General features: G+C 40.3%; 2 protein-coding genes across 3 annotated transcripts; both read right to left on the bottom strand.

Annotated features, from left to right (window-relative positions):
* Positions 1–6,332: 6,332 nt before the first annotated feature.
* On the bottom strand, positions 6,333–16,975 carry TLR1 (toll like receptor 1). Of its 2 annotated transcripts, XM_063723376.1 has the most exons (4): positions 16,531–16,975; positions 16,171–16,204; positions 12,323–12,414; positions 6,333–10,362 (listed from the first exon to the last, which is right to left on the bottom strand). In XM_063723376.1, the coding sequence occupies exon 4, from the start codon at positions 10,293–10,295 to the stop codon at positions 7,935–7,937; it is 2,361 nt and encodes a 786-aa protein (XP_063579446.1). In that variant the 5' UTR covers positions 10,296–10,362; positions 12,323–12,414; positions 16,171–16,204; positions 16,531–16,975; the 3' UTR covers positions 6,333–7,934. The 2 variants fall into 2 exon arrangements, with proteins under 2 accessions (XP_063579446.1, XP_054409799.1); XM_054553824.2 differs by having other exon boundaries at positions 16,171–16,975.
* A 15,150-nt stretch (positions 16,976–32,125) lies between these two features.
* TLR6 (toll like receptor 6) lies at positions 32,126–55,465 on the bottom strand. Its single transcript, XM_009239873.4, has 2 exons — positions 55,173–55,465; positions 32,126–38,792 (listed from the first exon to the last, which is right to left on the bottom strand). Exon 2 carries the CDS (start codon positions 38,726–38,728, stop codon positions 36,338–36,340), a length of 2,391 nt encoding a protein of 796 aa, XP_009238148.3. The 5' UTR covers positions 38,729–38,792; positions 55,173–55,465; the 3' UTR covers positions 32,126–36,337.
* Between the last annotated feature and the right edge of the window lie 5,483 nt (positions 55,466–60,948).

A 60,948-nucleotide genomic window follows, 5' to 3' on the forward strand; every position in this document is an offset into this window, starting at 1 on the left:
TCATGCTTACTAAGATATATTTCAATACATCCAGGGCTCTGCTAGAGTCAGCTTATACCAGCTCATAAGAGCCAATTTTTAATTTTCAAGAATTTTGTGAGCCAGTTGTTAAAAATAATCATTATTAAAAATGAAACTATATATACCTGCATTTAAATAAACTATATTTAGGGCCAAGTGCAGTGACTCATGTATGTAATCCCAGTACTTTGGGAAGCCAAGGCAGGAGGATCCTTTGAAGCCAGGAGTTCAAGGCCAGCCTGGGCAACATAGCAAGACTCCATCTCTACAAAATTTTTTTTTAAATGAGCCAGGTGTAGTGGCATGCCCATATTCCTAGCTACTCGGGAGGCTGAGGCAAGAGGATCTCTGGAGCCCAGGAGTTTGAGGTTACAGTGAGCTGATTGTGCCACTGTACTCCAGCACAAGTGGCACAGCAAGACTCTATCTCTAAAATAAATAAATAAATAAATAAATAAATAAATAAATAAATAAAGCTATATTTAAAACAAAAGTAGCAATTATTCAGAACTCATCACTTCCTAATTATTTGACTGTATATTTACCATCATGATGTTCTGGGAGTTATTTATGTCTACTGTATCTGTATGGTGGAAACACTTTACAATGAATGGTATACTGCACTTCTCTTTCCAACTCCACCTTCAGAGATGTCATGTTGATACCCTGAAATCAACCGTGGTAGGAGTATTTACACCATAAAATTGGCAAACACTATAAATTAGGACTTTAGTTATTGTTTTGTTAATTTTCTAGACTTACAAAAGTAATGAAGAAAACGTTAATAATTTGTCAAAGCATTTTCTTTTTCTGTGAATCTGTTGATAAACATTTACCAGAACACTGCAGCAGCTGGTATCATTTATATCTGATTTTAAAAAGAAAGCATTTATCTAACTCAATGGTTTACTTTTTTCTTCTTTTTTTTTTTTTTTTTTTTAGCTGGAGTCTCGCTCTGCTGCCCAGGTTGGAGTGCAACGATGTGATCTTTGCCTCCCAGGTTCAAGCGATTCTCGTGCCTCAGCCTCCCAAGTAGCTGGGATTACAGGAGTGCACCACCACACCTGGCTAATTTTTGTATTTTTAGTAGAGCCAGGGTTTCACCATGTTGCCCAGGTTGGTCTTGAACTCTTGACCTCAGGTGATCCACCTACCTCAGCCTCCCAAAGTGCTGGGAGTACAGGCATGAGCCACTGCACCAGGCCTCAATGGTTTACTTTTTAAAAGAGCAATATCTTGGCAGAGATTTATATATGAACTCTTACTTTTGGTTAAATTGATGTTCAGTGTTTACATTATTATGACCTATGTAATGTTGGGCCTCACTAAAAGCTACATTATACACTATGATTACAATCTATGATTATACTTTTTGGTTTTCTTGTAGTTAATAATTGCCTTGTATTTTGTTTTGTTAGTTTTCAATGCTTCTATGATAATTTTCCTCACATTCCCAAATAGCTCTCCAGTCAAAAAATGTAATATAATGAAATCTATCAAATAAACAATCACCTCTCTCAAATTACTGTCTGCCATTTTGCTCCAGTATGCACTGCATTTCTGCAGAGCTGACATCCTCTGACTTTGAGTTGTTGCTATCCTGGAAAGTTGTTGCTCCTCTCTGCTGTGTTAGATCTCTTGTTTCTTGGAATGCACAGCATCTTCTTTCTTGGTTTTTATCTGTTATAGTGGAACTCATCATCCAGTAGCTTCCCAAAAGAATGCATTGATGGTTAATTTGGAGGGAGAACTGGAATGTCATGCCTCATATTTGATTGATTGTTTGGCTGGATATAAAGTTATAAGTTGCAAATGATTTTTCTATACAATTTTGAAGGTATTCTTCTATTATCTTCTAGCTTCTAGCATTGTACTGAGAGATGCATGGCTATTCTGATTTCTGATTCTTTGTACGTAACCTGGTTTCTTTTTTCTTTCTCTCTCTCTGGATGCTTTTACTATTGTTGTTCCTGATGGTCTAAAATTTCAAGAGAAAGTGCCTTGGTTTGGGTCTTTGAACTGTTCGTTTTGCTGGATACTTTTAGGAGATTCATGTCCTTCAGTGGGATTTCTCTGTCTTATTTTTTTTTTTAATAATGTCTTCACCTCATCTCTTTTTCTGATTCTGGAACACCTATTAGATGGATGTGGACTTCCCAGACTTAGGCTCTTACTTATTTTTTCTCTTGCAAAATTAGTCATTTTGTTCTAATTTCATAGGAATTTCTTTAACATATTTTCCAATGTTTCTATTTTTTGGGGTAAGGGGCTATCAAACTTTTTAAGTTCTAAGAAGCATCTGTAACTTCAAGTTGTCTTAGAGGAAAGATGAACATCCTCGTAGGTCTGCCTGTGACTATATCATTACCGGTGACACTTCTGTCCCCTGGCTCTCAATCTTGTTTGGGACCTTGTTGATTAATTTTGACAATTAATTTTTATTAAGGCTTGTCACTCACATGGGTGGATGTTTATCTGGGGAATTCAAGAAGTGACTGTGTCCTAGTAGGATGAAGTCCATCACACAGTTCCAGAACAGCCAAGGAGGGCAGTGCAAGCTGGTCCAAAGTGACAGGGAGCTACCAGAAGAAGCAGTTCAGAAGAAGAGAATGTGAGAGTCAGCCAGGAAGTCCAGCTCTTCTCTGAAATCCTCAGGAGGAACTGTTTTCTTGTAAACATAAGGGTTGGGGACTTGAGTCATTTTACTTAAAATGAAAAGGAAGTGGTAACCCAAAAAATGAGAAGCCTTGGGGACACTTGGGCTGCATTAATGAGGTTGAAATTTTTCATAAGTTTGTTTTCTAACTGGATCCTGTTTTGAGCTGACCATGCTTATTGCCCACATATCAATGGAGATCTTAGTGCTTTTCTATTTTATTCTATTAGTTCTTGATATATATGAATTTTATCTATGACATTTGCTAACAGTTTACTTCCCAATTTCTTATTTCCCCATTTGCCATTTTTAGTTGTTTTGTTTGCCTCATTTGTTCATTTGTTTGTTTAACATGGAGCTGTTCCCAGTTTTTCTGTAACTTTTGTCTCTTTTCTGATTTTATTTCATCTTAGAAAGCCCAGGATAGTCTAGATGAAACGTGATCAGCACTTCAGCTCCAGTTCCATATTTGTTGGTATAAGATAATAAGGACAAGAAGAATGATGGTAATGACATAATAATAACTCTAACATTTATTGAGCTTTTGCTTAATGCCAGGAACTATTCTATAGACATTATATGTATTAACTTATTTAATCCTCATAACAATAGTATGAGACAGGTATTTCCATTACTCTCATTTTACATCTCCACAATAATAAAGCAGAGAAGGAGTACATAACCACCCAAAGTCACTAGAAGAAGGTGGAAGAAGCAAAATTCAGGTGGAGGTCCGAGATGCTTCTCCTCCCCACTGTGTCTGCCACCTCTAGAGTGAATAGCCACGACCCTGAGATAAGTCAGTTACACACATTGTACCACCAATTTCTAAAACAACCATATGAGAGAGGTACAGTATTATACCCATTTTATAGATGAGAAAAAGGAGGCTAGGAAGGGTTAAGGAATTCATCTATGGACAGAGGATTTGTGCCCTCTCTTTTCTCTTCTACAGAGAAATTAAGCCAGGATTTAATCCCAGCATGCTGGTTTACAAAGCCTAGCTTTATAACATTTATTTATTCTCTGCTGTTCCACTGGGAGAGACCTATTTTTGGTCTTCTAAGCCCCATTTCCTTATTTGTTTGTTGTAAATTTTTCAAGTACAGAAAAGTATAAAAACAAAAACAAACACCAGTTGTAGGCAAGCAGTGATAATTCTTTCATATTTCATCTAGACCATTTTCTATGCATATTTTAACCTCATTGAAATCATAGCGTACATATACTTTTGTATCCTATGCTTTTTATTTATGTTGTATTATAAGCATAGCTCACTGCAGCCTCGAACGCCTGGGCTCAAGTGATCCTCCTGCCTCAGTCTCCTGAGTTGCTGGGATTAAGAAACTGTGCCACCACACCAGGCCTTACACATTTTTTTAAAAATTATAGTGAAAAAGACATAACATAAAAATTACCATCTTAATCCTATACATTATATTAAATGGTTGTACAATATGTCACTAAACACATTCCTCCATTGTTAGAAATTTGGAGTGTCTCAAATTTTCCATGGTTGCTAATGACCCTACAGTTAACATACTTATAAATAAATATTTGTTCACATTTCAACTTATTTCCTTAGGATAAATTCCTAAAAGTGGAATTGACAGATCAAAGAGCATGAGTGTTTTCAAATGATATATATATTTGGATATATATATATATATATATATATCTCCAAGTTACTTTGCCTTCCTATTATTGCCATATGAAATGCCCATCCCACTGCAGTCTTGCTAGTATAGCAGGCTGATAAAATGGAACTAAGTTAGTCTCAATTTTGGTGGAGGTCCCCCAAGTGAGGTGTGAGACTAGATAACTGGTTTTGTGACCTTTGCTAACTACCTCTAGCCAATAAAGGGGACTGGAGAGACTGAGAGGAGTTATACATTAGAAGAGCATTTTGGAGAGAGGTTTTGGCATATTATGAGTTTCATTTACCCTCAAGAAGGATGGGTGGGGTGTGCTCCCTCTGACCTAGGTCCTAGGGAAAGGGCTTCAACAGTACCACTTGGAAAGCTCGCTATGTGAAAACTGTAGTTTGGGAGACATATTTGACCAGTCTTTTAATTTATACTTGGAAATCTAAAGGTCTCGGCTAGCTACTCTATTTTACAAATAATGAAATCTATGCTTAGAAAGTTCAAGTAACTTGTCCAAGATCATCTGCAAATACATGACAGAGCTAGAATTGAAACCCAGACTTGATTAAGGGCTTGCATATTTACTCATTCTGTAATACTTCCTCTCATTTATCTGTGAAATCTCTCTTATTTTCATTGATATCTATCCATACTTTGGCCTGAATTCTTCATCTTCCAACTTTGAATTCTTTGGCAGAAGACTCCACCAATACAATTTCAACCTCCCGCCAGCATCCTTAAAACCACTTATGAGATCAGCTATTTATGTATAGGACTGATCTAACATCTAAAAATTTTGAGTTTATTAAATAAACTCTAAGTGACTTTATGTTCCTTTCAGAGAATTCTTTTTCAGATTTACAGGGTGTAACAAGTTGAATTGTGTCTCCGAAAATTCATATGTTGAAGTCGTGAACCCCAGAACCTCAGAATTAGACCTTCCTTGGAAATAAGGTTGTTGGGAGATGTACTTAGTTAAAATGAGGTCATTAGAGTGGGCCCTAATCCAATGTAATTGGTGTCCTTGTTAAAAAAAAAAAAAAAAGAAGAAGAATTTTGGACACAGAGACAGACAGGCATAGAGGGAAGACGATGTGAAGAGACAGAGAGAAGACAGCCATCTATGAGTTAAGAAAAGAGACTGGGTGGTCCACAGTAGGGATGGATCCTTCCCTCTCTCCTCTCAAAATCAGCCAACCCCGCCAACACCTTCATTTTGGACTTTCAGCCTCCAGAACTATGGGAATAAATTTCAGTTGTTTAGGCCACCCAGCTTGTTAAAATAGGCTTTGTTAAAATAGACCTTGAAAATGAATACATAACTGCTTGCTGAGTAGTTGAAACTTGGTTATGAAATCTTGAAGTTCAATACAGAAAGTGCAATCATCCTAGAGAAAATGGGAAAATCCAGTTCTTAAAATTTTTGCAATTCCATTACGGAAAAATAGTTCTCCTATTTTTAGCATACATTTCATGGTTTGAATTTGCCTCCCACTATTATGCTTCAAAGAAGTTTAAATAATGACTTTCCTATATCCCCAAGGTCTAACTCCGTGGTTTGACTTTCAAGATCCTTGACAATATAGTCTTAATATAACTTTCCACACTCCTATCCTACTGTTGTTTTTCATTAACCTCACGGTCCAGTCAAACTGGGATACCAGTCTAAGAATAGGCCCGGGTATTCCTGCCTTTGCTCTCTTTATCTTTCTGCTTAGAATGGCCTTTCCATTCTTCATCATTACACATTGAAAAATCCAAAGTTAAAGTCTTCCTTCAAGACCTAATGGAAAAAAAAAATCATTTCTAAGAAGATTTTTTTCACTCAATTTAAGCAACCTCTGAACTTCCATTTTATAGCTTTGTTTCATTGATTTTTATTTTAGTTATTTGGATATGTGTAGTGTTCTCTGATTGACTGTAAGTTCTTTAGGCCAAGAAGCTAATAGTATATGTATGTGTTAGTTGGGTTCCTTCCCACTCAAAAAAGTAGAGACTGAGACGAGAGCTTTGTGTGCTGGTCATTTGTAGGCTTTTTGTTTTTTGTTGCTTTTTATTTTATTTATTTTTTCTAGACTCCTTGAGTTAAGGGAAGGTTGCTTGTTTGGAGCAGCGATCTCAGGGCTCAAGAGTGATGCGAATGAGAAGAGTGACCAAGGAAGAATGGAAAGTCAATGCAAAAGCAAGTTACTGAGCTGGTTACCCTGTGGGTAAGTAAACCTCAATGCCACTGGGGATTGTTTGAGAAAAGGTATCGATTATACCTCATTTTTTAACCCAAGAATAGAAGAAAGGAGCATGTATATAACGCCTCCCATCCCGTAGTGATCTCCCTCATGCTTCCAGGTTTGTGCATGTATCAGAATGGTTGAACAGGCTTCTACAAGCATCCCATGCGGTGGTATCAGTGAAGTCACGGGGCATAAAGCGAAAGATACATGGTGTAGTTATGATAAGGTTCTTGTCAAGACTACACCTGCCCAGAGCTGGCTGCTGGAGTAAAAAGGTAGACTGACAGGATGTTTGATGGGTATGAAAAGCATCAGATATATCCATTCCTTAGACTGCCCCATCTGCTCATGCTCTACTTTAATAGTTCCCCAAAGAGACAGATGCTATATATAGAAGCACTGTATATCAACTATATTCTTCCTTCTAATCAAAAGAGCAAAGGCTCTAGTGCATGTTAGTTCATACAACCAGAATCTCAGCGAGATCTCCAGCCATGGAAAACCAGACTCAGAATTTCCATCTGGAGTGCGGTGGAACACCTTCTTGGTCTGGGCTCCCTCATAAGCAGCCTCTGAGACAAATATTCAGTGGCAAGTAGTTTATCACAGAGGTGATCCCATGGAATACACATAGAGGAATAAGTAAGTGAGAAAAAAATGGGAAGGAAGCCAATCGAGAATACTTAATCAAGCCATTTCTACTGTGGACAACCAGAATTTTATCCTGCTGGGGAACTCAGGGAGAATGCAAAGTATACCCCAGATTTATCTCAAAAAATGAGTGAGAAAGTTGGGGTATTTATCCACCAGCTCTTTCTGACATTGGTTGAGGGCTGTTTCCAAGGACAATTTCCAGCACTTCTGAACTACTCTTTGTGTGGGCATGATGGTGGGGGGTTGGGGGGGAACCTTCAGGCATAGTGTCTCCAGCATTATCAATTATCAGCCATCAATAAGTTGAGTTGAATGCACCATGGAAATGAGGAAAGCATCAAAAGCTGTAGAAATCTGCTATACAAACCCAGCTATACTCATAAAAGTCATGGCGTTTTCCAATATTGACCATGATACACTAGAACACACATCACTGAAGAAAAACAGGTGCTTCCCTTGACTTCATGACAAATTCAGAACTCAGTTATAGCAAAGAAACAAGTAGATCCCTTATGTGTCAGAACTGTTTAAATCAAAGTTATATCATTTCATTAATTTTTAATACCACATATAAATGGTGAACTGGGGCCCGAAAGTATATATTTTTACCTATATCATACACTCACAATTGTGTTTACATTTATGTTGATGCAAAATAAAGTCATTGTTGGAACTTCCAAAAGCAGCAACATCAACAGGAGGAATATTTTTCGCTTGATGTGTAATCTATTTCTTTGCTTGCTCTGTCAGCTTAATATTAATGGCTGCCCTTAGGTTAGCCCAAAAAAGCCCACGTTTGCTCTTTTCCTTGGGCCATTCCAAATAAGTCCTCCTGGCCATGAGACTTTTGAGCTTGTGATAACTGCTAGGAATGGAGTACTGTGGAATGGGTTCCAGCAAGATCAGGATTAGGTTATTAGATCCTTCATGAAAGAGATTGTGATGGGCAAAGTAGAGTTCATAATGGCACCACTCACTCTGGACAAAGTTGGGAGACAAAACAAAGATGGACTTGTAACTCTTCTCAATGCAGCTGATGATATTTTCCACAATGCTCTTGCCAGGAACAAAGTTTCTCTCATGAAGGCAAATCTGCATACCTTCTTTCTCTAGGTTTGGTAATAATTCATTCTTCACCCAGAAAGAATCGTGCCCACTATATGAAATAAATGCATGAAACTGGAGATTTCTTTGGAGTTCTTCTAAGGGTATGTTCCTGGCCCTGCGCCGGGTCTGGGTCCACTGGCACACCATCCTGAGATACCAGGGCAGATCCAAGTAGATGCAGAGGGAGGTCACAGTCACAGCCAACACCAGCATGGTGGCAACGATGGTGATGATCAGCAGAGTTATGTTGCAGAATAATTCAGGCAAGTGAAAATCCTTTAGTAGGGTTCCTCTATAACTTTCTGGGTAGTCACACTTATAAGTATCAGGCCAGCCCTCTACCACTTCACTTGATACTTGGTCTATATTTTTGACAAATTCTCTTAGCTCACAGGTACATTGGAATGGATTGTTCCCTGCTTTTATTGACCTCATCTTCTGGCAGCTCTGGAAGAAATCAGCTGATGGGTGGGAAACTGAATTGTGATCAATGATCAATACAGAAAGGCTGCTAAAGCTGCCACATCCAGGAAGGTCGGTTAAAGAATTGAAAGCAACATTGAGTTCTTGCAAAGCTTCCAGTTTTACGACTTGTTTAGGAATGCTGTTTATTTTATTGCTGTGAAGATCAAGTACCTTGATCCTGGGAGGTAAACATCTGAAAATAGTGTCAGTAAGTATATTTGAAGACATATTTAAACTTAATAAACTTTTAGTCCAAGAACAATCTCCTTTCTTTTCATCATAGCTTACAGAATTCTGGCTAATATCCAATTGTTGCAGAGACTTCATCTGTGTAGTCATTTCAGCTATTTTTGAAAGTTCTTTTAATTGATTCATTTGTAAAATAAGTGTCACCAACTCAGTAAGGTGCCCACAATTTTCAAAAACCGTGTCTGTTAAGAGATTATTGGAAAAATCCAAATGCAGGAACGGGCTAATTTTGGATGGGCAAAGCATGTGGACCATGCGTGTACCAGACACTGTGAAATTTTTGATGTTCATATTCGAAAAGATTTTGTAGATAGCCCCTTGTGGAAAACTGAACACATCGCTGATAACTTGGTGTATAGACAAGGCCTTCAAGGAAGTGCCAGAATAATTAAAATCTCTGAAGTCCAGCTGACCCTGTAGCTTCACGTTTGAAATTGAGAAATACCATACGGTTGTATGCCAAACCAGCTGGAGGATCCTAATGAAAGAATTCCAAGTTGTTTCAATGTTGTTTAAGGTAAGACTTGATAACTTTGGATTTGTTTGAAGTTTTGCCAGAATATTTAGGAAGTAAGAACATTTGTTATCTTCTAGCACACATTTGATATTAGATAGTTCCAGATTTGCTACAGTCTTGACTGACACATCTAAAATGAAATGGAATTCTTTGTTTGTGGGGAACACAACGTGCAGACTCTCAGTGTTAAAGTCTTGAAGGCCCTCAGGGTCTTCTTTTTCCCCATAAGCCTCTCCTAAGACCAGCAAGACCTTGCTGATATTCAAATGAGCAATTGGCAGCACACTAGATTTTTCTAAGTGTGTGGTGCTCAACCCCAGAAATTTTAGTTGAGACATATTGCCAAACTCTTTGCATATAGGCAGGGCATCAAACGCATTAAATGACAGGTCCAAGTGCTTGAGGTTCACAGTAGGGTGGCAAGAAATCTTCGCCAACTTGTTGTGGGACAAATCCAAGTATTCCAATTCCTGGTTGAATTTGAAAACACTGATATCAAGATACCGGATTCTATTATGAGAAATTATCAAAATCTTCAGCTTTGACAGTGATAAGATGTCAGAAGTCCAAAGCTCAGATATATAATTTTGAGATATATTTAAGACTGTTGTTTTCTGGGATAGGTCTTTAGGAACATGGGTGAGACCGTTTTTTGACCTATCAACTAAAAATTCACTTTCTTCAGATAATTGTATTCTGATCTGAAGTATTAGCATGAAGATAATGGCAAAATGGAAGATGCTAGTCATTTTGGAACACTAGACATTCCTAAAAGTAGAAGCTGTTCTTCAGATCATCTTGATACAGACACAGATTCTAGAAAAAAAATACATGAAATGATGAAATACATTACACACATTTTTAAAATACACGAAATTAGTCATGGCTGACATTAAACTTTTTTTTTTATTACAGACTCATTAAATGGAGGCTACATTCTTTGGGTTACACAGACTAAAACTAGAGAAGTATATATATTGGTAAATAATGATGCCAGCTCTAATCAAATAAGTTTTAATATGGATGGTGTAATAGGTTGAATGGTGGCTCACCAAAAGATATGTCTACATCTTAACCATGTCCTAATCCCCAGAAACCATGAACGTTACCTTCCTTAGAAAAGGGGTCTTTGCAGAGATAATAAAGTTAAGGATCTTGAGATGAGGAGATCATCCCAAATTATCCAGGTGGTCCATAAATCCAATGACAAGTGCTTATCTAAGAGAAAGGCAGAGGGATATTTGACAAAGAGACAAGAGAAGAGGCAACTGAGACACAGAGGAGAAGGCCTCGTGACAGTGGAGGCAGAGACTGGAGTGCAGCAGCTACCAGGCAAGGAACAGCAACAGGCGCCAGAAACTAGAGGAGGCTCTGGAGTGAGGGCAGCCCTGCTGATGCCTTGAGTTTCAACTTCTGCTCTCCAGAACGTTGAGGGCAAAGCCACCACATTTATTATCATCTGTTACAGCAGCCTCAGGAAACTAATACAGGTGGGTTCATAGAAAGTTCTCTGGCCTCAAGCTTCCCAAAATTATTTAGAACTCCAGCTAAGACTCAACTGGTGTACTTTCACTCTTTGACATGTATCTCCCCATGACTTTCTCAAGAGGTGTTCCAAATGGTGGTATTGGGACTGCTCTTCTATTACCCTTTATGACCTATACACGGTTTGGGTCTAACTTTGGTCTTACTCAAAAGGTAATTAGATCACGATAAAAGGTCTCTCAGAAGATCCATTTATTCATCCATTTATTTATTCAACCAGTATTTATTGATCTCCTACTGGCCATGTTTTAAGAACTGGAGATAGAGCAGTGAACAAGATAAAGTCCGAATTCTCAAGGAGTTTTTATCTAGTGGGGAGACAGAAAATAAATGAATGACTAAACTCAAGTTCCTATAGTGATAAGTTCTGTAGAGAAAAATAAAGCAGGGTAAATTGTAGGTATGAGAAGGTGCTTGGGGTTGGCTATTTTTGAGTAATGAGTTAGAGAAGGCCTTTTTGAGATGATGACACTAGAGTAGAAATCAGAATGAAGTGAATGAGTAACCTATGTGAAGATCTGGTAACCTACGGCATTTCTGGCTAAAGAAAAGGCAAGTATAAAGGACCTGAGATGGAATTGAGCTTGGCTTGTCTGAGAAGGAATGGGAAGGTCAGTGTTAGCATGGAGTTAGGGAAGAGGAGAGGAATTAGGGCCAAGACCACTCAGGCTTTGTTGATCATTGCAAGGAGTTGGGATTCTATTCCAAAAATGATGAGAGGGTGGCTAACACTGGGAGGTTTTGAGAAAGGGAGTTGTTTCCTCCTCTCTCTTATTCAGAATACTTTTTTCATTCATTCATCAAATATGTATTTCTTCTCTATGCAGTGGTAGGCATTGTTCTAGGTTATGCCTATTGTACCAGTATTCAAACTGCTCTAGCTAAGACAACATTTTTGTGGTCAGCATTCCAGTGGCGTATGAGAACAGAGGGAGCTGTGTTGGGATGAACTCTAGAGTGTGCAGTCCTCACCTCCAGAGACCCTTTCAGCCGTGATTACACAGCTACCCAGTTCTCACAAGGAACTAACTCAAAATCCCCTAGAACCATTAGACAAGCAAGGCATCAGTATCAGCAAAGCACCAAATTCCTCTTCACATATCCCCTCCCATATCTCAATGAGCACAGAGAACCTAAATAATTTAGCTTCTAGAAACAACCCTCAGTTACAAAAGCTCCCCAGTTTAGACATGCAAACTTATCTGGGTTTTAGAGCCTTCCTTGGACTTACCCTTTTGTAGAGGTGCCCAATATGCCTTTGTTATCCTGATTTCTTCTAATGAGGAAGAGGGCCTGGTACCCCCATTAGTGTTCATGAAGACCCTGAGCAAGGAAGATGATGCAGACATTAACATTCATGTTAAAAGTCAAGGTGGTGTTTTTATGACATTAATTGTATTTGGCTGAAAGACCCAGAAATTTCCCAATTCTTCCTCTCCAGCTTCCTTAAAGAGCTACTCACACAAGGAGCAATACTTCAATGGATGTTATAGCTTGAATGTTTGTGCCCTGTGAAATTCTTATGTTGAAATCCTAACCCCCAATGTGATGGTATTAGCAGGAGAAAATTGTGAAGTAATTAGGTCATAAGAATAGAGCCTTTATGAGTCAGATTAGTACCTTTATAAAAAGGAGCCCAGAGAGCCTCTGGCTGTCTTTCTGCCATGTGAAAATACAAGAAGGGGGCATCTGCAAACCAGAAGAGGGCCCTCGCCAGAACCCAACACTACCACCCTGATCCTAGACTTCCACCCTCCAGAACTGTGAAAAGTAAATGTCTGTTGTTTATAAGCCACCCATTCTGGTACTTTGTTATGGCAATTTAAACAGACTAAAATAATGGGAATAAAAATAATACCCTGGGGCAGTGCCTAATATCTCAAAACAGAGCTATCTGTTACAAGCTAGGTCAAAGCAAAAGTGGCCTGGTCTTAAGGCCCCAGTGGGGTTCCCTGCTTATTCCTATGCCTGAATCCAGATCAGGGCTCTTTCCACCTCCTAGCCAACTCCAGAGTTCATGGAAGCAGTGATCAGCACTGTCAGGCGTGGTATGCAAAAGTGATCAGGGGCACACAGGACCCCGTGCATGAGTGCGAGTGCTTGGCTCGCAGAACCTACCACACGCAAGATGAAAGTTGTCCTTTTTCCCTTAACAACAGCCATCGTCACAAAAATACATAAATTTATATAACTGCCTGTTCCCAAGTGTTAGAGTAGGTACTTAGGCAGACATGAGCAGGACAGGAGAGGGGCCTCCCAACCAGGAATATCAGGTGACCATCAGGTGATGATCAGGCAGTTGTTAAACAGTCTCTCTAAGCTGGGGGCCACGGCTCACGCCTGTAATCCCAGCACTTCAGGAGGCCGAGATAGGCAGATCAACTGAGGTCAGGAGTTCGAGACTAGTCTGGCCAGCATGGTGAAACCCCATCTCTACTGAAAATACAAAAATTAGCCGGGCGTGGTGGCAGGTGCCTGTAATCTCAGCTACTGGGGAAGCTGAGGCAGGAGAATTGCTTGAACCCGGGAGGCAGAGGTTGCAGTGAGCCAAGATCATGCCATTGCACTCCAGCCTGGGCAACAGGGCTGGACTCTGTCTCAAAAACAAACAAACAAAACCAAAAAAACAGTCTCCCTAGAATAATAATTGTTTGCACTCAGCACCAGGGAAAGTCAGTCTCCTAATAGATAGAAAACACACCTGAAGCTGGTGGTTAGCAGCCTCCTGATAAACTCTCAGGAGTTGGGCAAGCAGGCTTGAGCATGCATACCAAGAGGCAAAATGGTGGACTTCAACGGGTATGTGACCTTCCTCTAGGAAGGCTTGTCTGGCAAGGGAAAAATGTCTCCAATGAGCATGTGCGCAACTTCAGTAAACACAATGTGCGTGCAGCCCCTCCCAAGGGCTGGCAGGCCACTGCACATGCAGACAGCCCACCCCAAGGGAAGAATCAGGGGAGAAGAGACACAAGACTCCAGAAGTCTGCCAACAAATAAGCCCCAAGTCACAGGTTAAACTGAGCACTTGGATCTCTCAAGTTGCCCACTTGGCCCTCTCCCAAGTATAATTTACTTCCTTTCGTTCCTGATCTAAAACTTTTTAATAAACTCTGTAAGGAATATGGCTGTGCTTTGGTCAAGGATAGGCCGAGGTAAACATCCAGAGTGACTCAGCAAGTTTAGAGTGCAGGTGTATAACTCATTTTTTATCATAGCCATGTAGACATAACATAGAGAAGCTTATCATAGCCATAACATAGGGAAGGTTCATCCCTTGGCTCTAAGCCACTATTGTCCGTAAATGGTATAATTGCCCTGCTGACACTGTACAGGTGCATTGGCACCCAGAGAAAGAGAGAGAGAGAGCCAAAGCTGTCCACCTTTGCAGATGGACTGAGGGGAGCTGGACGCACAGCTGTGTGTGGAAGCTGCCGAACTAAGCAGCCAGGACAAGGCGGACAGTCGGAGAGAACTACTGTAAATAAGCTGCTGATGAGAGCTGCTGCTGAATAAAATCACCTTTCACCTGCCTACGGCCCCCTGAGTGTTCTTTCAGCTATCTGCTCATCCACCCCTTCCCCTCAGACCTCAGTACGGGCTGGAACCTGGCCCTGGGCATGACACTCTCACTCTTGCTCTAAAACTTGCCTCGGTCTCTCATTCTGCCTTATGCACCTCACACAAATTCTTTCCACTGAGGAGGCAAGAATCAAGTTTCTACAGACCTGTATGGATTCACCACCGCTAACGCAAGCATTTAATGAAAGCATAGCTTCAGTTTTATGTCGAGCTAAATTAATTGACTCAAATATCTTCTATTTGCCTAACCTCTATCTTGCCCTTTCATTTAAAGTCATTAATTTTAAGTACTCAGTTTATGAAACCATTCTTATTTCTATAATTAAGAAATCAAAATGTTATACACAGGAATAACTGATTTTTAGTACTTCCAGGATCTTTGAATTTTATATACCAAACTTGCTAAATCCATGAAAATCAATGTGTCGGTTTCCTAGACCAAAGCATTTTTTGATCAAAGCCTTAATGACCATGACTGAGCCTCATCTATTTTAGAATCTTTAAACTCTTTTACTATCCAAAAAATAAGCTGAGCAGAAAAGGATGCTTTAATTTGAAAGTGTAAAATGCCTCTAGGTGTGCCTCTGTGAATTTTCATTATTATGATAGGTTTAGCCTCACATTATATGATACAAAGAATCAATACATTTAATTTGTCTTCTTTTGGAGACTTTGGAGGCATCAAACCAAGGCTTTGACTGGTCTTAATGGACAATACCCATACAATCTATCTGGTTCATTAAGTTTAGTCCTGTAAATATTTACTAAGGGCCTTCTCTGCATAAGACCAACTAGCTATTAACCAAAGGTTAAAAGAATCTGAGACGGTTCAAGAACTGTTCTGCTTTGCTTTCTACGTGGTTTTGTGAACCCTTGTTTGTTATAAAACACATTCACTTTCAAGTCTTTTGACCAAATTGGGTGTAGCCTGGGAAACATTTTCAAAACCTGCGATTCCACCTGACGTCTAGCTCCCCAGAACTGTGTTAGTGGCCTGAGAAACAGAAGGACTAGCTAGTGGGAAGGCCCCAGAGAAAAAAACTGAAACAAACCTGCCCACAAAAACAGAAGAGCTGAACAGCAGCATTGCCTCCGGGAGTAACTGACTTATATCTCATTTTCCTTAACACTGCGAAGAGAATACTAATGACGGGATGAGGTGAAGAGAAATGCTGTCAAAATCAACAACTAGCAGCTGCTCTGGAAGAAAACCAGAAGACGTGTGTAACCCAAATATTTATTTCCCAACTCAAAAATATTTCTTGTAAGCAAATCACACACGAGGTGTTATTCCCAGAGCAGCATGGGGACTTTCTCTGATTTAGGACTCAGAACTGATACACAAATGCCAGTACAAACTACACAGTAACTACGTACATATCAGAAATATAACCCACTTAGAAAAACACCCAGGACTTACACAGATTTTTGAGACTTCTGTACTTAATAACTAGCTATACGATTATTTTCTTTTACAAAATAAAATAATATGTTGCTTACCAAGACAACCTGCTTGTCTGTTCCGTTTGGCAGTCTGTAAGAAATTCAAGCACTTCCTTTAAGATTTATTTCACTGTTAACCACATTTGGTGTTGAAAACAAAACAGAACAAAAAGGCTCTTTTGTGCCACCTACCGAATTCCACTGGAATTACATTACGTAATTAAGAATAAACTTATTTTCTCTTATTCATATGTAGCATAGTCTGTGGGTTACCCGATAGGCCTGTATTAAAATAGAATCATGTTTCTATGGTTCCGAATTTCACTACAGTCAGTTTACTATTGTCTACACTGATGAAGTAAATGAGGTAGTGTTAATAATCCACAGATCATAATTGGCTGAATTCAAAATGCTTACCGTGGTGGCTATGCTTGGCAGAAGTGTGCGTCTGGGTGTGTTTCGGCTGCTTTGTTTTTCCTCTTGCCTTTTCACCCATCCACTATTAAAAGTGGAAAGAAGGAGGGGTCAAGATTAAAGTTTTGCTGAAGCACATTCGTAAAGGGGGAAGATCATTCATGCGCTAGTTACAGGATGGACGTTAATCACGTCTTTTTTGACAAGTTGATTTTCAGAGAAAATTTGGTGCTGAATTTTTTTCCACTGATCTTTTCAAGCTTTCTTCAAAACATGTTTTTGTAAACTCTAAGTGAAAAAATATGCTAAGAAGAAAAGAGATTCTTAGCGGGTTTTTCACATAGGGTTTATAAAATCCTGGGGTTTGTTGACAGCATGTTCAAGGAAGACATCCTGATAGCTCTACTCTTGCCTTTTCCAGTAATAACAACAACAAAATAACAACACAATAAATGGGCAAATAAAGCTAAGGGATTCCAGCTGACTGCCTCTGAAGTTGATCTCAGCCTGCATGGCGTCCAGTCAAAACCGGATGTGGGGATGACAAAACTGCCTCCCTTCCTTCCCTCCACAGTTGTCTCCCATAATCAGCTTTTCTACCACACAGCGAGCAAGGCCAACTTCCCCAAACTAAGAACGCTGAGATTCTTTTCGACTTGTAATGTTCTCACTGTCTCTCTCTGTTTCCCCTTACCTCAGAATTTGTTTAATAGAGGAAATATCTTATGTCTACAAATATTTTCTGAAACTGAAAGAATGAAACCACCCACCTGCCATTTCCTCCCTGAGACCCATAACTGGACAGGAGGGAGGTGTCTTTGACTAAGAATTTAGTTCCTGGCTCCCAAAGGCATTGACTTTGTGAATCCAGGCTGAGGGAGCAATGCCCAGGGGAGGGAAGTGGGCAGGGCAGTAAGGGAAGCTCCTCAGCACTCTGAATTCCTGTTTTTCCCCACAGACTCATCCCCACTACTCCCTGTTGTGTACATGATTACAAGTATGTGTGTCTCTGCCCACCCCTAGCCCATACCTGGGCATTTCTTTTTGGATTCAGGGCAGTAAAATTATGCTGTCAATTAGATGTAATCTGTAATTAGCTGTGTGTTTTTTTAACAAAACTTTATTGATATATAATTCACAAACCATAAAAAATTTCACCCTCACCCGTTTAAACTGTATAATTCAGGCCAGGCACGGTAGCTCATACCTATAATCCCAACACTTTGGGAGGCTGAGGCAGGCAGATCACCTGAGGTCAGGAGTTTGAGACCAGCCTAGTAGAGATGGTGAAACCCCATCTCTACTAAAAATAAAAAAAAATTAGCCGGACGTGGTGGCACATGCCTGTGATCTCAGCTACTTAGGAGGCTGAGGCAGAAGAATCGCTTGAACCCAAGAGGCGGAGGTTGCAGTGAGCCAAGATCATACCACTACACTCTAGCCTGGGTGACAGAGCGAGACTCCATCTCAAAAAATAAATTAATTAATTAATTAATTAATTAAAGTGTCTAATTCAGAGGTACCCGCCTGCCTCTTTTTCCCCCTGCTGTCCAGTGGGTCACCACGGAACAAACACACACTTGTAATCATGCACACCCATCAATCAACAAACACACTTGTAATCATGTACACCCATGCGTTGACACAGCCTCATTTCCCAGGGAAAACTTCCATTCTCAGAGAATACAGCTTCTTTTTAAATTTTTAAAAATATTTTATTTAGCCTAATACATCCAAACATGCAATGAATATAAAACATTATTAATGAGATATTTTATATTTTTTCATTCTAAGTCTTCAAAATCCAGTGTGTGTTCTATACTTACAGAACATCTCAATTAGGCTATACCATTTTAGGCACTCAATCACGTTTGGCCAGAGGCTACCATATTGGACAATGCAGGTTTAGAAGAGCATTATCACAGCCATGCAAATAAGTACAATCCTAAGTCCAGTTAACAGCAGCCCACAGAGTTAATTCAAAATAATGACTTCATACTTTATACTCTAAGCAACCCCATACATCTCTTCATAGCAGTTTCTCTGCCCACCCCTATCCCATACCTGGGCACTTCTTTTTGGATTCAGGGCAGTAAAAATATGCTGTCAATTAGATGTGATCTGTAATTAGTTGTTGCTTGTTTTTTTTTAACAAAGTTCTATTGAGTTATAATTCACAAACCATAAAAAAATTTCACCCATTTAAAATGTGTAATTCAATGACTTTAGGCATATTCACAGAGTGATGCAACCATCACCAAATCAATTTAGAACATTTTCATTACACTAAAAAGAAACACTATACCCCTTAGCTGTCACCTCCACTTCTCCACGTATCCCAGCCCTAGGCAACCACCAATCTACTCTATAGATCATACTGATCTCTATAGATTTGTCTATTCTGAATATTTCACATAAATGCAATCGTATAAAAAGTGGCTCTTTGTGACTGGCTTCTTTCACTTAGTATAATGTTTCCATGGTTTGTCCATTCAATATTTCATTTTTTATTTTTTTATTGCCAAATGATTTTCAAGTGTATGTGTGTGCCACATTTTATTTATCCATTTATCACTTGATGGATATTATGGCTCTTATGAATAACACTGCCATTGACATTCGCATACAAGTTTTTGTGTAGACATATTTTCTCTTGGGTATATACCTAGGAGTGGAATTGCTGCATCATATGGTAACTCTGCATTTGGCCTTTTGAGGAACTGCCAGACTGTTTGAAAGCAGCTATACCATTTGTTCTATGAAACAGCCATATAGGCAAAGCAGCCCCCAAATGCCCTAGGAGCTAAGAAACCAAAGAACGAAGCAGACAAATCCAGTTTGTCAGTAAAGGGTGATTTATTTGGGGAACTTACCCACAGAAGCATGGTCAAAACAGGAGCAATACAGGTAGATCTCTGCAGCATTACTGTCCAGATCCAGGACTTACAGACAGCATATATAGGGAAAGGAAGTACATGCTCTATAGAGACAGCTAAAGGCCACCTTCCAGAACAGACAAGACTGCTATGTGCACCATAGCCTATAATATGTGTGATAACATCAATGTTGCTTTGATCTAAAGTCAGGATCTATAGTGAGTTCATGTTCTTACACTAAGGACAGTAAATAAAGTAGGAATCAGGAGGCATTCAGGATACTGGAGCTAATCAGAAGTCAGGATGGCGGATTAGCATCCAAGATGAAGCCACTTTTGTTTCCACACTCCACCCCTCTAATCCGGTTCTTACAACCTCAAGCGCCCACCTCTTCCATGATGGGTCCTGAGCCAGGGGGTTGCTGCAGTCATTTTGGTGATGAGGGTGACACATTGCATCAGTTTCTTTACTACTTGTAAGCAGAGGCTGCGGCAACAATACAAACAACAGGCATTGATACCTGTGCCAAGTATGAGACACAGAATTAATCATGCCTTTGCCACCATATTTTCCAGAATCCAAACCAAGAGGCATTTTGCAGGGCAGAGCAGCAGCAGGAACAGAAGATTACGGGAGGAAATACAAGTCTCGAGTAGGTACTTGGCAGGGCAGTTCTTCCCCATCAAGCAAAATGGCTGTGGTAGCTTCATCTCTGTTAGTGATGACACAAGCAGCCTGAGGATTATGGGCTGAGGGTGCACACCAAACATGTTGCCTGAGGGGCGAGGGTAAGGTCACAGGGGCAGCAAAGGACCATACCAAGCGGCCACCAAGAGTGCCTTTTAAAAAGGGCCATGTTCAGTGTATGGGTATGTGGAGCATCTTGGTCCATACTCCAGCAGAATCAATGAAGACCTCTTTAGTCGCCAAGGAATCCCCTATTCTCTAGCAAAAAAAAAAATACCTTATCCAACCTGGGGGAGATTGCCAGTCAAACTTCCATTCAAGTGTTCCCTCCTCTGCCTCAAGGTCTTGGGGAGTCCCAAATAATATTTGCTGTTGGCCTTTTATCAGCTCCGGTAGAAATTTGTCTGGCTGGACTTTCTTTGCCACTGTGGTTAATAGACCATCCTCTATGGTGGTCCTGAGTTGTTGGTGTGGTGCCAGCTGTGTATTTGTCTCAACTGAATTAAAGTTTCTAAGGGTTTTGAGTTAGGAGGCAGGACTCGACTCCAGGGGTGGGGCTCAGACAATGGACCAGACTGAGGACTTGCTGAAACAGGGATGGGGTGAAAGCAGCTTTCAATCAGACACACCCGCCAGCATGCCATGTCAATTTACCATTGCCATGGCAACAGCCAGACATTACCACCCCTTTCCATGGCAATGACCCAATGATTACTACCCCTTCCCTAGAAATTTCTGCATAAACTGCCCCTTAATCTGCATGCAATTAAAAGTAGGTATACATATGACAGCAAAACTGCCCTGAGTATCTACTCTGTCTATGGGGTAGCCCTGTTCTGCAGGAGCAGTCAGGGAACTGTAATACCACCAGAGATATAACACTGCCTGTTCAATAAAACTGTTTTCTTCTACCTCTGGCTTGAATTCTTTCCTGGGCAAAGGGAGAAGCCAATTCTGCTGAACTTAAAAAGGGAGGCCTAAAAGGGCCAGTTAGAATTACCAGGAAACAAATGTGGTATGATCTGATCTCAGCTGGAGTAGGCAAAGAAAAAAATAGATCAGCAACCCAATGCCAGATTAGTGGGCATTTGAAAGACCTGATTCTTGATCAACAGCTTAGACCCCTTCCTACTGTCTGTAGTGAGTACACTAAGGATAGTAAATAAAGTAAGAATCAGGAGGCATTCATGTGTCTGAGGTTAATCAGAAGTCAACATGGTGGATTTGCACCCAAGATGGAGCCACTTTTGTCTTGATATCATTTTACATTCCCATCAGCAATAGTTAAGGGTTCTAATTTCTCTATATCCTTGCTAACTTGGGAGGCTGAGGCAGGAGAACCGCTTGAAACTGGGAGGTGGAGGTTGCAGTGAGCTGAGATTGCACCATTGCACTCCAGCCTGAGCAACAGAACAAGACTGTCTCAAAAAAAAAAAAAAAAAAAAAAGTCTTCTGATTCATGGGCATGGGATGTCTTTTATTGATTTTTGTCTTTAATTTTTTTCAATGGTGTTTTATAGTTTCAGGGTATATGTTTTGTATTTCTTTTGTTCAATTTATTTCTGAGTATTTTTGATGCATTGTTCTTCAAATTTTTGATTTGTTCATTGCTGCTGTATAGAAAGATCATTGATTTTTATATAGTGGTGTATATCTTGCAATCTTGCTGAACTTGTTTACTGGTTCTAATGGTTTTTTAGTGGTGTTATTGACTAAATGTGTGTGCTCCCCCAAAATTTATAAGTTGAAATCCTAAACCTCAATGTGATACTATCAGGAGGTGGGACTTTTGGGAGGTAATCAAGCCTTGAGAGTGGAGCCCTCATGAATGGGATTAGTGCCCTTATAAAAAAGACCCAAAGAGCTCGCTAGTCCTTTTTCTGCCATATGAGGGTACAACAAAAGACAGCAGTCTACAAACCAGAAAAGGGCCCTCACCAGAAGCCAACCATGCTGACGCTGTGACCTCAGACTTCTAGACTCCAGAACTATGAGAAATAAATTTATGTTGTTTATAAGCCATTCCGTTTCTAGCACTTTTTATGGCAGCCCAAAATGACTAAGACAATTAGATTTCTAAGTATTTCTTTAAAGAAAATAATGTCATCTTCAAATAGGGGCAGTTTTACTTCTTCCTTTCCAATATGGATTCTTAACTCCTAATTGCCGTGGCTAGTACCTCCAGTACAATGTTGAATAGAAGTGGTGAGAGCAGGGCCAAGCACAGTGGATCACACCTGTAATCCCAGAACAGTGGGAGGCTGTGGCTGAAGGATCACTTGAAGCCAGGAGTTCAAGATCAGCATACGCAACATAGGGAGACTCTGTCTCCACAAAAAAAAAAAAAAAAAAAGTACAAAAATACAAAAATTAGCCAGGCATGGTGATGTGTGCCTAAAGTCCCAGCTACACAGGAGGCTGAGATCGAGGCATGGCTTGAGCCTGGAGGTCGAGGCTGCAGTGAGTTATAATCACACTACTGCTCTCCAGCCTGGGTAACAGAATGAGATCTAGTCTCAAAAAAATGTAGTGGGAGCAGACATCCTTATCTTGTAGCTGATGTTAGGGCAAAAGCTTTAAGTATATGTTTTACCATTAAGTATAATGTTAACTGTGAGTTTTTCCACAGATGCTTTTTATCCGTTGAGAAAGTCCTCTTTTATTCCTAGCTTGATGGGTGTTTTTATCATGAAGGAGTAGATAGTATGGTTTCTTAAGCAATAAGGAAGGAAACAAATGCTATGGGCACAGTGTCATAATTTGTGAGGTGCTTCTCGCAGTGAGGTTAGTGCTCACATCAATGTGCAGAATAGTGATTTTCCTTTCCCTCTTTTCCTCCCTACTTCCCCTACACAATCCTATAGTTTCTCTTACCCACCTGATCCTAGAACTTCAAAACTGCACCCTGTAAACGCATTGGGAATGAGAAATGTCATCACTTGGATATTTACCTTTTAATAAATTCTCCCTTAATGACCTAAAGTTTTCCAGCCAAATTTTTGAAATTGCCACTGATATATCAGTACCTGAGTAAATCTTAGGTCATGACCAGCCATCCTCAGCTCTATCTGAGGGAAGATTTGCCCTTTCCATTTCACAAAATGTTATAAGCACCTTTGTACACAATCTTGGTCTGAATCTTTTACTATTGCTTTAGGATAAATTTCTGGGAAAGAATGACTAGGTTGAAGAACATGAGCATTGTTATGTTACATACCACCAAATGCTCTCCATAAAGTTTGTTCCACTTTACCAGCCCTCCAAGAGTGTGCTGGGGTAGACATTCTACACATTCTCCACAAAAATAACATTTTAGGGATCCGTCAATTTGGTAGATGTAGAGTGACATCTCATTATTGTTTTACTTTTATTTTCTTTTATTATTGGCAATACATATCTCTTTAGTGAATTACTGTTCATGTCATTTACCTATTTTTCTTTCAGGGTTCTGTTTTTTACTATTTAATTGTGTAATAGTCCATTCTTGCACTGCTGAAAAAAATACCTGAGGCTAGGTAACTTATAAAGGAATGAGGTTTAATTGGCTCACAGTTCTGCAGGCTGTACAGGAAACACAGTGGCTTCTGATTCTGGCAAAGTCTCAGGAAACTTAAAATCGTGGTGAAAAAGTGAACAAGAGAGCAGGAACATGGCTGAAGCAGGAACGAGAGAGAGAGAGAGAGAGAGAGAGAGAGAGGAAGTGCTACATGCTTTTAAATAACCAGATCTCATAATATGATAACTCACTTACTCACTATCATGAGAACATCACCAAGAAGATGATACTAACCCATTCATGAGAACTCTACCCCCATCCAATCACCTCCCACTTGGTCCCACCTGCAACATGGGGGATTATAATTGGACATGAGATTTAGTGGGGACAGAGATCCAAATTATATCATTCCACCCCCAGCTCCTCCAAATTTCATGTCCTTCTCATATTGCAAAATACAATCATCCTTTCTCAACAGTCCCCCAAAGTCTTATCTCATTCCAGCACTAATTCAAAAGAAGTCCAAAGTCTCATCTGAGACAAGGCAAGTCCCTTCCACCTATAAGCCGGTAAAACTATAAGCAAGTTAGTTACTCTTAAACAGCAAGAGTACAGGCACTGGGTAAATACTACTGTTCCAAAAGGGAGAAATCAGCCAAAAGAAAGGGGCTACAGGCCCCATGCTAGTCTGAAACCCAGTAGGGCAGTCATTAAATCTTAAAGCTCCAAAATAACCTCCCTTGACTCCATGCCTCACATCCGGGGTACACTGGTGCAAGAGGTGGGCTCCCAAAGCATTGGGCAGCTCCTCCCCTGTGACTTTGCAGGGTTCAGTCCTCACAGTTGCTCTCAAGAGCTGGTGTTGACTGCCTGCAGCTTTTCCAGGCACAAGGTACAAGTTGCCAGTGGGTCTACCATTCTGGGGTCCGGAGGACAGTGGAGATCTTCTCACAGCTCGTCTAGGCAGTGCCACAGTGGGGACTCTGTGTGGGGGCTCCAGTCCCACATTTCCCCTCCACACTGCCCTAGCAGAGGTTCTCCATGAGGGCTCCGGCCCTGCAGCAGGCTTCTGCCTGGACATCCAGGCTTTTACATACTTCTTCTGAAATCTAGGTGGAGGTTTCCAAGCCTCAACTCTTGCACTCTGCACATCTGAAGGCTTAACACCACATGGAAGCTGCCAAGGCTTATAGCTTACACTCTCTGAAGCAGTGGCCTGAGCTGTACCTGGGCCACTTTGAGCCATTGTTGGAGCTAGAGTGGCTGGGATGTGAGGGGCAGTGTCCCTGGGTCTGGCCCAGGAAACCATTCTTCCTTCCTAAACCTCCTTAGGCTTGTGATGGAAGCGGCTGCCTCTAAGGTCTCTGAAATGCCTTCGAAGCCACCTCCCCATTTCTTGGCTATCAGCATTTGCCTTTCTTTTAGTTATGAACATTTCTGAGCCTGTTTAATTCCTCCCCTGAAAATGGGCTTTTCTTTTCTACCATATGGCCAGGATGCAAATTTTCCAAACCTTTACACTCTGCTTTCCTTTTAAATATAAGTTCAAGTTTCAGGTCATTTCTTTGCTCACACATATGAGCATAGGTTGTTAGAAGCTGCCAGACCACATGTTGAACACTTCACTGCTTAGAAATTCATTCTGCCAGATACCCTAAATAGTCTCTCTCAAGTTCAAAGTTCCACAGATTCCTAGGGTAGGGACACAATGTTTCCAACACTTAACAAAAGTGACCTTTGCTCCAGTTCCTAGTAAGTTCCTCATTTCTATATGAGACCTCATCAGCCTGGACCTCATTGTCCCTATCACTGTCAGCATTTTGGTCAAAACAATTTAACAAGTCTCTAGGAACTTCCAAAGTTTTCTTCATCTTCCTATTTCTGAGCCCTCCACACTCTTCTAACCTCTGCCTGTCACCCAATTCTGAAGCTGCTTCCACATTTTCAGGCATTTTTATAGCAATGCCCCACTCCTCAGTACCAATTTTCTATATTAGTCCATTCTTGCACTGCTATAAAGAAATACCTGAGACTAACTAATTTATAAAGACAAGGGATTTAACTGGCTCACAGTTCCACAGGCTGTACAGAAAGCATAGTGGCTTCTGTTTCTGGAGATGCCTCACAGAGCTTTCAATCATGGTGGAAGGCAAAGGGGGAGCAAGGTGTCTTCCATAGCAGGAACAGAAGCAAGAGAGAGTGTGGGGAGGTGCTACATACTTTTAAACAACCAGATCTTACAATAACTCACTCACTCACTATCATGAGAACAGCACTAAGGCAATGATGTCAACCCATTAATGAGAACTCCTCCCCCACGATCTAATTACTTCCCACCAGGCCCCACATTCATTTTTATATAAACAAGTAAATTCCCCTTTTCTTTGCTCTTACTGTCATTCATATGTGTGCTGGTAAAGCAGTTTCAAAAGAAAAGTCTGATTTGTAGCATTTGCTGATATCTGCAGTGTCAGCATTCCCACTATTGCTGAGGGCTAGCTACCAACTAATTTTTTGGCAAAGTTCCTGAATATTTTATTTTTATCTATGTATTTATTTATATTTAATTTTATTTTTTGAAATGGAGTTTTGCTCTTGTTGCCCAGGCTGGAGTGCAATGTCATGACCACAGTTCACTACAACCTCTGCCTCCCAGGTTCAAGTGATTTTCCTGCTTCAACCTCCCTAGTAGCTGGGATTACAGGCATGTGCCACCATGCCTGGCTAATTTTGTATTTTTAGTAGAGATGGGGTTTCACCATGTTGATCAGGCTAGTCTCAAACTCTTGACCTCAAGAGATCCACCCGCCTTTGCCTCCCAAAGTGCTGGGATTACAAGCATAAGCCACCGTGCCTGGCCCTGAATACTTTAGAATCAGATTTAACAAATCTGTGCAAGCAAGCTCCAGCACACCATGGCTACCCTGGTTTTAGATTTAGAAAGTTTTTCTCCATAACAAGATAAGATAGATATATGTGTATCTGTTCTTCTCAAATGTATTTTTTTAGTTATTTTAATTTTCAATTATCCAAGTAATAAATGTTTACTGAAGAAAAATCAGGAAATATAAATAAATTTTAAAATATTTAAATAAACAGTAATCTCACCAAATAGAATCACACCAATATCATTTTTAGAGCAACCATGCTGTCATTTTTCTCTATATGTTAACATTCTTTAGATTCTTGGCTCCTACTGCAAATTGTGGTTCAGAAAGTTTATAACAATTTGTCTACTTACACACGCTCAAGTGCATGCACACACACATAGCATCATACTATGTATACTGTTTGTAATATGCTTTTCTTAACCTATAATCTATCATAAATATCTTTTCATGTCAGTAATTATCCATCTACAATTTCATGATTATTGGCTGGATAATATTCCTTTTTATTTATAACGCAATTTTTAATATTTTAGTTTATAATGTATTTTACCAATCTTCTGTTGTTGGACATTTAAATTGCTTCCAATTTTCACAATTAGAAACAATTCTTCAATAAGCAGCAATATTTCCTTGGGATGTGTATGAACAATTATTTTTATTTTTATTTATTATTTTTTTTGAGATGGAGTTTCACTCTTGCTCCCCAGGCTGGAGTGCAATGGCACAATCTCGGCTCACCACAACCTCCACCTCCCAGGTTCAAGAGATTCTCCTGCCTCAGCCTCCTGAATAGCTAGGATTACAGGCATGCACCACCATGCCCGGCTAATTTTGTATTTTTAGCAGAGACAGGGTTTCTCCATGTTGGTCGGGCTGATCTCGAACTCCCGACCTCAGGTGATCCACTCACCTCGACCTCCCAAAGTGCTGGGATTACAGGCATGAGCCACTGTGCCTGGCTGAACAATTATTTTTTTAATATATATTCTATAAAGTGGACTTTTTGAACCAATAGACATAAACCCATACCATTATTCTTTGCCTTTTTTTTCTATTACTATACGTGAAATGTCTTCTTTATTAATTATTTAACCCAAATTTAGGATACTTTTTTTAGATTGCTCATCTGCCATGTAATTCAATAGCCTATCAACAATTTGGTTTCTCTTCTCATCTGTTGGTTGTACTGATTACATAATAAGGTGTTGACTGGAACTTTTCCTATGACTTGGATCCAAAACTGAAGACAAAGAAGTATTATGTACCACATTCTATAGAAAGCTGCTAGCAACTGGAGCATGTCCCCCAGGGCATTCTAAGAAGCAGTAGAACCAGACAGCACTGTCAACAGCATCGCCTCACCCTATCTTCCCCCTTTCACCTGAGAATGCTGGGGAGGGTGGCAAGAGAGTCGGCAGCACCAGGAGATGAGTGTTTATGATGTAAGCCTGCAAGCTCTTCTCCCTATGCAAGAGATGACATCTCTTTCTCAAGCCAAGTGAAGGGGAAATAACAGTAAAATTCCTCATAGACACTGGACAGGCAGATCAGGCATTTCTTTCCTCAAGAGGATTCTTGTTTTGATGCAGCAATATGTAGGATCACCCTCTGAGGTTGCTCCCCCTGCCCCTCTGAGCAGTATTAGAGAACATTACACGTGCCCCCTGGGGGTTCAGGAGTGTAAATTAGTAGAGGGACTGGTGTCTACTCTGTTGGAGATTTCCATTGGACCCACCCTTGCCAACTGGCAATTACAGACTGTGGTATCAGGTACCTGGGAAAGGGGGTGTATCTCCACCTCAGCATCCCATGGGCCACACACACACAAAAAGGCACAGGAGGGCTTCATCAGCTCCTGTGGCTCCATGCAAGGGAGAATGGAGGCCATAGGATAAGACCAGAGCTATAGGAAACAGAGCCATCTGGTCATCCTGAGCCCTTGAATGATTTTGTGGAATAGAGACAGCTTACCTATTCGACCTCTTAGCTATACTTTTTCTATTATATGGGAAAGAAATAAACCTCAATCTTATTTAAGTCTCTGTATTTGAGGTCTCCCTGTCCTGCAGCTTAGCCTGTGCCTTAATTGACACAATTATAGAAAAGGATATCTGCCTTCTTACCACTCATCCCTGATCTCCACTTCAGGGAGCTAGATCTGGGAGAGGGAGGGGCAAGAAGAGTGTATCTCAGATAAACCATGCCTACCTCCAAAATACATGCCAAGGTTGAGCATATATTTTGTCTCAGTTGAGACACTCAACTGAGTCTCCAGGGCATCAGAGATGGTCGTGCCAACTCCAGAGGACTCCAGAGGACCTAGCCTGTGACATGCAGAAAGAAGATGAGCTTTAGATGAAGATGGAGATTTAGAATTTTAAACTAGATTGGAGTATCAATATCTCAAAAGGACTGGAGAAGTATTAAATCTGCTCAAGATATCACTAAGGAGTGACAAGAGGGGAATTTCAGAATCCAGTTGATGGAATGACTGAGAAAAATAAAAACTGCTTCACATTTGGACTAGACGATGTTGAGATTCCTCATAAACTAACCATAATTGAAACTCTCAGAAAGTCCCTGTGGTTTTAGAAGTCCCCTCAGGTCTTTTACTCCCTGTAGTTTAGTCTCATTCCTTTCTAATCAAACCAGTCTCCAGAAACCTAGACAGAAATACTTCCTCCTTTCCCCATATTTGTGGTCTCATTCTCTTTAAAACTCCCACACTCTCACCATTTATATCCCGGGTCTCCATCCACTGTCTCTTTCCTATGCTCTTACACCCATCCACTCTATTCTCTGCCTATTACTCCTTTCTTTGTACCTCTGACTTCCCAAGCAGCTTCTTTCAGAGTCTTCACTCTTTCCAGGATAACATTTCTTTTCTGCTGCCACACTCAACTGAGTCTCCAGGGCATCAGAGATGGTCATGCCAACTCCAGAGGACTGGGTTGAATAGTGTCCTCCACCCAACCTCCAAATATTTATGTCCATTTATTTCAGATTTATTCTGAAATCTCAGAATGTGACCTCATTGAAAAAAGAGTCTTTGTAGATCTAATTAAGTTAAGGACCAAGATGTGATGGCATCAGATTAAGGAAGCCCCTAAATCCAACTAGAGTGTCCTTGTAAGAGACAGGAAAAAAAAGACAGAGACTCAGAGGAGAGCACCATGTGAAGACAAAGGCACAGATTATTGATTATTTAACCCAAATTTAGGATACATTTTTTTAGATTGCACATTGCCATGTAATTCAATAGCCTACCAATAATTTTGGTTTCTCTTCTCATCTGTTGATTCTGCTGATTACGTAATAGGGTGTTGACTGGAACTTTTCTTATGACTTGGGTCCAAAACTAAAGACAAAGAAGTATTATGTACCACAGTCTATAGAAAGCTGCTAACAATTGGGGCATGTCCTCCAGGGCATTCTAAGAAGCAGCTGATGCATCTGCAAACCAAGGGAGGCCAAGGTTTGCCAGCAACTACCAGAAGCTAGGAGACAGGAAAGGGATGATTTCTCCCTGACAGCCTCTGGAAGGAACCAACCCTGCCAACCTTGATTTCTGACTTCTGCCTTCCTGAACTGGGAGAAATATATTTCTGTTGTTTTAAGCCACCCAGTTCGTGGTAATTTGTTATGGTAGCCACAGGAAACTAACACATCCAGGAACACTGCCAATTTGATGCTTTCTTTGCTCATGGTGTTCTTTCACTTCCAACTTTGCACCCACTGTGCCCTCCCCTTTGAAGGGTCTTCCCAGCCACATGCCCAGGACCCTCCTGATGAAAGACATTTCATCAAGGCTCATCCTAGCAGCCCTCCCTGGTCACTAACCTAGGTTTCTCATCCCTTTTGCTATGGTCTGGATGTTTGTGTCCCCCCAAAATTCATATGGTGAAATCCTAACCCCCAAGGGGATAATGTAGTCAGCCCTTCATATCCATGGGTTCCACATCCATAGATTCAAACAACCATGGAATGAAAATATTCAATAAATGACTAAATAAATAATAACAATACAATAACACAAAATAATAAAAATAAAAGACCATATAGTTTAACAACTACATAACATTTACATTGTATTAGGTATTGTAAGAAATCTAGAGATGATTTAAATATATGAGAGGATGTACATAGGTTATATGTAAATAGTACACTTTTTTTTTTCAGAGTTAGTGTCTTGCTCTGTTGCCCAGGCTACAGTGCAATGGCATGATCATAGCTCACTGCAGCCTGGAATTCCTGGGTTCCAGCAATCCTCCCACCTCAGCCTCCTGAGTAGTTGGGACTACAGGCATGTGCCAGCAGGCATGTATTTTTTTTGAGGAGGTGGGGTCTCACTATGATGCTCAGGCTGGTAGTATGCCATTTTACATAAGGGACTTGAGGATTCACAGACTTTGGAATCTACAGGACTCCTGGAACCAATCCCCTGTGGATATGGAGAAAGAGCTGTATTAAGAGTTGGGGATGTTGGGAGACAATTAGGTCACAAATGTGGAGCCTTCATGAATGGCATTAATGTCCTCCCCCAGGTGAGGATACAGTGAAAAGACAAGCCATCTATGAACCAGGAAGTGGGCCCTCGCCGGGCACCAAATCTGTCAGCAGCCTGACCTTGGACATGACAGCCTCCAGGACTATAAGCCATAAGTTTCCATTGTTTATAAGCTACTCAATTTGTGGTACAGTCATGCACTGCATAATAATATTTCACTCAACAGCCATGGCCCTATAAGATAATAATGGAGATGAAAAATTCCTATGGCCTGGTAACATTGCAGTGCACTGTATTACTCACATGTTTGTGGTGATGCTGCTGTAAACAAACATACGACACTGACAGTCATATAAAAGCATGGCACATACAATTATGTACAGTTCATCATACTTGATAATGATAATAAGCAACTATGTTACTGATTTCTGTATCTAGTAGACTATAATTTTAACCATTATTTTAGAGTGTGCTCCTACTTATTTTTTTAAAAGCTAACTATAAAAATCCTCAAGCAGGTCCTTCAGGAGGTTTTCCAGAAGAAGGCATTGTTGTTATAGGACATGATGGCTTCATGCATGTTATTGCCCCAAAAGACCTTCCAATGGAACAAGAGGTAGAGGTAGAAGACAGTGATATTGACAATGACCCTATGAGTAGGCCTAGGCTAGTGTGTGTGTGTCTGTGTGTGTGTCTCAGTTTTTAACAGAAAAGTTTAAAAAGTGAAAAATAAAAATAAAAACTTTTAAAAATAGAAAAAACAAAATAAAGATATAAAGAAGGAAAATATTTTTATATAGCTGTAGAATGTGTGTGTGTTTTAAGCTAAGCGTTATTACTAAAGAGCCAAAAAAAATTTTAAAGCAAAAAGTTGATAAAGTAAAAACATTACAATAAGCTAAGGTTAACTTCTTACTAAAGAAAGAAAACAATTTTAATAATTTTTGTGTGGCTTATATGTACAATGGGACTTATAAAGTCCACAGTAGGATATGGTAATGTCCTAGGCCTTCACATTCACTCACCACTCACTCACTGACTCACCCAGAGCAACTTCCAATCCTGCAAGCTCCATTTATGGTAAGTGCCTGTATTCGTTCATTTTCACACTGCTGATAAAGACATATCTGAGACTGTGCAATTTACAAAAGAAAGAGGTTTATTGGACTTACAGTTCCACAGAGCTGGGGAAGCCTCACAATCATGGCAGAAGGCAAGGAGGAGCAAGTCACATCTTACATGTCAGCAGGGAAGAGAGAGAACTTGTGCAGGGAAACTCCCCCTTAAAGAACCATCAGATTTCATGAGACCCATTCGCTAACAGGAGAACAGCACAGGAAAAGACCCACCTCCATGATGCAATCACCTCCCACTGGGTCCCTCCCACAACAAGTGGGAATTCAAGATGAGATTTGGGTGGGGACACAGCCAACCCACATCAGTGCCCTATACAGGTGTACCATTTTTTATCTTTTTTACCATATTTTTACCGTAGCCTTGCTATGTTTAGATATGTTTGGATACACAAATACTTAGCATTGTGTTACAATTACCTAGAAGCAACATGCTATACCATAAGCCTAGGTGTGTAGTAAGCTATACCATCTGTCTGTGTGAGTGCACTCTATGCTGTTCAACCAAAGCCAAACTTATCTAACACACATCTCAGAACTTAGTTAGAGCAGCCCAAACGGACTGACACCTTTCCTTATCCAAACTCATCTCTGCCATGCCCCATTCCTTTTAACAGGTCATCTTACTACGGGATCTATTGTTTATTCTTATCACAGTGTTAAGAACTGAAAACGTGTTGAGGCAAACTTACCAAATTGTGGTATTGGATGGGGGAATGAGAAGGAATAGCACAAACATGGATGGAGGAGACACTTTATTTGTATGGATTTTTGTTTTGTTTTGCCTCCTTTTTGCTTTTTTGTTTTTTGTTTTTGTTTTTGTTTTTGTTTTTTGTTTTAGGTCTTTCTGGATCAATTTTTCAACCTCCCAAAAATGACGACAGGGAAGATGCCTGACCCTCAAAACAAAAGCGCGCGTCCTACCGGGCAATGGGCCCCGTGGGACGAGCTGCAGGGCCGCTGTGGGGCGAGGAGGTGAGGCACAGGGAAGGACTCACCCAGCCTCCGAAAGGCAGCCATTTCTTTCTCTCAGTGTCCTGCTAAACCTGGAGCCGCGTCGCCCCAGCATCTTCCAGTGGCGGATGGGGAGGAGCAGCGGGCACAGCGAATGTGTCCACGGCCAAGGTCAGGCGCCCGGGCAGCCCAGGCACTGCAGCGTGGACGAGCGGCCAGGAGGCAGCTCAGCGTGGAACTGCAGCACCGCCGCCCCCGCCCCCGCCTGCCTGGGCTTTTTAGATAAAATCCAGAACTTCATGGACATTTCCTGCATGGGACCGTTTCAGAGTCATTTGCTCATCCCACGAGTTTTTACTGCGCGTCTACAATGGGGTGCGCAGGGTCCCCTAAGCACTGGGGAGAGGCAGGGAACAGGTGGAGAAGGCTCCCTTCTTCCTGGAGCTTATACTTTAGAGGAGAGAAAGAGAAGTCGAGTAAGCAACTAAGATAATTTTAGACAGTGATGTGTTCTGTGAAGAAAAGAAACGGGAAGAATGTGACGGAGAGGACTGTGAGGACCCTACTTTCCACTCGGATGCAGGGAGGCCCCTCCGCCGAGGGGATGTAGGTTTAAAAAAAAATAATGCTAAAAGTCTATATTTTCAGTGTCAACAATATTTTGTGGGAAACATTGATACCATTTAAAAAGATTTGATTATTTAGAATCTGTGGCAGTTTGTTGTTGTTGTTGTTATTGTGGTTGTTTGTTGTTTTTATTGTTTTTAGATTAGGCAACAGTTCAACAGATCTGTTCAGCAGGGGTTGTGGAAGAATGTGCCGTTTGGGATAGAGCCTAGGAAGGAAAATAAATGTTGTTCTCCGGAAGAGCAAGGAAGGGCTAATGCAGACAGAAGATGATGCCAATAAAATATCATTAAGGCTTATTTCGTTACAGCTATTATGAAACCAGATTTTTTTCTTTTAATTTTTTTGAGATGGAGTCTCACTCTGTTGTCCAGGGGGGAGTGCAGTAGCACTCTCTCAGCTCACTACAGCCTCTGCCTCCCAGGTTCAAGTGATTCTCCTGCCTCAGCCTCCCAAGTAGCTGGAACTACAGGTGCACACCACCACACCCGGCTAATTTTTGTATTTTTAGTACAGACAGGGTTTCACCATGTTGGCCAGGCTGGTCTCGAACTCCTGACCTCAAGTGATCCACCTGCCTCAGCCTCCCACAGTACTGGGATTACAGATGTGAGCCACCGTGCCTGGCCGAAACCAGTTTATTGAATGAACTAAGTCCAGAAAGCAAGGGCTTCGTTTTTCTCTAACCATTGCCTTACAACAAAGTTCTGTTGGATCTCCTCCCATCATCACTCCTGAATCTTGGGCAGATACCATAAATTTTAGTGACGAATCTCATTTTAGTCATTGCACCTCTATTTAAGGGATTAAAATGTCCAGGCCAGTCCAATTTAACAGCAATCTCACACCTCATTCAAAAATCTGCATGGCCTTCCTTGCAGTGAAATGAAGAAGGCGTATAGTCAGTTTCTTTACTCTTCCTCCATTGTCTCTGTCTTCTCTATATTCTAGATGTCCCTATGCCATTGCAAGGGAAGAGGGTATTACACAAAGAGGAGCAGATCTTCCCTGTAGTTAACTATTGAATAAGTCAGACAGGCCAGCATGTTCCTGCCAGCTGCTATGGCAGAGTCCAAATGCTGGCTTTTTCATAGGGCACATCAGTGAGTTATTGGAGGGCCTTGAGTGTACCCCACATTGCACAGTTCCTTGATGCAGGGCCACATTATCTGGCTGACCTCTTGCAGCAACCTCCACCCCAAACCCCTCTTCTGCCTAACCCCGTGTCCTCTTACTGCTATAGTTTCTTTGTACAACAGGCTACCCTATTGGCTGATATCCCATCATGACAACGCAAGCCCAGCTACTCTTCCATAGTCAAAGCCATGTGAAGAAATTCACATCCTTTTACCATGTCAATAATGGAAGGGCAGGTTGCTATCAGTGCTTCTCTTCTCTCATCCTGCCATTTTGGGTTGCTCAAGCCAACCTTTCCCCTTCTGGATTCCCCAGGGGGGAAGAACTCATCTATTCATTCAACAAATATTCATCAAGCACTTGTATTTGCCAAGCACTATTTACCAGTCTCCGTGTTCCCAGTGCCCACCCTCATCCCAAACTCCAGCAAACACTCATCAAGCTCTTCCAAGAGTTCTCAAGCCACACCACGTCTGCTACACTGAACCTGTGTGCTCCTGTTACTCTGCAAGCTTTCAGTCTCGGAGTGGGATGCCAGGCTACCTTCTACCGTGCTTAGAGTCCCTCACACTTGTCTGCAAGAAATTCAAAGCAATCTCCCTATGGTCTAGAACCTCCACTTAATGACTCTTTAATCACGCTTTTGACTCTAGACTTCTAGAGATGGATAATACAGATTGGGAGTCATTGGACTCTTTCTGCTCTTTCGATAAGTCCAGACTGGCTGTGTCTAGTATCATGTGGGTGCAGTTACTGTCTTTTGTCAACTTTGAGGCTTTAGCCAGAATTCTAAGACAACCAGAAAAGTCCCATTCAATATCAAGTTGCAAATAAATTTGGCCCTGAGTTTTCTTGGAAAGCAGGTGAATCCACGTCTTTTACCACAACAGCTTATGATTAAGTCCATATTTCCCTTTACATACATACATACACTATCAAGTCATGAGTCCTCATTGGTTAATTACATATTTGTGTAGCAGGATAAAAAATTAAATAAGCTATTACACATATGTGAAACACAAAAGACTTTTTTATATGCCGTAGCTGATCTAATTTTTTTCCCTAAGCCCCAAACTTGAAGAGAATGATGACACTGACCCAAAGACCAATAGGATTCACAGGGCACTCCGAGGATTGGTGCATATGATGCTGAAGTTGACTGTTTCCTTGCTGCCATGAAACCATATAAACTCTTGCTCACAACAGAATCCATTTGGGAAAGGAGAGTGGAGAGGAGCTGAAAAACTGAGCATTTGCTCAAAAGAGACTGTTTCAGTTTGAAACATAATGATTAAACCAGAAGAGACTGGGCTGTCTCTAACTGGCAGGTTGAGTACCACCTCACCGCCTAGCCCAATTCCCCAGATGAAACATTGTTTTTGTTAAGTCTTTCCTGAAGGCATGAGGATAATGGAGGCACCTCCAGACAGTTACTTAGGACTGTACTGTTCACCGTCATCCAAGTAAATAATGGTTTCTTAAGTTGAATTTCCTAAATTTATTTAAGATTTCACATCATTGTTTTCAGTGACTAGTGTTAATTTCATATTAAAAGCGGCTCTAATGTTAGCCCAAAAGAGCCCACGTTTGCTTTTCTCCTTGGGCCACTGCAAATAAGTCCGCTGCGTCATGAGAGCCTTCAGCTTGTGGTACTTGTTGGGAATGCTGTTCTGTGGAATGGGTTCCAGTAAGATGAGGATTAAGTTATTAGATCCTTCATGAAAGAGATTGTGATGGGCAAAATAGAGTTCGTAATGGCACCACTCACTCTGGACAAAGTTGGGAGACAAAACAAAGATGGACTTGTAACTCTTCTCAATGCAGTTGATGATATTTTCCACAATGCTCTTGCCAGGAACAAAGTTTCTCTCATGAAGACAAATCTGTATATCTTCTTTTTCTAGGTAAGGTACCAATTCATTTTTCACCCAGGCAGAATCATGTTCACTATATGAAATAAATGCATGAAACTGGAGATTTCTTTGGAGTTCTTCTAAGGGTATGTTCCTGGCCCTGCGCCGGGTCTGGGTCCACTGGCACACCATCCTGAGATACCAGGGCAGATCCAAGTAGATGCAGAGGGAGGTCACAGTCACAGCCAACACCAGCATGGTGGCAACGATGGTGACGATCAGCAGAGTTATGTTGCAGGATAATTCAGACATTTGAAAGTCCTTTAGTAGGGTTCCTCTATAACTTTCTGGGTAGTCACACTTATAAGAATCAGGCCAGCCCTCTACCACTTCACTTGATACTTGGTCTATATTTTTGACAAATTCTCTTAGCTCACAGGTACATTGGAATGGATTGTCCCCTGCTTTTATTGACCTCATCTTCTGGCAGCTCTGGAAGAAATCAGCTGATGGGTGGGAAACTGAATTGTGATCAATGATCAATACAGAAAGGCTGCTAAAGCTGCCACATCCAGGAAGGTCAGTTAAAGAATTGAAAGCAACATTGAGTTCTTGCAAAGCTTCCAGTTTTACAACTTGTTTAGGAATGCTCTTTATTTTATTGCTGTGAAGATCAAGTACCTTGATCCTGGGAGGTAAACATCTGAAAACAGAGTCAGTAAGCATATTCGAAGACAAATTTAACACCACTATACTCTCAACCCAAGTGCAGTTTTCCTTATGTCTACCAGATTCCAAAGAATTCCAGCTAACATCCAGTATTTCCAAAGAAGGCATATCCTTAGTCATGAGACCTACTTTGAAAAGGTCTTTTAATCCATTCTTTTGTAAGACAAGTGTCTCCAATTTAACTAACGTGGAACATTTTTCAAAAATACTATCTGTGAAAACGTTCTGGGTAAAGTTCAAAAACTTGAATGTGCTTGGTGCATGAGGACACAGCATGTGTATAAAAGGTGTATCTGAAATGGTTAACATCATAATGTTCATCTCAGAAAACACGGTGTACAACGCTGTCTGTGAAAACAGAAAAACTTGGTTCGTGATATGTTCTATTTTCAATGCTTTCAATGTCGTTTTAGAATAAGTAAAATCTTCTTCACAAATGCTTTCAATTATTGTTAAATTGTAAATATTGAGATATTCCACAGGTTTGGGCCAAAGAAATTGAAAGACTCTAACAAGGCATTTCCAAGTTGTTTCTATGTGGTTGAGGGTAAAATTCAGTAAGGTTGGACCTCTGGTGAGTTCTGATAAAAATTTAATAAAAACTTGACAGTTGTCATCATTCAGTTTAATATTAGTCAGTTGTAAGCACCCTAAAGTATTAACTGATATGTTCACTTGGATAGAGAATAAACTAGTTGGGTGAAAAACAAGGTGAAGGGTGTTTGCATTCAGAATTTGTAGACTTTCTGTCTCATTTTCTTTTATATAATAATTTCTTAAATCCAGAAGGATATAACTTAGATGCAAGTGAGCAACTGGCAGCAAATCTAATTTTTGCAGCTTCATAGCACTCAATCCCAAGAAATTCAGTTGTGATAAGTTGCCAAATTCCTTACAGATGGGCAGGGCCTTGAAGTCATTGAATGAGAGATCTAAATGCCTGAAACTCACAATAGGATAGCAGGATATCTTTTGCAACTGATTATGAGATAAATCCAAATATTCTAAATCCTGGTTGAACTTGAAAACACTTAAATCAAGTAGCTGGATTCTGTTATGGGAAAGTCTCAAAACTTTCAACTCTGACAGAAAGCTCATGTCAGAGACCTGAAGCTCAGCTATGTAGTTCTGAGACATATCTAAGACTTTGGTTTTCAGCGGCAGGTCTTTTGGAACATGAATAAGACCTCTTTTTGACTTGTCTACTGCAAATTCACTTCCGTCGGAGAACTGGATTCTGGTTCCAACTATTATGATCATAAGGCAAACAAAATGGAAGCTTTTAACAATAGGTTCTTTGTCTTTGGTCATGATGTTGCAGTGGCTATCCTAAAGGGTTGTTGTTCTTCAGAGCATCTTGATATGAGTCCAAATTCTAGAAATATAATATACACTAAGATTAATAAAGATCAGATGGTTACTCTCAAACCTCCACTTACTAACCATAAAATCTAAATGATTTCTTCATTCACTAGTAGAGTCGTTTCTGTCCCCATAATTTAATATGATACTTTTTATAACCAGTTACATAGCTTGCTCATGCCAGAAGGGGCAATATAGGTCTTGTTATCAAAGAATTGTGGTTGTATGTTTTGACCTGTCTGATTGCTGCCTGAGGGATTCACACTCAAGGGCTTGCCTTTGTTTTGTACACCTTAGAACTTTCTCAGGGCTGCAGCAGCCTTCTGGCTGGTGTTTGCTGTAAACAATTAGAGACAAATATACTAGCTGCAGCCACCTGAGCAAGAGCTAACAGAGAGGGCAAGCAGCAGACACATCAAAAAGTCTGGGAAATATGCAAAGATATATGGAAAAAGATATGTGGGAGAAAAAAGGCTAAGGAAATCTCTGTATATACCAGGGAGTCTAGAAGTCCACTCATGTGCCCAAGGCTGGACACATGTTCAGAGAAGACCTGAGAAAATCCTAAACTTCTCCTCTGGCTCATCTTTAGCTTCCATGCATGCAGAAAGTGAAGGCTAAGGCAGAGCTGTGAATAGACTGGCTAAGCATTGAGAAAGTGATCCAACACAGCCAATCTGCAAAGATCAGGGGAGTTTTTGTTTTTGCTTTTGGTATTTTGTTTGGTTTTTGTTTTTGCTCCAGATGTTTAAAGAAATCTCAAGTCACTGGCTGACCACTAAGCTAACTGGACAGAAAATGTAATAGCCACACAAGACAAAGAATAATCTTTATAAAAATTATTTAGAAAAGTCATTAAACAAGCAACTATAAGCCACAAGAAGCAACAATACACCCTGGGAAAGGGAGGCCAGGCACAGTGGCTTAAGCCTGTAGTCCCAGAACTTGGGGAGGGCAAGGCAGGTGGATTGCTTGAGTCCAGGAGTTCAAAGTCAGCCTGCACAACATGGTGAAACTCCGTCTCTACAAAAAATACAAAACTTAGTTGGGCATGGTGGCATGTGCCTATAGTCCCAGCTACTCGGGAGGCTGAGGTGGGAGGATTGTTTGGGCCCGGGGAAGTCGAGGCTCCAGTGAGCTATGATTACACCACTGCACTACAGCCTGGGTGACAGAATGAGACCCTGTCAAAAAAAACAAAAATAAAACACCTCTGGGAAAGGTGGACAGAATTTGATTTCTAGAGTTACCTCATTATAGTGTTTAAAATGTCTGATGTAAAAAAATAAAAATAAAAACAAAATAATCACTAGCCCCCAGATTTGCCAGTGGACTTGCTCTGCATTTTGCCCTGAAATAACACAAACCTTGCAAAAAGCAAATGGGAAGAGATTGTTGTCTTTTTGATTGTGTAACTTGGCATTAAAGGAATCTCTAATTTATTTGTTTAAAAAAATTAGCCATGCGAAGAAACAAGAAAGTATTGTTTATTCACAGGAAAAAAAAATTAAAAGAACAAAGTCAGATAATTGACACCACCTAACATTGAGACTTGCTACAAAGCTACAGCAATGAAGGCAGTGTGGTTTTGGTGAAAGAATAGACAAATAGGTCAAATGACCAGAATGCAGAGCTTAGAAATAGACCCACACAAAAATAATCAACTGCTGTTTGACAAACGAGCAAAGGCAACTCAGTGGAGAATGGATAATCTTTTCAACAAATGGTGCTGGAACAATTAGACCTCCACATGCAAAAAAAAAAAAAAAAAGAAGAAGACAAAGAATTTAGACACAGACCTTACAGTTTTCACAAAAATCAGCTCAAAATTAACCATAGACCTAAATGTATAATGCAGAACCATAAAACTTCCAGAAGATAACACAGGATAAAATCTAGGTGACTTTGGATTTGGTGATGACTTTTTAGATACCACATCAAAAACATAATCCAAGAAAGAAAACACTGTTAAGTTGGACTTCATTAAAATTAAAATTTTTGCTTTGCAAAAGACACTGCAAGAGAGTGAAAAAGACAAACCATAGACTGAGAGAAGATATTTGCAAAACACATATATGATAGGGACTTGTATCCAAACTATGCAAAGAACTCTTAAGCTCCACAATAAGAAAACAAACAACCTAGTTTTTAAATGGGCACAAAAATCTAAACAGACACCTCACCAAAGAAGATATGTAAAGAGCAAATACACATATACATAGCTATTCGATATCATATTTCATCATGGTTTTGCAGATTAATACAGCAATGAAATTACATTACACTTATGAGAATGGGTAAAATCCAAAAACAACATCAAATGTTGGTGAGGATGTGGAGCAACAAGAACTCTCTTTCACTGTTTGTGGGAATGCAAAATGGTGCAGCCACTATGGAACACAGTTTCTTATAAAACTAAGCACAGTCTTATCACACGATCCAGCAAATCACATTCCTGGGTATTTAACCAAAAGAACCGAAAATTTATGTCCATATAAAAGCCTCCATGTGGATGTTTATAGACGCTTTATTCATAACTGTCAAACATTGGAAGCAACAAGATATCCCTCAATAGGTAAAAATATTAACAAACTGGTACATTCACACAATAAAATACTATTGAACAATTAAAAAATTAGCTGGAAAAGCATTAAAATGGCTGAATAGAGGCACCCAGCATTCACCCCCTCTGCAAAGAAGGACCAAAACAGTGAGCAGATAATCACACATTGAATGAGCATCTAAGAGAGAACACTGGAATTCAGCAGAGAAGTGACAGTGCACCTCTGAGGCATGGGAGGAGAGGGAAGTGAAGCAGCCAGCCCAGCTGGGACTAGCTCAGAACCAGGAGGAACTTCCCATTCCAGGGAAAGTTTAACTGAGAGATGTTCAGAGGTCCATGTTTTCACTATGGACTCCTGTAATCCTAGCCATGAGCTAGCTCGTTGGCCCTCACATGCCCTGGGGCTGTCTGGAATATATGCAATGGCATTGTTCCACAATGGGACTTCACATTGGGTCCCACATACCCCATACCCTGAAACCCAAACAGCTTCAGCATAAGGCCCTTTTAAGAGCCCAGCCCTCACCATACACATCCTGTTCTAGGGCCCAACAACCCTGAATCTCCATACCCCTGAAGCCCCACTGATATTCTCCTATGTCCACCTAGAGGGCTACAGCATTGCAATGCCAGCTAAGACCAGCAGTGCAGCCAGGTCCCCAGCACTCTAGCCCATGCAATGCCCCGCATCCCAGGAAACAGGAAGAACAGTGCACCTAGTGGTTCTCCCTGGGACAAAGGGAGTCAAAGTGTGCATTCCCCAGAGCCTCAGAGCCACCTGCCCAGGGCCACCGCCACTTACAGCAACCCCACCTTCCCTAGCAGTAGGACTACAACACATCTACACATGCCTCCAAGGGGCCTGAGGACAGGTCCACCATGCCCTCTGCTGCTAGTGCCTGCCTGCCACTGCCATGGCCAACACTCATCCACGCATGCCACATGGGGTCCTGGGGACTGGCTTGCCCAGCCTGTTGCTGCCACTGCTACTGCCTGTGCTTACCACTTGGGGGCCAGAGGGTTGGTCCACTTTTGCTACTGCTACAGTTGATGCCACACAAATTGTGCAGGGGCGCAAGAACCTGCCCTCCCACTTGGTCCATTACTGCCACTGCAAGCATCCAACTAAATCTCTTGGAGGTTCAAGGACCCATCACCACCAGTGCCCACATACATCACACGGGGACCTGAGAGTCGGCAAGCCTAGGCCACGGCTGCCACCACTGGTGCCTGAGAACAGGCCTGCCTGGTGTCCCCATCTCCAGCAAAGCCTTGCCATAGCGTTTGCTAACAACTGCAACCTAAGCCACTGAGGAACCCAAATGCCACTGACACTGATGACAGCTGAAGAAAACATACAGAAACTACACTGCTGTGCCCACTCAGAATCAAAGCCAAAGCACCCTATACTCAACTAACACTATAAAAACACCTAGAGGCAAAAGTCTTTCCCTATCAAAGCCAATCCATAAAATTGGAAGCAGCAGCTATTACATCAGATCCATAGATATCAACATAAGGACACAAGAAATACAAAAGTGCAAGGAAACATGAAGCCTCCAAAGGAACACAATAATTCTCTAATAACAGATCCCAACGAAAAGAAAATCTATAAAATGGCTGAAAAGTAATTCAAAATAATGATACTAAAGAAACTCAGTGAGTTACAAGACAGCATAGATAAATAATAAAAGAAATCAGAAAAACAACTTATGATCTGAGTCAGAAATTCAACAAAGAAATAGATATTAAAAATAGAACAAAACAGAAATTTTGGAACTACAGCAGTCAATAAATGAAGTAAAAAAATACAATCAAGAGCTTGTACAAACAATAGACTAGGCTGGGTGCAGTGGCTCACATCTGTAATCCCAGCACTTTGGGAGGCCAAGGTGGGTGGATCTCCTGAGATCAGGAGTTCGAGACCGGCCTCGCCAAAATGGTGAAACCCTATCTGTACTAAAAAAAAAAAAAAAATTACAAAAATTAGTTGGGCGTGGTGGCAGGCACCTGTAATTCCAGCTACTTGCGAGGCTGAGGCATGAGAATTGCTTGAACCCGGGAGGCAGAGGTTGCAGTGAGCTGAGATCGCACCACTATGCTCTAGCCTGGGTGACAAGAGCAAAACTCCAGCTCAAAAAAAAATATATATATATATATAATTAAAAATTAAAAAACAATAGACTAGATTAAGCAAAAGAAAGAATTTCTGAACTGGAAGACAAGTCTTTTGAAATAACCCAGTGAGGCAAAAAAAAAAAAAAAGGAATAAAAAAGAATAAAGAAAGCCTATGGGACACCATTAAGCAAACAAAATTCACATTTTGGGAGTTCCAGAAGGAGAAGAGATGAGCAAAGGGATAGAAAACATGTTTAATGAAATAATAGCTAAAAAATTCCCAGGTCTTGCAAGAGGTATAGACATCCAGATACAAGAAGCTCAAAAATTCCCAAGTAGATTTAATTCAAAAATACTCTCTGAGGAAGATCACAGTCAAACTCTCAAAAGTTGAAGACAAAAAGAGAATCCTAAAAACAGCAAGAAATTTAAAAAGTCAAGTCATATAGAAGAGACTCCCCATCAGACTAACAGATTTTTCAGCAGAAACTATAGGCCAGGAGAGAATGGGATAATATACTCAAAGTGCTAAAAAAAGAAACTGTCAGCCAAGAAGACTATACCCATCAAAGCTGTCCTTCCATAATGAAGAAGAAATATTCTTTCCCAGACAAGCAACAACTGAGGGAATTCATCATCACTAGACGAGCCCTGTAAGAAATGCTTAAGAGAGTAGAACGTCTGGAAGTGAAAAGATTATATCTACCACTATGAAAACACATGAAAGTATAAAACTCACTAGTAGAGCAAATACATAAATGAAAGAGAAAAGAGTTGAAGTTACTACTACAGAAAACCACCAAAGTTCAATGATAAACAATGAGAGGAAGAAAGGAACAAAGGATATACAAAACAACCAGAAAACAATAAGCCAAATGACAGAAATAAGTCATTACCTATCAGTGATAACCTTGAATGTAAAAAGATTAACTTCCTCACTTAAAAGATATAAACTAGCTGAATCGATTTTTTTACTTACCCAACTATATGCTGCCTACAAGACACTCACTTCACCTTCAAAGATGCATATAGACTGAAATTGAAGGAAAGGAAAAAGATATTCCCTGCCAATGGAAACCAAAAGCAAGCAAGAATAGCTATACTTATCAGATAAAACAGACTTTAAGTATAAAACTATTAAAAAAGACAAAAAAGCCATTATATAATGTTAAAGGGATCAATTCATCAAAAGGATATAACAATTCTAAGTATATATGTGCCCCACACAGGAACATCCAGATATATAAAGCAAATGTTATTAGATCAAAAGAGAGAGATAGACTCCAATACGATAATAGTTGGGAACTTCAACATCCCACTCTCAGCATTGAACAGATCACTTAGACAGAATATCAGCAAAGAAACATTGGATTTAAACTGCACTTTAGACAAAATGGATCTAACAGATATTTACAGAACATTTCATCTGATAGCTGCAGAGTACACATTCTTCTCATCAGTGCATGGAACATTGTCCAGAATAGACCACATCTTAGGCCACAAAACAAGTTTCAACAAAAGTTTTAAAAATCGAAATCATATCAAGTATTTTCTCAGATCACAATGGAATAAAACTACAAATGAATAACAAGATGAACTTTGGAAACTGTATAAATACATGGAAATTAAACAACATGCTCCTGAACAACCATTGGGTGAATGAAGAAATTAAATAGGAGGTGAAAAAAATTCTTGAAAAAAATTAAAATGCAAATACAGGACACCAAAGCCTAGGAGACACAGCAAAAACAGTGCTAAGATGGAAATTTATAGCAATAAATGCCTACATCAAAAAAGTAGAAAGATTTGAAATAAACAACCTAACAATGAACCTCAAGGAAGCAAGAACAAATAGAAAAGCAAGAACAAACACTTTCAAATGTTAGGAGAAGGAAAGAAATACTAAAGCTCAGAGAACTAAACAAAAGAGATATTTAAAAATAGAAAAGATCAATAAAACAAAAAAATTGTTTTTTGAAAAGATAAACAAAATCAATAAACCTTTAGCTAGACTAACCAAGACAAGAAAAGAAAGAAGACCAAAATAAATAAATCAGAAATAAAAAAGGAGACATTACAACTGATACCACAGAAATATAAAAGATCATTGGAGACAATTATGAACACCTATATGTTAACAAATTGGAAACCCTACAGGAAATGTATAAATTTCTGGATACATACAACCTACCAAATTTGAGCCTGGAAGAAACAGAAAAATCTGAACAGACCAATAATAAGTAATAAGCTTGAATCAGTAATAAAACATTTCCCAACAAAGAAATTCTCAGGACTGGATGGCTTTACTGCTGAATTACACAAAACTTTTAACAAATAATTAACACAAAGTTTTCTCAAACTATTCAAAAAAATTTAAGATGAAGGTATTCCTCCTAACTCATTCTACAAAGCCAGCATTTTCCTGATACCAAAACCAGACAAGGGCTGGGTGTGGTGACTCACACCTGTAATCCCAGAACTTTGGGAGGCTGAGGTGGGCAGATCACCTGAGGTCAGGAGTTCAAGACAAGCCTGGCCAACATGGTGAAACCTTATCTCTACTAAAAATACAAAAAATTAGCCAGGTGTGTTGGCAGACACCTGGAATCCCAGCTACTCAGGAGGCCAAGGTATGAGAATCACTTGAACCCGGGAGGCAGAGGTTGTAGTGAGCTGAGATTGTGCCACTGCACTCCAGACTGGGTGACAGAGTGAGACTCAGTCTCAAAAAAAAAAAAAAAGAAAGAAAGAAATCAAGAAAGCAATCCTATTTGCATAGCTACAAGACAATTACAATACCTAGGAATAAACAATCAAGAAGGCAAAAGGCCCCTACAACAAAAACTACAAAATACTGATGAAAGAAATTGAGAACACAAAAAAATGGAAAGACATCCCATGTTCATGGATTGGAAGAATTAATATTGTTAAAATGACCACACTACTCAAAGCAATCTACAGATCCAATGCAATCCCTATCAAAATACCAATGATATTATTTACAGAAATATAAAAAATAATCTCAAAATTCATATGGAACCAGAAAACACCCCAAATAGCCAAATCAATACTGAGGAAAAAGGGCAAAGCTGAAGGGATCACACCACTTGACTTCAAATGATACTGCAAAGCAAAAGTAGCATGGTATTGGTACAAATACAGATACATAGACCAATAGAACAGAATACGGAACCCATAAATTAATCCACATATTTACAGCCAATCAATTTTCAACAAAGGTGCCAACAACATACATTGGGGAAAGGCCACTCTCTTCAATAAATGATGCTGACTTCATACTCACTCATATGTATAAGAATGAAACTAGACCCCTATGAGAATGAAACTAGACCCCTATCTCTTACCATATACAAAAATCAATTCAAAATGGATTAAAGACTTAAATGTAAGACTTGAAAGTATAAAACTACTAAGAGAAAACAGAAGAAATGCTTGAGACTTTGGTCTAGGTAAAGATCTTATGGTTAAAATTTCAAAAGTACAGGCAATGAAAACATAAATAGACAAATGGGACTACATTAAACTAAAAACTTCTACACAGCACAGGAAACAATCAACAGGGTGAATAGATAACAGGGTTAAATGGGCGAAAATATTTGCAAACTGTTAATCCAATAAAGACTAATAGCCACAATATACAAAGAACTCAAATAACTCAACAGCAAAAATAATAATAATCCTATGAAAAAGTAGGCACAGGATTTGAATAGACATTTCTCAAAAGAAGACATACAAATGGCCAACAGTTATATGAAAAAAATGCTCACCATGAATCATCAGGGAAGTGCAAATCAAAACCACAATGAGATATCATCTCATTCTAGTTTAAATGGCTATCATCAAACAGACAATAAATAGCAAATGCTGGTGAGACTGCAGAGAAAAGAGAACTCTTATACACTGCTGGTGGGAATGTAAATTAGTACAGCCATTATGGAGAACAGTACAGAGTTGTCTCAAAAAACTAAAAATAGAACTAACATACAATCCAGCAACCCTACTTCTGGATGTTTATCTAAAAGAACAGAAATCAGTGTATCAAAGGGATACCTGCACCTCCATGTTGATTGCAGCACTATCCACAATAGCCAAAATATGGAATCAACCTAACAGTCCATCAACAGATGAATGGATAAATAAAATGTGATATATATACACAATGGAATACCATTCAGCCATTAAAAATAATTAAATCGTGTCATTTGCAGCAATATGGATGGACCTGGAGGTCATTATGTTAGCAAAATAAGCCAGGCACAGAAAGGCAAATATTGTGTGTTCTCACTCATCTGTGGGAGCTAAAATACTCATCTCAGGAGGGTAGAGAGTAGAACAATAGTTACCAGAGACTAAGAGGTGAGTGAGGGAATGAAGAGAGGTTGGTTAATGGATAAAAACATACAGTTAGATAAAAAGAAAAAGTTCTAGTGTTCAATAACACAGTAGGGTGACTACAGCTAACAATAATTTATTGTATATTTCAAAACAGCTAGAAGAGAAGATCTGGAATGTTCCCCCACCCACACACAAAATGATAAATGTTTGAGATGGTGGATATCCTAAATACCCTGATTTGACACACGGTATGTATGTGTCAAAATATTATAGTTACCCCATAAATATGTATAATTATTTTGTGGGGAAGGAAAGAAGAAAGAGAAAAAGAGAAGGAAGGCAGGGAGGGAGGGAGGAAGGAAGGGAGGAAGGAAGGAAGAAAGGGGAGGGAAGGAAGGAAAGAAAGGAGGGAGAGAGGGAGAGAGAGAAGGAGAGAGAGAAAGAGAGAGAAAGAGGAAGGAAGGGAGGGAGGGAGGGGAGGCGAGGGGAGGGGAGGAAGGGAGGGAAGGGAGGGAGGGGAGAGAAGGAGGGGGAAGATCCTTAAATCCATTTTGCTAGGTGAAAGAAGTCAGTCTGAAAAAGCTAAATACTATTTTATTTCAACTATATGATATTCCGGGAAAGGCAAAACTAAATAGACAAAAAAAAACTGCTCTAAAAAATAAGGTCTATTGATTTTTAAAAAAAAATTAATAGAAATAAAAAAGCATAGACATTGGACTTACTAGGCAAAGGCTTTAAATCAACTGTATTGAAAGTTAACTACGTGCTGTACTCAAAAAATAGTTATTCTCTTTTAAAGAAGAAGTTCTTTTATCCTCCCCCACCACCAAATATTAGACCAGCCAGTTTGATAATTTAAAAAAGCAGGCAAGAAGCCAGTCCCAAAAACTCCAAGACATACTCAGTAGTTTATACCAGTATCCAGTTTGGCACTAACTCAGACATCTGCTGCAACCAGTGACCCTTCACGGCTGAAGGGTTAACAAATCCATTTCTCTCTTTCTCCATGGACTGATCTGACCTCAAGTTAACTTCCTAGCCCTATTCTGAAAACCTGAAACATACAGAAAGTCAGTTGTGTACCAGCCAACATTACTTATTGTAAAAATGATCCCTGACTGGTAAATTGCATCCAGGATGAAAGGACTGTGTATGAACTATAAGTACCAGGTAGAAAATTGAGCTTCTGAATGTGGCCTATTGGGGCATGTGGGTATGAATGTTTAGTTGAGCCTGAGAAACCTCCTGATGGGCACTCGACAGTGGTGCCAGTGCTGAGCTAGACTTTCAGCAGTGCTGATTATAATCCCGAAAGACACAATCCTGAAGGCCATAATCCTGACTGCTGAAATCCTAAAAGATCAAAGTCCCCAAAGTCTAAAATCCCTAATGTCCAACTGAATCCTCAAATCATAATGACCTATCATTTGATCTGGAATTAGGTGTGATCAAGGCTTCTAAAAGGGAATTTCAAGGTGTTACCAAAAAAGTTTGTTTTCTTCCATTCAGCCCAATGCATTTGTCAGAAAATTCAGTTGAGAGGATTGGCCACATAATGTGGCAATGATGAAAAATTTAGTTTAAAAATACATTATTTGTCTGCACTGGCGTTCCTTCTGGCTGATGAAATACCAGGAGTTCTCAATGAATTAAAGTTGCATTTGCCTAAAGAACCCAGTAAAGTTACTGACTGATTTGAAAATAATAATGCATATGGTAGGATAAGAAGACACAGGCCTGGTGCTGTGGCTCACACCTGTAATTCCAGCACTTTGGGAGGCCGAGGCCAATGGATCACAAGGTCAGGAGTTCAAGACCAGCCTGGCCAACATGGTGAAATTTTTTAGTCTCTACTAAAAAAATACAAAAATTAGCTGGGCATGGTGGTGGGTTCCTGTAATCCCAGCTAGTCGGGAGGCTGAGGCAGGAGAATTGCTTGAACCCGGGAGGTGGAGGTTGCAATGAGCCAAGATTGCGCCATTACACTCCAGCCTGGGTGACAGGGCAAGACTCCATCTCAAAAAAAAAAAAAAAAAAGAAGACACACAATGCTGTTGCTGATTGATCACCAGTATTGTTTCTGCCAAATGTGTGGTCTGTATATGACTGCATGCAGAATAGATTTTCATGTACCCAAATCAACACAGAAGCATGGCACTGAAGATGGGAACATTTAACAGGAATGCTCATGTTGGTGTAAATAGAAGCAGAGAAGCATTTCCAAATGAGCAGTGCCACATCGAAAATAAATGTGAATGTATTTTCTGAGGAGAACAGTGCCCTGGAAGAAATAAATCAGCTATTTGTTGTGATGCAAGACTTTATTAATAATGGTGAAAGTTGGCCAGCTCTTATGGACTACCTCGATGCAAATCCCCATAATCTGTTCCTATGATATACTTTTTCTTCTTGATTTTTTTTTGAGGGGTGGGGTGGATGGTTAATTTTTTTGCTTTTCTTTTCCTTTGTTCTATTATTTTAAATCATCAACATTATTTTTTACAATTTGCTATGCTATGTATTTCATCTTCACATCATTTCCAATACTGGAGGTATAAATTTTATGAAGACTATTGGAGAGTTCTAATTTATTTTATGCAAAAAATTTATTTTGACTCCATAAAAGTACATTATCACAACATTGACTTTGTGTGCAAGCATTGTGTGTGTATGTGAAAACACTGAAACTTCTACTGGGCGCAGAGGCTCATCTCTGTAATCCCAGCACTTTGGGAGGCCACGTCGGGCAGATGGCTTGAGCTCTGGAGTTTGAGACCAACCCGGGCAACACAGTGAAACCCTGTCTCTACAAAAAATACAAAAATTAGCCAGGCATAGTGGTGCCTGCCTGTAGTCCCAGCTACTAGGGAGGCTGAAGTGGAGGATGGCTTGGGCCCAGGAGGCAGAGGTAGTTGCAGTGAGCAGAGATTAAAAGGAGAGAGAGAGAGAAAGAGAGAAGAAAAAAGGGAAACTTTCTCAATAAATGAAAAGTCCTTTTTGTCCATCTGCATTTGTGAAAGATAAAATTTCTCAAGCTCTGAGCTCTCTGGGCAACTATATATGTGGTGGTGACCCATCACAGTTTTTGATCAATCGCATCAAAGGACTTAGGTTGCCCATCATGGTTTGACAGCGTGGATGGCAGCAGTTATATAAGCCATTCATTTGTTGAGTACGGTTCATCTGTTCATGAGTGTTTACGCATGCAACTGTCCTTAGCATATCTGAGTGTTCATGCTTGCAAAAATATGTATGTCATTATTGTGTACTTTATTTGTAAAGTGACTTATAAAATATTGTCATGTTTTCATATGTTTCTCAAATAAATTGCCTTTCAAAAATGTAAATGAATGTCTTTTAAAGAATGTTTAAAAATTTTTTTTCAGAATTGTATTTTCAGGATTTTGATCTTCCAGGATTTCAACATTCAGGATTACAGCACTTGGGCTTGCATCTTTCAGGATTCTGACCCAAACCCGACTTTCTGATCCCCAATGCAATTTAGCCAAGGTGACATCAAAAGAAAGGGAAGGGGAGGAAGGTGGTTGGCAGGACATTGAGGCCTGGCCAGGAGGTGGATCTGCCTACAACGTGATGACCAAAGCCCTGTGGAAGATGAGAGGGATCAATCCTTTTGGGAGGGCAGATGAGGACTGGAATGAGGCTATATTTATATCTTAAAGGAGGAACTACCTACTCCCTCCACCTTCATGAATTGGACCTGACCAAAACTAGCTATAAGTGGCCTGGCAGACGTGATATCACCATTCATGGAGCCAGTGAGAAAATGCAATTAACCCAGGCCAAACTGGGCATTTGTGCCTTGCTGGGGGCTGGTAGCAGGCACACAAGCCCACAGATCCCATGTTCATGACTGGGAAAAAGGGGTGGGACTAAAATTACTTTAAAGGGAAAGCAAAGAGCCAGTCTCAGAAACTCAGACATATGCTTAGGAGTCTACTCCCCTTAGGCTCTTACCTGCACAGAAAAGCATCTGTGAGCCCCCACGGGGGGCAAAAGCCAGCATGCCTCTGTGTGCCAGCACACAAGGCCAGACAAGTCTCCATGGCCACCCAGCTCCCACAGGGGCATCCTGGCTGCCTGTCCTCATGACCTAATCACCTTCCAGAGGCCCACACGTCTAATACCATCATGTTGGTAATTAGGTTTCAACATACGAATTTCAGAGAGACACAAACATTCGGGCCATAGCAATGACACATATACTGTGCTTTTTTTAATCCCAGGAGTGTTTTAATTATAGAATCTCATTGTTGACACAGATCCCATTACAATGGGTAAGTATTTTTCCAACCAACATTAGATTGCAAGCCACAAATTTAGAGAGACAGGATTCAGCACATGATAATCTGAAAACATCAAGTTCTAACAGCTAACACACTGACAAAATGAAAAAGTTTGCCAGGCTAAAGCTGCTGTATAGAAGAGATAACTACTTTCTCAGGGCCCAGAAAGCCTCGTTGCATTGCGACAGATTGTAGACATTGATGTTCATGACAATGATGCTGAGCAAACAAGAAAAGACTACCTGACTGAGGCAGGGCAGCAGGTGCGTGAGCCCACAAACCCCATGTTCATGACTGAGACAAAGGACTGGAACTGCCAGGCTGGCTCAGAACTTTTCAGGCTCTGTTCTGCACAAGAAAGCATCTATGAGCTCCTGGGGGACAAAAGCAGCCACCAACATTTTTAAAGTAAGGCTCTGTGTTGCAGGGATAATTGAGAGCAGATTACCAAAATGAGCACTGCTCATTGCTCAGTTTTATTTAAAAAGGACCCACTTTTCACCATCAGGGGATACACTGGAAATAGTAAAACAGTCAAGAGATGAATCCTTTATTTACAAAGGATCCACTTTTCACCATCAGGGGATGTATTGGAAATGGTAAAACAGGAAAGAGATGAGTCCTTTATTTACAAAGGATCCACTTTTCATCATCAGAGGATATATTGGAAATAGTAAACAGGCAAGAGATGAGTACAGTTTCAACCAACCACTCTTTGGAAGAGTGAAAACCCTGAGTTGGGGAACTTTTATTACAGAATGGCGTATGGTTAAAAGCTCTTCACTAATCCATATAACTTCTCCCAACTGCCCATCAGAACACCCACAGAGACATACATACATTTGAAAAGTCCACTTTGCCACTGAAAACAAAGAAGCACAGAAACGTAACGGCAGGATCCAGGAGCATCTTCACTCACAAAAATGTAACTGGAACTGTGTTAGGGCAAACCTGCCACACTCAAGCTTTGTCTCAGGAAAATAGACTCCCTGATGAAAGGCAGGAAGAAATTTATCCTCTCTCTGTCTCTGATTCAAACAGTGAGGATAAGTTCCAACTAGTACTTAATGAGTAATTAGTCAGTGTCCCTTTTACCTCAATGGTACTGACATGAGTGGATCAGCATGCTGAGTTTTCCTTCTGTGGACTGCCACACTCCATTCTCCCCAAACTTTACACTTAGTGATGGACAGTACTAGGTAAGAGCTGGACATGGGGCAGGGAACAACTTTAGGGAGCACACCGCATTCTGAGATGTGTAACTCAGACAATACTTACAGATATGGACAGCAACTGGAATACTGGTAGCCGTGTTCATCAGGAATTGCAGTTTTTATACACAATATATACAAAGTATATATTGGTCAAAGTACTAGAGAGTTGGGCAATGATAGGAGAAGCTACTACTTTATACTGGTTATATGGTCAAAACAAACAGCTCACAATGAAGATGTAACAGATAAGAACACTTATGCAGCAAGTAATATTGCATCAAAATTTACAAAGTAAAAAATGTTACAAAACACATGGAGACATTGTGAGTAAAAGTATTTAGCATATTTCTCTGGGTCACTCTTAGATCAAGTAACAAAAAATAAAAACATATATGGAAATTTGAATGAGATAATTAATAAAGGATTTAATAGAGACATAAGCTGTACCCTACAAAAAGAGAACATCATATGTCTAAGTCTCTAGAGTTCATAGAGCATTTACTAAAATCAATTGTTTTTTAGGTCAAATACATACATCTTAAATTAAGTATTCCAAAACAGAAATTATAAAAGTCATATTTCTGACTATAAAAGAAACTTTTAAAATCACATTTAAAAATGTTCTAAGAGGCCTGGCATGGTGGCTCATACCTGTAATCCCAGCACTTTGGGAGGCCAAGGTAGGTGGATCTCCTGAGGTGAGGAGTTCGAGACCAGCCTTGCCAACATGGTGAAACCCTGTCTCTACTAAACATACAAAAAAAAAAGAAAATTAGCCAGGCGTGGTGGTACACACCTGTAGTCCCAGCTACTTTGGGGGCTGAGGCAGGAGAATCACTTGAACCTGGGAGGCGGAGGTTGCAGTGAGCTAAGACTGTGCCACTGCACTCCAACCTGGGCAACAAAATCACATTTTCAAATACAAACATTACAAATTATGATAGTCAAAAGGGTGGTTTGTATGTGTTCCAGCTTCCTCTTCTTGCCTTAAATTCCTGAAATGACCAAATATTTTTTAAAATATTAATTAAGTTATATCTATATCTATCTATTAAAGTTTTATCTATATTGATGGATTGATAGATCCAGAACACACTAAAAGGCAAGGGAACTCTTAGGGGACTGAAACCGAGAAGTCTCTGAAATCCAGAAAGGGACTCACCTATGATAGAATACTGGCCTCCCAAAGATGTCTACTTCTAATCCCCCGACTTGGTGAATATGGTATGTTACATGGCAAAGGAAAATTAATGTTGCGGATGAAATTATAGTTGCTAATCAACTGATCTTAAAATAGGAAGATTATCCTGAATTATTTGGGTGGCCCCAGCGTAATCACAAGCATCCTTAAAAGTGGAAGAGGAAGGCAGAGAGGATGTCATGGTGATGTGATATGAGAAGAACTTGGCCCATCCTTGCTGGCCCTGAAGATAAAGGAAGGGGACTATGAGTCAAGAAATCTGAGCAGCCTCTAGAAGTTTGAAAAGGCAAGTACCTGGATTCCCTCCTAGAACCTCCAGAAAGAATGCAGCCTTGCCAGTCCCTTGATTTTAGCCCAACAAGACCTGTGTCAGACTCCTACCCTACAGAATGGTAAGATAATAAATGTATATTGTTTTAAGCCACATTTGTGGTAATTTGTTACAGCATCAGTAGAAAATTAGTAGAGACTGGGGCCAGGCATGGTGGCTCACCTCTGTAATCCTAGCACTTTGGGAGGCCGAGGTGGATGGATTGCCTCAGGTCAGAAGCTCGAGACCAACCTGGCCAACATGGTGAAACCCTGTCTCCATTAAAAACACAAAAATTAGCCGGGCGTGGCAGTGGGTACCTGTAGTTCCAGCTATTCAGGAGGCTGAGGCAGGAGAATCACTTGAACCTGGGAGGTGGAGGTTGCAGTGAGCTGAGATTGTGCCACTGTACTCCAGGCTGGGCCACAGAGCGAGATGTCACCAAAAAAAAAAAAAAAAGAGAGAGAAAGAAAAGAAAAGACAATTAGTAGAGACTGGTTTGATCCAGCACCCCAACAAGCAGGCTATGAAAATAGATCAACAAGCACTTTCACAAGAAGCCTTAAACACAGTTGCACAATCAAGAAGCATGATACTGCAGAAAGCAAATACCATAATAGAAAGGAGCCAAACTCAAGATATGAAAGAAGTTAATACCCAATAAAACAGAAATAAAAGAGCAGAATAGGCATTTATAATAGATATCCTCAGAAAGAGGCAAGATTCATTTAAAAATAGAGTAAGAATCATGGAAATTATAGACAATTATTGAAAAGAAAAACTCATTGGATGAGTTGGGTTGCAAATAGCACCACTAATGAGAAAATTAATGATAGAGAAGACCAAGGAGAATTTTCCCAAACTCACCAGGGGAGGCCAAAGAGACAGAAAACATACTAAAATGCTAAAAGACATGGAAGACAGATCCATATCTGAATTCCCAGAGGATGGAGAGTTTAAAAAGAAATGGACTCTAAAATAATAAAATACAAGAAGGATTATTTAGCAAAGAAAAGTAGTAAAATTTAGTGCTAAGTACCAAAAAGTATTGATGACAAAAATCTTAATAAAAATCTCGAGCTAAAAACTGCCAATGATAAGAAGGGAGAAGGGAGTTGGCTGAAGGTGGGTTAGGGAGGGAGAGAGTGCACTAAAACCATGTAAGATAGTTGTCTAATTGAAAGGAAGCTATAGATGCCAATTAACTCCTGATGTTGTTAGAAAAATATTTGTAAGTATATATATTATAAAATTAAGAGTAATTATGAGAAAATACAAATGAAAGGGATAAATTTCAGTCATTTATGGGGAAGGGATTGAGCTCAGAATAAAGAAATCCCAATCAATCTAGCTGTGTCCTGAAGAAACAATACAATGAGTAATTAGGATGTTTCTGAGATTGTAGAAATGGTCTATCATTAACAAGTCTATAACAATAATTCAACTGAGTAAGTCAAACAAGAAAAATAGATGAGCATCTCTATAAAGGTGAAAAATTCACTTGATAAAATTCAGTCCTCATCTTTGATTAAATGCAATTTTAGGTATTTAAAAAATACTTTGAAAACTTGATAAAGAATACCTCAAATATCTAACTTTAATCAATATTCCACCCCAAGGCATTCCTGTTAAAGTCAACATCAAGAATGCAGACATTAGGGAGGATGGTTCCAAGATGGCCAAATAGGAACAGCTCCAGTCTATAGCTCTCAGCATGAGTGATGCAGAAGACGGGTGATTTCTGCATTTCCAACTGAGGTACCCGGTTCTTCTCACTGGGGCTTGTCGGACAGTGGGGGCAGGACAGTGGGTGCAGCCCAATGAGTGTGAGCTGAAAGAGGGTGAGGCATCGCCTCACCCGGGAAGCGCAAGGAGTCGGGGAATTCCCTTTCCTAGCCAAGGGAAGGGGTGACAGATGGCACCTGGAAAATCAGGTCACTCCCACCCTAATACCGAGCTTTTCCAAAGGTCTTAGCAAACGGCACACCAGGAGATTATATCCTGCACCTGGCTCAGAGGGTCCCACACCCATGGAGCTTCGCTCATTGCTAGCACAGCAGTCTGAGTTTGAACTGCAAGGTGGCAGCGAGGCTGGGGGAGGGTCGCCAGCCATTGCTGAGGCTTGAGTAGGTAAACAAAGCAGCCAGGAAGCTCAAACTGGGTGGAGCCCACCGCAGCTCAAGGAGGCCTGCCTGCCTGCCTCTGTCCCACCTCTGGGGGCAGGGCATAGCCGAACAAAAGGCAGCAGAAACCTTTGCAGACTTAAATGTCCGTGTCTGACAGCTTTGAAGAGAGTAGTGGTTCTCCCAGCACAGAGTTTGAGATCTGAGAACGGACAGACTGCCTCCTCAAGTGGGTCCCTGACCCCCGAGTAGCCTAACTGGGAGGCACCCCCCAGTAGGGGCAGACTGACACCTCACACGGCCGGGTACCCCTCTGAGACAAAGCTTCCAGAGGAACAATCAGGCAGCAACATTTGCTGTTCATCAATATTCGCTGTTCTGCAGCCTCCGCTGCTGATACCCAGGCAAACAGCGACTGGAGTGTACCTCCAGGAAACTCCAACAGACCTGCAGCTGAGGGTCCTGACTGTTAGAAGGAAAACTAACAAAAAGAAAGGACATCCACACCAAAACCCCATCTGTACGTCACCATCATCAAAGACCAAAGGTGGATAAAACCACAAAGATGGGGAAAAAACAGAGCAGAAAAGCTGAAAATTCTAAAATTCAGAGCACCTCTCCTCCTCCAAAGGAACGCAGCTCCTCGCCAGCAATGGAACAAAGCTGGACAGAGAATGACTTTGAAGAGTTGAGAGAAGAAGGCTTCAGACCATCAAACTTCTCCGAGCTTAAGGAGGAAGTTTGAACCCATTGCAAAGAAGCTAAAAACCTTGAAAAAAGATTAGACGAATGGCTAGCTAGAATAACCAGTGTAGAGAAGTCCTTATAGGACCTGATGGAGCTGAAAACCATGGCATGAGAACTATGTGATGAATGCACAAGCTTCAGTAGCCGATTCGATCAACTGGAAGAAAGGGTATCAGTGATCAAAGATCAAATGAATGAAATGAAGCAAGAAGAGAAGTTTAGAGGAAAGAGAGTAAAAAGAAACAAACAAATCCTCCAAGAAATATGGGACTATGTGAAAAGGCCAAATCTATGTCTGATTGGTGTACCTGAACTTGATGGGGAGAATGGAACCATGTTGGAAAACATTCTGCAGGATATGATCCAGGAGAACTTCACCAACCTAGCAAGGCAGGCCAACATTCAAATTCAGGAAATACAGAGAATGCCACAAAGTTACTCCTCGAGAAGAGCAACTCCAAGACACATAATTGTCAGATTCACCAAAGTTGAAATGAAGGAAAAAGTGTTAAGGGCAGCCAGAGATAAAGGTCAGGTTACCCACAAAGGGAAGCCCATGAGACTAACAGCTGATCTCTCAGCAGAAACTCTACAAGCCAGAAGAGAGTAGGGGCCAATATTCAACATTCTTAAAGAAAAGAATTTTCAAATCAGAATTTCATATCCAGCCAAACTAAGCTTCATAAGTGAAGGAGAAATAAAATACCTTACAGACAAGCAAATGCTGAGAGATTTTGTCACCACCAGGCCTGCCCTACAAGAGCTCCTGAAGGAAGCACTAAACATGGAAAGGAAAAACCAGTACCAGCCACTGCAAAAACATGCCAAAATGTAAAGACCATCAATGCTAGGAAGAAACTGCATCAACTAACAAGCAAAATAACCAGCTAACATCATAATGACAGATCAAATTCACACATAATAATATTAACCTTAAATGTAAATGGGCTAAATGCTCCAATTAAAAGACACAGACTGGCAAATTGGATAAAGAGTCAAGACCCATCAGTGTGCTGTATTCAGGAGACCCATCTCACGTGCAGAGACACACATAGGCTCAAAATAAAGGGATGGAGGAAGATCTACCAAGCAAATGGAAAACAAAAAAAGGCAGAGGTTGCAGTCCTAGTCTCTGATAAAACAGACTATAAACCAACAAAAATCAAAACAGACAAAGAAGGCCATTACATAATGGTAAAGGGATCAATTCAACAAGAAGAGCTAACTATCCTAAATATATACGCACCCAATACAGGAAAACCCAGATTCATAAAGCAAGTCCTTAGAGATCTACAAAGAGACTTAGACTCCCACACAATAATAATGGGAGACTTTAACACCCCACTGTCAATATTAGACAGATCAACGAGACAGAAAGTTAACAAGGATATCCAGGAATTAAACTCAGCTCTGCACCAAGCAGACCTAATAGACATCTACAGAACTCTCCACCCCAAATCAACAGAATATACATTTTTCTCAGCACCACACTGCACTTATTCCAAAATTGACCACATAGTTAGAAGTAAAGCACTCCTCAGCAAATGTAAAAGAACAGAAATTATAACAAACTGTCTCTCAGACCACAGTGCAATCAAACTAGAACTCAGGATTAAGAAACTCTCTCTAAACCACTCAACTACATGGAAACTGAACAACCTGCTCCTGAATGACTACTGGCTTCATAACAAAATGAAGGCAGAAATAAAGATGTTCTTTGAAACCAGCGAGAACAAAGACACAACATACCAGATCTCTGGGACACATTTAAAGCAGTGTGTAGAGGGAAATTTATAGTACTAAATGCCCACAGGAGAAAGCAGGAAAGATCTAAAATTGACACCCTAACATCACAATTAAAAGAACTAGAGAAGCAAGAGCAAACATATTGTAAAGCTAGCAGAAGGCAAGAAATAACTAAGATCAGAGCAGAACTGAAGGAGATAGAGACACAAAAAACCCTTCAAAAAATCAATGAATCCAGGAGCTGGGTTTTTGAAAAGATCAATGAAATCGACAGACCTCTAGCAAGACTAATAAAGAAGAAAAGAGAGAAATATCAAATCGACGCAATAAAAAAATGATAAAGGGGATATCACCACCAATCCCACAGAAATACAAACTACCGTCAAAGAATACTATAAACACCTCTATGAAAATAAACTAGAAAATCTAGAAGAAATGGATAAATTCCTGGACACATACATTCTCGCAAGACTAAACCAGGAAGAAGTTGAATCCCTGAATAGACCAATAACAGGCTCTGAAATTGAGGCAATAATTAATAGCCTACCAACCAAAAAAAGTACAGGACCAGATGGATTCACAGTCGAATTCTACCAGAGGTACAACAAAGAGCTGGTACCATTCCTTCTGAAACTATTCCAATCAATAGAAAAAGAGAGAATCCTCCCTAACTCATTTTATGAGGCCAGCATCATCCTGATACCAAAGCCTGGCAGAGACACAACAAAAAAAGACAATTTTAGACCAATATCCCTGATGAACATTGATACAAAAATCCTCGATAAAATACTGGCAAACTGAATCCAGCAGCACATCAAAAAGCCTATCCACCATGATCAAGTGGGCTTCATCCCTGGGATGCAAGGCTGGTTCAACATATGCAAATCAATAAACGTAATTCAGCATATAAACAGAACCAAAGACAAAAACCACATGATTATCTCAACAGATGCAGAAAAGGCCTTTGACAAAATTCAACAATGCTTCATGCTAAAAACTCTCAATAAATTAGGTATTGATGGGATGTATCTCAAAATAATAAGAGCTGTTTATGACAAACTCACAGCCAATAGCATACTGAATGGGCAAAAACGGGAAGCATTCCCATTGAAAACTGGCACAAGACAGAGATGCCCTCTCTCACCACTCCTATTCAACATAGTGTTGGAAGTTCTGGCCAGGGCAATCAGGCAGGAGAAAGAAATAAAGGGTATTCAATTAGGAAAAGAGGAAGTCAAATTGTCCCTGTTTGCAGATGACATGATAGTACATTTAGAAAACCCCATTGTCTCAGCCCAAAATCTCCTTAAGCTGATAAGCAACTTCAGCAAAGTCTCAGGATACAAAATCAATGTGCAAAAATCACAAGCATTCTTATACACCAATAACAGACAAACAGAGAGCCAAACCATGAGTGGACTCCCATTCACAATTGCTTCAAAGAGAATAAAATACCTAGGAATCCAACTTACAATGGATG

This window comes from Pongo abelii, chromosome 3 (genome assembly GCF_028885655.2).
Source record: "Pongo abelii isolate AG06213 chromosome 3, NHGRI_mPonAbe1-v2.0_pri, whole genome shotgun sequence".
Classification (NCBI taxonomy): Eukaryota; Metazoa; Chordata; class Mammalia; order Primates; family Hominidae; genus Pongo; species Pongo abelii.

Bases quoted from the DNA above. Each gene is read 5' to 3' on its own strand.
- TLR6 (XM_009239873.4), bottom strand. From the start codon at position 38,728: ATGACCAAAGACAAAGAACCTATTGTTAAAAGCTTCCATTTTGTTTGC.
- TLR1 (XM_063723376.1), bottom strand. From the start codon at position 10,295: ATGACTAGCATCTTCCATTTTGCCATTATCTTCATGCTAATACTTCAG.